This window comes from Hakea prostrata, chromosome 4 (assembly GCF_041222555.1).
Source record: "Hakea prostrata isolate BN-2017 chromosome 4, UWA_Hpros_2, whole genome shotgun sequence".
Lineage (NCBI taxonomy): Eukaryota > Viridiplantae > Streptophyta > Magnoliopsida > Proteales > Proteaceae > Hakea > Hakea prostrata.
Window position 1 is genome coordinate 27,573,158 of NC_142603.1, and position 72,089 is coordinate 27,645,246.

The 72,089-nt window shown below is 38.3% G+C and overlaps 2 protein-coding genes across 2 annotated transcripts; one reads left to right on the plus strand and one right to left on the minus strand.

Moving 5' to 3' along the window:
* Window positions 1-1,375: 1,375 nt before the first annotated feature.
* On the minus strand, window positions 1,376-1,783 carry LOC149018632 (uncharacterized). The gene has a single exon (XM_089153929.1). It carries the CDS (start codon window positions 1,781-1,783, stop codon window positions 1,376-1,378), a length of 408 nt encoding a protein of 135 aa, XP_089010055.1.
* Window positions 1,784-8,902: 7,119 nt separating this feature from the next.
* On the plus strand, window positions 8,903-49,367 carry LOC149018633 (kinase superfamily with octicosapeptide/Phox/Bem1p domain-containing protein). The gene is made up of 10 exons (XM_089152797.1): window positions 8,903-9,314; window positions 9,454-12,256; window positions 12,358-12,462; window positions 12,558-12,710; window positions 32,334-32,497; window positions 32,615-32,762; window positions 38,696-38,818; window positions 38,932-39,019; window positions 48,421-48,855; window positions 49,009-49,367. The coding sequence occupies exons 2-9, from the start codon at window positions 9,701-9,703 to the stop codon at window positions 48,585-48,587; spliced, it is 3,504 nt and encodes a 1,167-aa protein (XP_089008923.1). The 5' UTR covers window positions 8,903-9,314; window positions 9,454-9,700; the 3' UTR covers window positions 48,588-48,855; window positions 49,009-49,367.
* The last annotated feature ends 22,722 nt before the right edge of the window (window positions 49,368-72,089 follow it).

Consider the following 72,089-nt stretch of genomic DNA (forward strand, 5'->3'; position numbering starts at 1 on the left):
CGAGGAAAAAGCTCCCTGCGTCGTCAAAGACATTCCTAATGACCTCCATAATGAAGTTATCAAAAGATGGGTCAAGACGGCTGGGTGCAAGAAGTTTATGGCCAAGGTTGCTTCTCCCGGCTATATCTATGCTCGGTGCTAGACCTTCCAAGGCATTATTGGGGCTTTCAAGGACTTGGATCTGGAGAAGTTTCAAGCTTTGATTGATCCAGGGATTTATGACGACCTTAAAATCCCCCGACCACATTAGTGTGCGAATGCTCCTAGATTTCCAAAGCCTCAAAATGTTGAAGTGGTCGGTTTTCTAGATTCAAATTGGGATCCCATGCTTGAGACTGGGACTTCAAAATCCTCTGTTGTTAGACGGTTCCAACCAGACTAAAAACGACTAGATCTTTGCATGTGTTGTCTTCTTCTTTTTTGAACATATGTATGACCATTTTGGTCCTTCTTTTGATTTATGCAATCTCTTCTTGCTCGGAATGAATGTGTTTATTTTTGTTTAATATCTAAAAGTTTTCGATCTTTTAATGCTTTTACCTTCCCGAACAAAAGAGCTCGGTTGTTTGTAGATCTGATAAATTTTAGAACTTTTGGTGCCTAATAGGTTTAGGTCTTTTAATGCCTAATAGGTTTAGGTCTTTTAATGCCTAAGGAACTTAGGTCTTTTAGTGCCTAAGGGACTTAGGTCTTTTGGTGCCTAAGGGACTTAGGTTTTTGAGTGCCTTAGGTCTTTTGGTGCCTAAGGGACTTAGGTTTTTGAGTGCCTTAGGTCTTTTAGTGCCTACGGGGCTTAGGTCTTTTGGTGCCTAAGGGACTTAGGTCTTTTGAATTATTCATTACCGACCTTAATATGTCAATTTTTTATGCCTAAAAAATGTTTTAGGTCATTTGGATCTTGTGATGCCTAAGGGACTTAGGTCTTTTATTGCCTAAGGGACTTAAGTCTTCCTGGGGCCTAAGGGACTTAGGTCTTCTGGTGCCTAAGGAACTTAAGTTTTATTTTTATTTTTATTATTACTTAGGTCTTTTGAAGTTTAATTCCTGTCTTTACTCCCCCGATCATCTTAGCTCGGTATTTTGATTTGAGCTGCGATGATATGCTTGGAAATTCAAAGAATTGACAAAACTTCAAAAACTTTATTCAATAGAGAAAAAATTCAAAGTGTCTAAATCAAAGACTATGACATGAAGGTCTAAAATTTTAAAGAGACTAGAAAATTAGAGAATTTGGTGAGGATTTAATACTATTCTATTGATAGTATTTCCTCAAGTTGTTCAAGTTCCAGGTCCGAGGTATTAGTTGCTCGGTTTCTGGATCTCGCAGCTTGTATGCTCTAGGGGCAACTTGTTGTACCACAATGTATGGTCCCTCCTAGTTTGGAGCTAGCTTTCCTTGATTTGTGGGATCAGAAGCAGATGATTTTCGAAGGACTAGATCTCCAGGGAGATATTGTCGTGGTTTAACCTTCGCATTGTAATATGTTGCAATGCGTCTTTGATATTCTTCCAGACGATACTGTGCTTTATCCCTGATTTCGTCAATGAAATCTATGTTTTCTCTCATTCCTTCAATGTTTGCTTCTTCATTGAATTCTTCTTCTCTGATAGATCCGACCTTAACTTCCATGGGAATCTGAGCTTCGACTCCATAAGCTAGTCGGAATGGGGATTCGCCGGTGGTCGTTCTGGCAGTAGTTCGGTAAGACCAGAGAACTTTAGGTAGTTCTTCTACCCATCTGCCTTTATATTGATCCAATCTTTTCTTCAATCCTTCGAGCATTGATCTATTGGTAACTTCTACTTGACCATTACTCTGTGGGTATGCTACAAAAGACCAACGATGCTCTATACCTTGCTCTTTACAAAATCATTCGAATTTAGAATTTTCGAACTGTTTTCTGTGGTCGGTGACGATGACTTTTGGGATACCATACCGATACATGATATTATGTGTGACGAACTTTTTCATCTGGTCGGTATTAATGGATGCCAGTGCTTTGGCCTCAACCCATTTAGTAAAGTAATCTATTGCCACCACCAGGTATTCTCTGTTCCCTGTAGCCTTTGGTAGTTTTCCTACTAGGTCTATCCCCCATCTAGGGAATGGGATTGGAGAGAGGGTTGATGTTAAGGGCATTGCAGGGGTGTGAGGTATGTTGGCGTGTGCCTGGCATTTGTCACATTTCCGAACATATGTTTTCAAATCTTCTTGTAGTGTGGGCCAATAGTACCCTTGCCCTATTGCCTTGTTTGCTAGGGCTCTAGCTCCTATATGACTTCCACAGTTTCCTTCATGAATTTCTTTTAAGATAATAGCTGCCTCTGGAGCCTCTATGCATCGTAACAATGGTCGGATTAGAGACTTTTTGTATAACTTGTCATTTATGACTATGTATCTGACTGTTCTTTGTTTTACAGTTCTAGCTTCTTTTGGATCTTCTGGTAGTAAGTCATTTTCCAGATAATTGATTATGGGAGTCATCCAACCCTGCTCGGTCTACACGTGCATCTAGTCAGTCAGAATGATGCTAAAAAATTGGAGTTCTTCCATATATACGACTAGTTCTGCATCCATATCGTCCGTAGCTAATCTGGAGAGAGCATCTGCTTGCTCATTTTCTGCTCTAGGGACTTGTTTGATTTGGATGTCTTTGAAGCATGGTCTGTATTGGTCGACCATGGTCAGATATCTAGTCATCCTTTTTTTTTTTTTGGCTTCATATAGCCCGTTTACTTGATTCACAATTAGTTGTGAATCGCTTCTGACTTCTATGTTTTGGATATCAATGGCTTTTGCTATGTGAAGACCTGCTATTAATGCTTCAAATTCTGCCTCATTATTCGAGGCCCTAAATTTGAAGTGTAGTGCATACCGTATTTGGAATCCTCCTAGGCTAATCAAGAGTAATCCCGCTCCACTTCCTTGTGCGTTACTAGAACCGTCTACCGAAAGTACCCATCTTTTGATACTTTCGGAGGTAGCTTCTTCTTCTTGCTTATGCTCTGGTTCTGAAGTTTCGAGGATGAAATCAACAAGGACCTGTGCTTTAATAGCTGGTCTTGGTCGGAACTCAATTTGGTGTTCGCTTAACTCAATTGCCCATGATACCAGTCTTCCGGCAAAATCTGGTCGGTGCAGTATTTCTTCAGAGGAAAGTTTGTTAATACCGTGATAGGATGTGACTGAAAATATGGTCTTAGCTTTCTGGCTGCTATGACCAGGGCCAAAGCTTGCTTGTCTACTTCTGGATATCTTGTTTCAGCATCAAGGAGTACATGGCTCATGTAGTAGACAGGGCTTTTTTGTTTTTCTTCTTCTTGCACCAGCACTGCACTAACAGCCAGGGGCGAAGTTGCCAGGTAGATGATCAGTTCCTTTCCTGTGGTCGGTCGTACGAGCATAGGTGGAGTAGTCAATTGTTCTTTCAAATGCTCGAATGCTTGTTGACACTCCTCGCTCCATTATGGTATTCCTTTCTTGGAGATGTTTTTTAGAGCCTGAAAGAAAGGGAAACATCTCTCTCCTGATCGGGCAATAAACCTGTTTAAGGCTGCAACCCGACCAGTGAGACTTTGTATTTCCTTGATGCTTTTTGGTGGCTTCATCTCTTATATGGCTTTTATCTTCTCTGGATTAGCTTCTATTCCTCTTTGGGATACCATAAACCCCATAAATTTTCCTAAAGATACTCCAAAAGCACATTTTTCTGGGTTGAGCTTCATTTTGTATGTTTGGAGTACCTCAAATACTTATGCTAGGTCTTTGAGGTGGTTGGATTGAGATGTACTCTTTACCAGCATGTCATCAACGTATACCTCCATATTTTTGCCTATCTGTTGCTCGAATATTTTGTTGACTACTTGTTGGTAGGTTGCCCCAGCGTTTTTTAGACCGAATGGCATTACTTTGTAGTAGTAACTATCTCTGTCAGTCATGAATACTGTGTGCCTCTGGTCAACTGGATTCATTAAGATTTGGTTGTATCCTGAGTAAGCATCCATGAAACTGAGCATCTCATAACCGGCCGTTGCATCAATGAGCAGATCTATTCTTGGCAAAGGATAGCAATCCTTTGGACAGGCTTTGTTAAGGTCAATATAGTCTGTGCACATTCTCCATTTTCCGGTTGCTTTTTTTACCATTACCACATTGGCCAACCAATTTAGGTGATCAATGGGTTTAATAAATCCAGATTGCTTTAGCTTCTGAACCTCTATTCGGATGGCCTCATGCTTCTCCAAAGAAAATTTTCTTCTCTTTTGTATTATTGGAATTGCTTGAGGATCGATGTTTAGCCTGTGCTCGGCTACTTTTCTATCTATTTCCGGCATATCTTCTACCGACCATGCGAAGATGTCCGCATTTTCTTGTAAAAATCTGGTTAGACTGACTTTGAACTTTTCCTCTTGTTCTGCTCCAATCATTGTTCCTTGATCTTCTTTTGAATTCAGTCTAATTCTTTCCAACTTTTCTACTGGTTCCGCCCTTTGCATACTTTCTTTGTCTCGATCATCCCTAACTTCGACCGCCATGGTTGAGCTTGTTTTTGCTCTTTTTCTCATGTAGTTGGCGTAACTCTTCCGGCTTCCTTTTTGGTCGGCTGAGCATTCTCCTATGCCCTTTTTTGTAGGGAATTTCATCTTCATATGTAAGGATGATACTACCGCTTCTAGAGTACAAAGGGTTGGTCGTCCTAAGATCACATTATAAGCAGACAAATCTTGAACGACCATAAAATTTGATTGAATGACCCTATCTCTAGGGTATTTGCCGATGCGAAGATCTAATTTGATAGTGCCTTCTGCTCGGGTTGAGGTTCCTGTAAAGCCGTACAGGTACAAGGGACTAGCATTTTTTCGTCCAGCTGTAATTTTTTGAAGGCTTCTAATGACAGGATATCTGCTGATGACCCTGTATCTACTAGAACTCTATGGAACTCAGTTCCGGCCAAAGTGACCTTGATGACTAGGACATCGTCGTGGGGAGTGTTTACCCCTTGTTTGTCTTTGGCTGAGAAGGTGATTGGTTCTGACGTGGCCTTCTCGTCTGGCTTTTCAAGTTCGGCGTTCCCCACATATTGTGCTTTTCTCTTGGCTTGTCTGGTTGACTCCTTGGTTGGGCCACCGAACACCGTAAATATTGGTGGTCCGTCTCTGATCATCTCCTCCCTCCCGTGGCCGGGCCTTGTTTTGGCGTCTTTCCTTGCTCGGAGATCTCAATATTTTCTTATTTCCTTCTACTTGCTTTTGATTTGGCTGGGTAGGTCGGAGGTATTTTGTGAGCTGCCCTTGAGATATGATCCTATCGATTTCTGCTTTTAGTTGCCGGCAGTCATCCATCCAATGTCCATGATCTTTGTGGAACTCGCAATATTTGCTTTTATCCCGTTCATCTGGTCAGGAATATAGTTTACTGGGCCACTTGAGAATTCCTTGATTTTTAATTTGCATTAGGATTTTCGATCGTCTCATAGCTGGTGCCCCTACTTGGTCAGGTCGACCATCCCTGGTCGGGTCTATGGTCGGTCTCTTGACTAGTTGGTGCTTTTCTTTGTGTGTTCTTGCCTCAGTGGTTGGATGCTCCTTTTTTCGAGATTCAATTGTTTCTGATATCTCTACTTGTTTGTGGCATTGTTCCCTGAGATCATTGTACATTTTAGGCATGTCCAGCAATAGTCTCTCGAACAATCCTTCATGGTTGAGTCCTTGGTGTTATGGATATTTTATAATAGACCTATCTGGATCGACCAAAGAAGAACCGGACCATCAAACCTTGGTCGGACCACGAATAAAACAAAGACACTAAGCAATGTGTACAATTTGAATCATATCTAACCTCCTTAAAGATAGGGATAAGGATTCCAATCAAGTCGGGTTACTCTTAGAATCCAGATCGGACTCGACAACTACAATCCAAGTATTACTATCTTGGAGGATAAGATTCCCCTCTCCAAGAAGTTAGCAACAATTATAGAGTTCTATTCAAACTCCATTACTGCACAGTTAAGGTAACCTATCCTAAGATCTATAAATACCCACATATTCATCATTATGAGGTAGGCACTCTTGAGTTATCGAATTAACTGAGATATTGAGGTTGATCCTTCTGTTCATTCTGAACTAACTTGTTTGTCGGAAAACTCGACCACACTGGTCGAGCATGTTTTTGTAGGGCAGGTTCGAGTGATCGTACGAGAAGGACCGAATTCTACAACAACACTTGGTATAAGGCGTGGAAAACTATCTTCTTGTCCAGATTTTTTGCATGGTCAAATTATTGAATCTTGCGAGGAAGTCTCGAATGGACTTTGTTCGTCCTTGTTTTACAGAGAACAAGGTATCTTCTCTCTTTTTGGTTCCTACTCCACTTTGAAATTGTAGTAGGAAAGTTCGACCTAGATGGTCGAAACTTTTGATAGAGCCATTTGGAAGTGCCAAATACTAGTCTAATGCTTCTCCAACTAGTGAAGCAGGAAAACTTCGGCACATGGCTGCTTCACTATGTCTAAAGTAGACATAACGGACTTATAATGTGTGATGTGATGCTTTGGGCATCGCGATTGGTCAAAAGCGGAAAAAGTGAGGCACTTGAAGCCTTTTGGCATCTCTGGCTTCGAGACGCTTTGGACGAATGGATCCTCTTTTAAGACGGCATACAGCTCGTCTTTGCCAAGATTCTTCAATTTTTTGATCGTCTAATCCAATTCGGCGATTCGCTTGTTCATATCTTCGTCTCTCCTGTTTGGACCATTGTGACTTTTTTTGCCTTTTGGATTTTGGATCGGATCCGAACTGCTTCCTCGATCTCCATCATCATTGATTGAAGGATTTTCTTCTGGAAAAACTCCTTTTGAAGCTCGGGATTTTTCTATCTTCTTCCCCTTCTCTTTTTGGGATGGTCGAGCTTCTTGGTCGAGCATGGATGGTCGGTCATGTTTGCTTCCCTCCAAAATTTTTTGTTTTTCCTGAGAATCTGTTTCAAGAGCGATTATATGACGCATGACCATCCTGACCAACTCACTGAGGGATGGGAATTATTTCCTGAGCTTAGATTGCTCCTTTTGAATTTTGTCAATTTGATGCATTGTCGCGAATTGATTTATTGGAGGGTCTGAAAGAATCAGAGGATCTTGCTGAATTTGGGACTCGGGAATTGTGTTAATTCATTGTGGAGTTTCGCCCTGATCAACCTCCTTTTCTCCTTCAGACCTGTCCCCTGTCAATAACCCTGATTTGGTTCTCATAATGGCTTTTTGATTAGAAGGTTCCCACAGACGGCACCAATTGTTGCTGCACAATCTTGTTCGTCCCTTTAGCCGATTGAACCTGCAAGAATGAGCTCGACCGTGGAGGTCGAGTTTTCACCTCCGACGATCTAGTTAGGAATCCGACTAAGGAAGATAAGAAAGTAATGAACAATAAGAATTCTAATAGTGATAGTTCTATTCAGCGTACCTTTCTCTTGTATTCTTATACCTTTTTATAGCTTTTCTATGTATGAGTTTGACTGGGACTCAAACCTTAGTCAGATTGCAATATGAATCTTAGCAATAGAATCCTACTCAAATATGAGTAGTTGAGTTTCGACTGAATACCACTTCTTTGGCTACAAGTCTTATTTATATTTGTCTTGCTATTCTACCAACTTTACGCTAGTTGGTTTATTTTGGCTCAGCCTGTTCGGTTTGGCCAAATTGGTTTGGTTTTTACCGAACTGGTTCGGGTTGATTCATTTATCCTTTATCACATACCTTCTCCTTCATAAATTAAAATTTTTATTATTATTATTTTTTAATCAAATCAATAAATTAATATTATAGAAAGACTTTTATTTTTATTTATTATTATTTTTTCTTGGAAAGGTAGATTGTTACTATGGGGTGGGAACTAAATTACTAATTGATATGGAGAAGATATAACCGAACCTGGTTCAAACTTGGTTCGATCCTCGACTCCGATCCGGACGAAATGAATCGACTCGCTTCCGAACAAGCCGGGTCTGGGAGATAACTTGTTGAAGAAGAAAATTAACTCAATCACAAGCACGCCCTAATCCGATACGATCGGATTAGGTTAATCAACCAAGAGATGGCTAGCAGCATTTGGCGGCTATCACTCATCGCTATTATATGGATAACTACCATATAATGATTGTATTATCAAATGAGTCATCTACTAGTCCAACCTAGTAGAGATCTATCACTCAACGGATCTATCTGTTAAGATCCAACGACTATCCGAAGAAGGCTCAAATACATCCAACGAAGGAGATTCGAAGGTACACTCTATATAAGACATTACCTACTCACAAGGTAGAGGGACGGATACAATCTAAATCGTATTCTCGTTATTCATTCCTTAGCTCTATCCCAGCAGTCGGGCCACATCTGATGTTCGTTTTTGCAAGTCATTCTCAGGAGATCTAAGGGTTGAGCAGATTTTGGACGCATCACTAATATACGTTGCGGAGTGGGTGCGAACCAGGACCTCCTCGGGAGAGGGTGGGTCTTTAAGCGCTTGACTAATCAATCATTGGCATAAGAGAAGGTGGGTCTTTAAGTGCTTGACTAATCCATCATTGGCATAGAAGGACTTTTTAGAACATGAATGATTATGTGTGAAATACATGAGAAAGGAACAAAAGGTGATTAAAAATAAAATAAAATAAAATGAATGATTAGAGTAAAATACGAGATAAAATAAAATAAAATAAAAAAAAATAAAATAAAATAAAATAAAATAAAATAAAATAAAAATAAAATAAAAAAAGAAAAAAAGAAAGAAAAAGGAAAGAAAAAAAGAAAAGAAAAGCAAGCAAGAGAAGGGAGAAGATGGAAAATGCGAATGGATATAAATTGATGCTCTCTTCGATCAACGAAGTCACGCCACATGGCACCGACCTGGCAGTGCGACAGCGCATCTTGCAACGGCAAGACGGGACGAAGGCGGTCATCCGTCATCATTCCTTCTTCACCTCACAAGCTAATAGGCACACACATACACAGAAATCAGAAAGGGCAAGAGAGAGCGAGAGAGAGAGAGAGAGGGTTCCCTTTTGATTCCTCTGTGTTTCATTGCCACAACAACTTCAAACCCTTTCATCATATTAACTTGGAGACTTAAATTCCCAAATCGTTTCTTGTTCTTAATTGGATTTCTGTGTATCCGAATCGCCAGCGATTTCTCTTTTTCTCTCGACTCTGTGTTTTGGGAAGAGTGATAGTGAGATTCAGAGATAGAGAAGAACGCCTTGTTTAGCTGATAAGATTTCGAATTCAGGGATTCTTTGTTGGCATTGGAACCGGTCTCAGGTACAATACTTGGTACTAAGTCGATTGGTTCTATTTTTGATTATTTATTTCCCCTTCTGTTGGATCTGGATGTGAAGATAGGGTTTCGGATTCTGCAACTTTGATTGATTTTTCGGTTTGTTATTCTTTTTCGTTTCAGATGTTGATTTTGAATGGAAGGGAGGGTTTTGATGATTGCTCGGAAGAATAAGCACGCCACCTGATGTCGGGAAAGCAAGTTAAATTGTTTTTAGTTTCGTCTCCGGGGAAGAAATGGATTGCCTTTTATAATCATAGCTTCCCCATTGGTGAACCTCTCGATTTGGTTACGAGAGCTTCGATTGCAGGGTTTTGGATGTGGGATAAAATTCATCAAGTTTGTTGGATATCGGTTGTGAATTCTCCTCATGTGTATTGAAGGAATTGGGCCCTTGGAACGATCTTACCCGCAGACTGATAAACTTCTTGATCAGCGCCAGCAGCACCAGGCTGTGTACAGGATGGAGACACCTGCCACAGCCCAAGCAACGCAGCAGTCGCCAGGTTCAGCCGACGAAAGCCCTCGTGTCAAGTTCCTATGTAGCTTCGGAGGTAGCATTTTGCCTAGACCTCAGGATGGGAAGCTCAGATATGTTGGTGGAGAGACTAGGATAGTGAGTTTACCCAGGGAAATTACTTACGAGGAGTTGATGGCTAGGATGATGGAGCTTTTCGAAGGGGCGGCTCTATTGAAATATCAGCAGCCTGATGAAGATCTCGATGCTTTGGTTTCTGTTGTTAACGATGACGATGTGACGAATATGATGGAGGAATATGATAAGTTGGGAGCTGGGGATGGATTTACCAGGCTGAGGATATTTTTGTTCTCACACCCTGATCAAGATGCTTCTTCACACTTTGATACAGATGAGAGAGAAACTGAAAGGAGGTATGTGGATGCATTGAACAGTCTGAATGATGGGCCTGATTTCAGGAATTCACAACAGCAACTGTCTGAATCCCCTACGGTGGCTCCTCTAGGGGCTGATCAATACTTCAATCCAATTAGCCTTGAGGCTGGTCTCCATAACCAACGGAATTTTGATATTCCCTTACCGCAGTTTAATTTACATCATCTTACCATTCCTCATCTAGGAACTGGTTCACATCAACAATCCCATGCTCCGAGGTACAATGAAATGGAGGCTCCATGGAGCCCTCAATACTACTCTCCAGGACACCACGGACATCATGATCCTCGGCCTGTGCCAGAGTACCCATCTTCGCCATCTTCTGGCCGATATAGAATGCCATTTGGAGAGTTACAAGACAAGGGCTTTGATAGGATTTGTGAGGAATATGGCCGGCAACAGACCCAGTATGATCATCAACCGCAATATGTTGACAACGTTGTATGGCTTCCTCCTTCCATTCCTAGTGATAAGGTTGGTTTTCCTGGTAACTTGGCCCATTCGCACAATGTTGTCGAAGGGAATAATATCTGTGAGCACTGTCGAATGGCTTTCCCGAGAAATCAAACTTCATCGGATGCTGCTCGGTATCCAGATTCACGCTGGAAACATGGTGTGCAACCACATTTGGAGCACCCGAGCATGGGCAATGAATTCCACCAATTTTCTAATTCATGTGCTGATTGTGCTTCCAGCAGAGACTACGCTTTGAATATGGAGCAAAATGATGCTCGATCTTTCTACAATGAAGTTCATAGTCATGAAAGAAGTTGGGTCTTACACCACCAATTAAACCATAGGGCTGAAGAACCTAGAACACTTGTTCCTGGAGCTGGACGCATGGGTGATCATCACTACATTGTGGATGGTGCTGCTAATGTGAATTTTGCTATTCCACATGGTAATTGCTGTGACGGTCATCATGTATCTTCCAATTGTATCAATCATGAAGACCCACGGTATGTTCTATCTGCACCTGAAATGGGGATTGAAGGATTCCATGACCAAACTGTTGGAGCTGGACTTCACGTTCGTATTCCTGCACCTGAAGACCACGGAGTCCGTTATGGGAACTTCCCTCAGGCTTATGGAACAGAGAATCTTTATCAGGTGCCCCCTGCACCTGCACCTGCACCTGCACCTGGAACACCTGCTGCTGGACCTGTTCCTCCCACTGGGCCTACTTTATGGAGAAAAGTGCAGAATCCACTGCATGGTGCGTCATCTTATGAGCCTTCAACCTTGTTGCCTCAAGCTAATGGTACTGTTAACTCGGGTTTCATGAGGGGTAATCAAGATGGTAGTCCTCAGTTTCATATTGCGATGGATAATCCAAATGCCTGGGCTGGGCCTTCTCAAAAAGTATATGCTTTTGATGGATCTCCACCTCCTGAATTTTCCCATGGCTGTCTTCCAAACTTTAACGCACACACACTGAGTCATGAAAACCATAATGTTGCTCTAGATCTTGGTCGAACTGAATCGGACATTGTAAACCATCCCATTTCAATGGAACATCTGCGAATGGTGTCTTCATCATTGGCTGTAATTGACAAGGTTGGTGCTTCAGCAGCTTCAGGTTGCACTGCAGGGCCAAGCAATAGCAGTGCTGTTGGAGTATTGATGGAAGAGAAAAATATTCTGGGTGAGGGTCCTGAACAAAAGCATATGGGAACTGCTGGAAAGTCCACCCTGGTAACTACTTCTTCAAATGAAAATATAGAGCTCAGTGAGAAGAATGGGGATGACCATATTGTTTCAAGTGACATTAGGCCTGCTGAAGCACATGGTGAAGATGTTAAACATGGTGAAACTGATGTTCATGCTGCAGTTGAGAATGAAGATCTTTCAGCTAGACGTTTGAGTTACTTACCTGAGTTGATTGCTTCCCTGAAAAAGGCTGCTTTAGAGAGTGTTGAGGAGGTAGAAGCTATAGCAAAAGGAAAAGCCGATGGTGATGTTCTGCATGATCTGACAACCAAAGAAGAAGCTTCGCATGAATTAGAATCTGCTGTGAGAATTAATGCTGCAAAAGTTCTTTTTCTTGTTTGGAAGTGGATGTTCTTTATAATTTAATCTACTGGCTATTGACTTCAATTGTACTGTGGTCATAGATCAACCGTGTTGAGCTGGAGCATGATTCTGATGGTGACCATTCAAAGAATTCCAATATTGAGCCAACTAAGGCAGAGGAAGAAGCTTTGTCTAAAGGGTTGCAGGTATTCTTTTATCATCTCCTTTATTCATCAATATATTTATTCTACCTTTTCTAATTATCAATTTGGAAATAATTCCCCTCCCCCCCCTTGTGTAGACAATAAAAAATGATGACCTTGAGGAAATTCGAGAATTGGGTTCTGGGACATATGGATCTGTTTACCATGGAAAGTGGAAAGGCTCTGATGTAGCTATAAAGAGAATAAAAGCTAGCTGCTTTGCTGGAAGACCGTCTGAGAGAGAACGCTTGGTAGTCTCCATATTTTGTTTATGATTGACTATATTTCTTTGATAAACTACGTACAAACAGATTTCTGTTTTGAAGTATTATTTCTTTAAACTCATCATTGAGGACTAGATTTGTCTTATCTTGCAAGTTTCCATAGAACGAAAGCTTATGATGCATGAAACATAGAGTGGTGTTGAAGAACTCTTATGCTTTGATATGTTAGTAAGATTCATCTACGCTGATTCGACAGTTTGTCATGTAATTTTCTGGTGTGAACATGTGATTGCATGTTGGTTTTCATGCCGTTTGATGTTTAACTAGATATATTAATTTGTCCTTGACAACTGCTCTTAACTGATCGTAGTTAATCTCACAGTTGATAAGGTGGCTTCTTGTTGGTTTACCCTTAATAGTAATGGTAGAAGATCTCGCTCTCTCTCGAGAGATCTCGCCACCTTGAAAAAGAGAGATCTCGACCATCTCGGTGAGATCTCGGTCGAGATATACAATTTTTTGGCGTCAACTCGGTGGCCCATCTCGGTGGGTTTTAGGGTCCCAATTGGGTTGAAACTTGGTATTTAGCTTATTTAAGGCCTTTTGAATATGTTGGTGGCCTTGGATTTGTCAGAAACAACTCTATGTATGATTTCTAAGTCTACCCATAGTGTGAAACCAAAATGTAGTAGGATTAGGGAATGCAATGTTATACAACATGTAATATAGAACCTTTAAAGCATATAAATGAAAAGCAAGTATATCAAATGCATCAACTAACTTAAATGTTATCAAAATTCCATCCATATGAGTATCACAATCTCAATTTTCAAGAATAAAATAATTATACAACCATTAGAAGTTCTATATAAGTCATTAAATCATAAATTCATAAGACAAGTAGAGAATGATTGATCTTCCTTATTGTAGATGTGCTAAGAGTAGTTGCAAGTGAAAATTCAACCAAAATCCACAAAAAAAGGCAAAAATTGAGAGTTCTAGCGAGATCGTGGGCGAGATATGATGAGACATGGCGAGATATGGCGAGATATGGTGAGATATGGCGAGATCTCGAGCGAGATATCCCAACTCGCAGATCTCGACCTCCATCTCGTCTCGCCAAGGGGAAAAAACGAGATATCTCGCGAGATCTCCCACCATGGTTAGAAGCCTAATCCCAGATTTTAAGCTTGTTTAGGTTCTATGTGACTTTAGAACAATCATTCATAACTGTTTTAAGTGGTAGGGTTGCCACTGGTAAAACCGTAAAATGCATCAGCTGAATCGTTACTCTTCTTTTTTTTTGAGAAACCAAAGGAAGAAAAAGTTGGAAATCAGGAGATTAGGTTAGAAGAAGAGTGAAGAAGAAGAACACAATGAAAAAGGAGAGGAGAGTGAGTTTGGTAGAATCTGGTGCGTCAGAGGTGTTCTTCACACATTTATTACTTCATTATCTAAATGAAAAAAATTATGTACACCTCCCTTCAGAGCTAGAAGCCAAAAAAAGAAAGAAAGAAGAACGAAATATAAAATATAAGGCAAATAGTAAAGAAGCTAGTTCCTAAAGTATCCTTGCTATACAAACTGTCACACTCCCCCTTAATTGGAGAATAGATGTCATGAATTCCCATCTTGTAAGCCCCTAGGTGAAGATATCTACCACCTGATCACCGATCTTACAAAAGGGGTGCAAATACAGCTAGGAGTATAACTTCTCCTTGATGAATTGCCAGTCCACTTTGTTGTGTTGCATTGGACTGTGTGTAATGCTTATAGCTGCGTTTTATAACAGTAGAACTGCATAGGTTCTTTAGTGTCAAACTCTAACTCCTTACGGTTTCAAAACTTGATGGAACAGAAAATGTGAAAATTTAATGTGTCCAAAATGAAATGGTAGTTTGAAAAAAGAAAAAAGAAAAAAGAAAAAAATTGTTTCAGTAAATGAGTATGACTTCCATTTAGAAGGGCGTACTCGATAGTCTTTTATGGACGACATCACTATCAGCAGCATCATATGACTTGTACCACAGTGGATCAGTAGATTTCTTCATAGTGATCCATATCCTAGGATAGGTTATCTTTAGTGTGTATATATATATATATATATATATTTATTAATATCTCAACTTTGGAGGGTGATACTTGTTTCTTCCAACAAGCTATGGTGTGGCATTAATGTCCTACAATCAGAGAATAATGCGAGTAGGGTCTGTGAGACCTTTAGTGCGATCCTAGATGGCATAATAGTTAGTATAGGTATTTACTAATTACTGGACAACTGTATTAGGACTTTAGGAGGGTAGTGATATGATGATGCCTTCTAAACTTATTTATTCACATAAGCTTTGACAGTATTTTCAAATGAGTTACTTCATTCTTGTTTAAATTGCTTATTATTTATATTCTCTAGTACTTAAACTATTTATAATGTCTAATTATGCATGTGGATTCAACCATATACTTCAAGTCAAGGGGGTGCACATCTTAACACCAATTCTGGGTAATTTTTGCAATGTGACGTGTTTATATGGACTGAAATAGAGTTTCCATGAAGTTTTAGGAATTAACTTGACCTTAAACCCATTGAATGACCCTCAAAAAGTTTCCACATTTCAGAATTTTTTTGCCAGAATTGCTATAAATGAAATAAGATTGTATACCTTCAGTGTGAAATAGCTAGATTCAGCCTTTTGTTTGAGATGGATCTAACCTAGTCAACACTTGTGGAACCTTCAACTCTCAAGTGCTTGTGCCTGGCATACGTTACTTCTTTCCTTGGAGAGGACTTTAAATATCTAAGAATGCGGTAGACAACGTCTAATAATTCACTTTAGGAGCATGTGTAAACTGACTCAACTCCTACTGCATCATAAGTATCTGGATGAAGCATGCAACAAATGTAGCAATTTAGAGAGTTTGCATTAATAATCAACCCAAGACCATGAAGGAGCGGTGAAGAAAGAAGGGAGAAGAGAAAGAAGAATAAGGGAAGATTGAACCAGCTTGGAAGAAGCTTGCTGTGATTCTGGACATAATAAAATCAGATCTAACCCAATATGGGGTGGACCCCACATAGTGTGGTTACCACTGAAGTGGTAAATCAATACATATCATAACATGCTCCCTCAAGCTGGAATATACATATGCAAGGCTCCAGCGTGGAATAACATGAACATATATTCAAGCTTCATAATCTTGAGTATCAATAGCAATAGCAGACGCTGGTTAACAGCAAGAGGAGTTCACCTAGAAGATAATCAATAACATCTTAATAATCTTCGTTTTGAACAAACAGTCCAATAATGGGAACAATAGGCGGTAGTGAACAAGAATTACTTCCACAAGCATTGCAGCAACAATAATATCAAGGCACTATCCTAATAATGCCATTAGTAGTAAGTGGCAAGTAGCAATTACCTCAAAAGTGTAGCATCTCCAATGGCTACATCACAAGAGGTAAGTAGTGTAGGCAGGTGTCTCCGAGAAGATAAAAGTGTAGCTCCAATGTCCACACAAGTAGATAAAAGTGCAGCTCCAACGTCCACGCAAGTAGATGAAAAGTGAAGTTCCAATGTTGAAACAAATAGATAAAAGTGCAGCTCTGATGCCCGCAGATAAGCTCTTCGCAAGAAGGGAAGTAGTAGGTAAAAGTGTGGGTTGGTAAAAAGTAGCATGAGTTATTGTGGACCTAGTACGTAGTTGTTACTGTAACCAAATAGGTAGTATAGGTTACTACGGACCAACAGGTAGTTATTTTTGCTGTTTCAGATCAAAGTCTTGAACAGATAGGGAATAAGCCTTAAATCTCCCCTTTACGTGTAGCACTGGGCATGGATTAAACAAAACAATTGCCAAAAGTAGCATTCTAACCAGATTCCAATAATTTCCAGTGCACCTTTCCACGATAGAAAATAATGGCCAACAATCATCTCAAAGTATGAACATCTTAACAAATCTGAATCTGAATTTGACTCTGAAACTGCATTGAAACTTTTACCATAACCTATCAGCAGATCAGAAGCATCCTAAGGCACAAATGAACTCTTAACCTGCAAGAGGGACTTCAAGAATTTCCAGAAACAGTTGCTGTAGGCATGATCTTGATAAAATAGGGCAGTAAATAGTTTAATCCATCATAGCTTGAACAGCAAGTCTCTTAGTAGACTAGCTAGCGATGGGCAATAACGGTTTGCTGCAGGTGTAATAGAGATATCAAGATGACTCTCAAACTGCAATGGTTATCTTCACATGAGGTCAGACTTAATGCTCTGCTACCATATGACAGATGCACCAATTAGAAAGTTCACGCTAATAATCAACCCAAGACCAAGAAGGAGATGTGAATAAAGAAGGGAGAAGAGAAAGAATAAGGGAATAATGGTTTGCTGCAGGTGTAATAGAGATATCGATGGGCAAAAACGGTTTGCTGCAGGTGTAATAGAGATATCAAGATGACTCTCAAACTGCAATGGTTATCTTCACATGAGATCAGACTTAATGCTCTGCTACCATATGACAGATGCGTCAATTAGAAAGTTAACGCTAACAATCAACCCAAGACCAAGAAGGAGATGTGAATAAAGAAGGGAGAAGAGAAAGAATAAGGGAAGATTGAACCAGCTTGGGAAGAAGTTCCCTGTGATTTTGGAAAGAATAAAGTCAGATCTTATCCAATCTGGGGTGGACATGACATAGAATGATTACCACTGAAGTGGAAAATATCACATATATTAACAAAGCATGTGTAGATAAATGTGTTTCCCGACCAGCCTTTGGTATTTATCTCCATTAACAAGAGAAGAACCATAACTTTCTCATCGTTTGTGAATTTGCTTAACAAGAGAAGAACCATAACTTTCTCATCGTTTGTGAATTTGCTTAACAAGAGAAACTTGTTGAGCACATAGGAAAGCTGAATACCTGAAGAGCCTCGAAGTGTTGCTCCTACTGATACTTCCTCTACCCAATCATGTTAGGTATTCTTGAAGTTCCTTGCGTGTAATATCAATTTCTTGAACAGCTAAAATCTAGGATTTCTCCGAGGGGCATATCTGCAAATTGGATCTGCTTTCCTTGCCTTTGTCCGATATTGATTTCCTAGTTTGACTCAAATAGAGAAAGCCGTTCCAATTCCTCTTTCCTTGCCTGTTCTGATTATGATTTCCTAGTTTGACTCGAATAGTGAAAGCCAACAATGTTCTGCACCCCCTCATAGTGTGTCTTCAATTAGGAAATTGGCCAGTTAAGTCCTAATGTGATTGTGATTCCTCTTCCTTGCCTAGTCTGATTTCAATATCCTAGTTTGACTTAAACAGCAATGCAGCAGAATCCAAAATGCAAATTAATAATTACTAGTTAGTTAATTATGCTTAAGAGTTAATTAGATAAGTATTTATATTCACTCTCCACTTAATTCAATAATTATGTGTTTATAGAAAGCCCCTGTTACTTTACATATATACATGACCTTCCATTTTTAATGTTTATAGATTGTGAGCGTAATTCCTCTTCCTTGCCTGGTCTGATTGCGATGTGTTTGACTCAAACAGTGAAGAAGCATAATCTAAAGGGAAAAATTAATAATTAATAATTAATTAATTACACATGTTCTCTCTGGTACATTTTAAATTTATGATTATTTGATTTCTAAGTATAAACAGAGGTATTTGGTGATTTATGACTTGTCTATCATCAAAATAAATTGATTTAAACATAAATTCATAAATAGATCAAGGGCTGTGAATGATTTATCACCATAGATCGTTAATTTTTGTTTTTGAGGGTACTAGTAATGAACATATGCTAAATTATTACTTAAGGAGGGGTTAAATGGTAAAGTTACCAAAAATTAGAACAATACGTTGCTTTTCTCTCACTCCAACCTCCACTGTGCTCCCATCTCCACTTTTGTAATATTTTAGTGATGTTAAAACTAACTAAAACCAAGAAAAGCGAAACAAAACGATAATGCATTTTTCACCCAACTGTAACAGACCTATTGATTGTTATATAATATATTATTTTTAGAATTAACCAAGCAATTATTGTTTATCACTCATAAAGCTATTGTCATAGTTGATTATTCATAAATCATAAATGGGTTATAAACATAAATACAAAATTTGCCAAAAGCCTTGGTTAATCAGAAAATTGTTTATTTTCATTCACCCCTTAAATTCAATATAATTATGTATTCATAGAAAGCCCCTATAACTTTACATCATTATATACAAGACCTTCCATTTTTAATATTTACAGAATAGACTATGGGGCACATAATTAATTACTGCCAACCTCTCAAGGTCTGTTTGAGGCCCATTTAGGAGTCCAAGTGCACATAGTTAATTTTTAAAAAATCCAATAGAACATCTATGCATAATAAATAAATATGTTTTATAATGATAGTAATGTAAATCAAAATCATTTTTTGAATCCATTGGTGCCAATTTATGAATTGATTATGCACTTGGATTCCAATTTAAATGTCTCTTGCACCGGGTAGTGGATACTTTGTCGGATTACATGGTCACCCGTAGTCCATATTCCTATTCATAGAATATTGGCGTAGGGTTACTCAAACTTTAGTCATCCAAAGCATAAAGTGAGTGCTATGAAGACAAATATTCCATTAGATATAAGGTCAAGGTGAAGCATATTTACTCCTTCCATACAATTGGTAGTACTATGTGTAGGATAAATATAATTAGATTGTTCCCCAACATGCACATTTATGTTTACTGACATTTGTACCTTGTCCCCACTGTGACTAGGCATTCCAAATGTGATATGCTGAGGGCTGCCCAAACCCAAATCCTAATCATGACTACCAATTTAGTAAAAATACATGGACACACTTTTCTCACAATATTTGAATGATGAATATGAATTTATTAAAAATTAAAAGAACATAAATGTCTAATTACAAATCTGGATTGGATGAAGACACATTTATCGTTAGCCAAGCTACCTCATCTTTGTCATCTCATTACAATGTCATAAACATAGACAATAAGGGCTATAATAGTACAATTAGCACGCCTTGTAGATAATCCATAATAAGCTTGATTTTGGGAAGCCATTCTTAAATTAGCTCGCCAGAGCTTTTGGAGACAGTTTTATATTATATAAAACCTTATTGGTGAGACATACCTTCTCTTTCTCTATGAGAAAGTCAGGAAGGGGTTGCATGCACCCTTTCCCTATAATTGAACATGGAGGGAAGTATTCTTTGCATCTATATGATACAATGATGCTTGTCGAAAATCTATATTTGCTTCAATGAAAGGAGGACCCTCAAAAATAATCTTTAGTTATACGAGTCAATGTTTTTTGATAGCTTATCTATACTCTTGACTGTACCCTTTGGCCACCAACTTTGCGTTGTTCCTCTTGATCTCACTATTTCACTAATACTTCATTCTGCAGATCCACCAACTTCCAATTGGAACTCTTCCCTTGAGTTGCTTTCCCAGTTTCTAGGTACCGTTCTTTTCAAGAGCCACAATTTCTTTAGAAATGGCTTCCTTCTACTTTTGACTCTTTGAGTCAGGCATGGCCTCAGCGGCATTGTTGGGAATGGAAGTTGAGCAAAGAGGAATGGTAAACGCAACATGAGTAGGAGATTGAGAATTAACCCACCGTTCCCTTCAATATTTCTCTTTGGTCTTAGACCTTATAAGGATAAAACCATGTTGAAACAAGGAATTTTTGGTAAACCTCAATGTGTGATGGGCTGGTTGAAACTTGCCAAAACTGCTGAAATTGGGTTGGTTGAAAATTGGTTAAAACTGGTCATAAATTGGCCAAATTTCTGAAGTATTGTTGAAACTTGGGGGACTTTTACAACTAACCCATGGTTCTGTCTTGGTTTCTTAGGAAATTGTGGTTTAATTGAAATTTTGGCCCTCCCAAGAGAACCACAACTTGTTTCCCACAAGTAATCTTCAATCTTTATTCAATGTTTACAATGGTAGAGTGGCTTCTTTATAGCCTTACATCGAGAAAGAAAGAATCTTACTCTATTTGGGAACTCTGCTTAGACTCAACTAGGACTTTTAGAAACAGACTAAACTAAGGTTTCCTTCATAGGCTAGGATACTCTTTACAACTGAATAACAAGCATGTAAAATGAAAGAACCCTTCTTGAAATAAAATACCTAATTATTTATAAGACTCCTTTGGACTCAAGAACTCAACTACCAACTCAAACTATGACATCAAAACATGAATTGACTCAAAATCAAAACAAAAATTCTGATATTAAAGTCAGCCTCTAATCAGGGCTAAAAAATGACTATTTTAGGGGTTTGGCCAGCCCTAGGTACGCCACCTTGGAGTGGCCTTGGGCCCACTACTAGGTTTTGGTGGGGTGGGCCCTTGTTCACATCAACATCTCTCTGTTGTGCAAAATAGTGCACCACCACAAAGCAAAACATGGATTGGTATTCGAATAATCCAAGTGTTGCCTTGTTGTGGTGCACTGTGTGCGTAGTATAGAGATGTGCATAACAGAGGATTTTAATCAGGCTGTATACACACATGTGATGTGATAAGAAATTTAATAATTCTGTGTGGGTGGTTGTACACACTCCTTTGATGTAATATTCTGAGATTTAAATACTTTAGTGTTAGGTATTCTATGGCTTTTTTCTTTTCTTCCCCCCTTTTTCTTCCTATGACTTCCCCCCCCCCCCCCCAATTTTACCTTTTGTTGGAACTTGGAAGTATGACTGAGGTTTCCTAATTGGAATAGAGTTCCCCTTATTTTAATTATATTTTATTATTATATATTTTCTATATTGATTTTCTATTTGGTGTTAGATTGGTTTCTTAATAAGTCTAAGATTAGTTTATTTACTTGATTTTTGTATTTATTTTCCTATGTAGAATGAGATTTACTCATATTGTAACCATAAATACCCTATTGGGGCCTATGAATGAAATATACCTTTTGAGCAGTATCTCTAAAAATTTCAACATGGTATTAGAGCCTTCTTGAGTTTGCCTTTTTGAGAATCGTTTAAGTTTGAAAGTTGGACCTTAGTTTAATTAAGAAGATTCCCATGAACCTTTTAGATTTTATTCTTTTTATTTTTTATTTTTTTTTTTTTTATTTTTTTTTAAAGATTTGTTGTATTGTGCTTCCGTTTCGTTTGCGTTAGATTCAATCAATTTTCTTCTTATTGGAATGCCTTTTTTAGACTTACGCAATACTTGATCTTGATTACATTCGGAAATTTGCCCCTTACCTTGGCATCATCCACTTTGGAGATATGATATTGCTATAGATCTAACGTTTTTGACCTGCGCAGAACCTGATCTCGTTTACCCTTGAAGATTTGACTTTTACCTTTACAATCTTCCATGTTGGAGATCTAACCTTGCTGTAGATTTGACGTCTGACTTGTGCAAAACCTGATCTCTATTACCTTTGGAAATTATCCCTTACCTTGACAAATTTTCCCTTAAGAAATCTAACATTATTGCAGATCTAAAGTTTCATTTTTCCTACTGTACCATACTACCATAGCAGTTGTTACCCCCTAAAATATATTTCCCCTCAGATTTGCATAGAAATAGGTCTTCTTGATACTTGAAGATTTTACTTTTTTCCTTGGACGTTCTTCCCAGAGACCTAAAGTTGCGGCAGAGATGAGGATGAAGCAAGTGAAATTGACAGACATTTTATCAAAGAAAATTGGAAAGCAGTCATTAATTTGTGAAGTATGAAGATCAAGTTGTAGATATTTACCTGAATAGATGTCTCATCCTATTTTGACCAAGTTGAGCATGTGTGATATACATGCCTCAACTTGAGGGGGAGCGTTGGAAAGTAGGACTGAGGTTTCCTGATTGGAATAGACTTCCCCTTTAAATCTCCTATTTTAATTATATTTTATTATCTTATATTTTCTATATTGGTTTTCTACTTGGTGTTAGATTGGTTTCCTAATAAGTCTAATATTAGTTTATCTACTTGTTTTTTGTATTTCTTTTCCCACTTAGAGTGAGATTTACTCCGATTGTAACTATAAATACCCCATCGGGGCCTATGAATGAAATATACCTTCTGAGCAATATCTCTCAAAATTTCAACACCTTGCAACTCTGTTTTCTTCTTCTCCCTGCAAATTTTTATGCTTTTTTCTTTCTGCGATTCAAATTTTCCTTTTTCCCCCACTGCTTCTGACTCTAGTACTCCTCATGCTATCTTTAGCTCCATGCTTGTTCCAATCCTGTTATGTAAGCAAGTTTGTTTTTTGATCTAGTTTACTTGAAATGGATATGAAAACAAATTTTAAAGTGTGCATATCAGTTCCATAATTGGAGATTAGTTCAGAATAGAAACTTGGTTTTCAGAAATTACATTCTTTATTCCTTTTGTTTAGAAGTGAATTACATTTTTTTTTGGGTATTTCTGTGAGTGCTGCTATTTCTAGAATTTCTTACTGCCTGTAGTGGATTTGTATTAATTTTTCACCTGGTTTTTCCTAGAACTTCTGATGCTGCTAGTACTGATGTGGTTTTAGGTGTAGATTCTTGTATGTGATGTTTCTTAAAATGTTTCTTCTTGTTTCTTCATATTGTCTAAATTTTTGATTCTTGTTAAGCAGTTACCCATAATTATATCGTTGTTGTACTACAAGAGATATTAAAAATTTGTTAGGGTGTGTTGTCACTCTTAGGCCTCCCATTCTCCATGGCTAGGGAAAATTTCTTCAAGAAGTTCTGAAGTGACAGTATTGACACTGCATGATTTACATCCAGAGCTGTAAGAATAACGCAATTCTAGTTGCTCATGAATTATAAGAACTGCCCGAACGTTGAGTAAGAACAGCAGCTTGAATGGTCAAGCTTCATGCGGGTCGTGTTGAAGTGTTTGATGTAGTAGCCTTGGCCTGGCTGGCCAACATGATCCACTTTGGAAATTCGGACCAAGAACTGGGCCTAAACCAGTTTCCCGATTTAGGAAGGGTTGGAATTGGTAATGTTAGTTATACTATTAGTATTATTATATTTCAGGTATTTTAGTTGCTTGGGTGGTTTACAGAGGAACATCTTATTAGTTGTTTCCATTTCCCATTTGCTTAGCATGCTAGTGTCATATTTCAGCTAGTTTCCATTTTAGAAAAGCTGACAAGGCTTATTGCTTATTATTATATGACTGTGTGAGAACTCAGGCTTTGAGATATTGAATCTGATTTAGGAAGAGCTTTAGTAGAGAAGCTTCAGCAGGTCCCCCTCTCCTCCTTCATCCTATACTCCTAATTCTCTCAGTGTGGCCCACCTCAGCCGTCCCTTCTCAGGTTCTGTTTTAGTGTTTGACTACCATGACCTTATCTTACCAAGCTTCTTGGATTTCCTCCACCTTACCTCACTTTCAACTAATGGGATTTACGTAGCACATGGATCACTCCTCTTCCTCATCATCATCTTCAAGCTCCCTTTCTTTATCCATAGGGTTCACATCATGCAATTCGGTTAAATTATCATTTACGACATGTAGTAGCTGTGTTAGCTTTTCTTTTGTCTGGTGTGTTAAGAGTTCCAGTACCTGTAATCAGCGTGGGAACAAAGAGAAGATTGAGAAAGAAGAAGAATAATGAAGAAGAGTGAAGGAGATGACAGTTCGCAAGCCAAGAGGAAGCCTGCGATTAGTTATTTTTTTCTAATTGCAGGCCCTCCAATTTATGAAGTGTTAAATAAAAGCAACTGTACTTTCCTGCCCCTATATAGTGGTGGCAGGGTAACAAGAGACTAACACTGAAAATAAAACCTAAGCAAGCATCTAGTAAAGATAGAAGAAAGGACAAAATGGCCCCTCTTTATTGCCTATACATTTTAACAGTCCCATTCAAGCTGTAGCATACAAATCATCCATGCTTAGGTTGGTATAATTAGAACAAAAACTAGAAGCAAACAACCCCTTGGTAAACATGTCTGTGAGCTGGTCAGATGAGGGTGCAATGGGAGTAACTATTAGTATCTTCATCACAACATCTCTGACAAAGTTATCACAACATCTCTGACAAAGTGACAATCCGCCTCCGTGTTTGGTGCTCTCATGGAACACCGGATGCTAGCAATATAGATAGCAGCTTGGTTGTCACATTATATCTTCATGGGGGAATCTGTAGGAAAGCCCAATTCAAGATGACTGAATTCCTTGGCAGTATGGGCCATTGCTTTTAATCAGCTTCAACACTTGACATGGCAATGGTAGTCTTTTACTCTGCTATGTGACTGTCGTTCCTCCAACAGAAGTGGAATATCCTGTAGTTGAACGTCTGTTAGTGGCAGAGCCTGCCGAATTAGCATCCGAAAAGGCCACCAGATCCATATGCCTATTGGGACGATAAATTAGCCCTTTGCCTGGAGCACCCTTGAGATATCAGAGTATACAAACAACAATCCAATGAGCTTTTTTAGGAGACTGCATGAACTATCTAAGAACTCTGACGGAAAAGGAGATGTTAGGTCTTGTAATGGTAAGGTAGATCAGCTTCCCAGTCAAGCTCCTTAGTGATGAACATTATCCAGTAATTCCCCATCATCAACACCAAATTTCTGATGATCAACTAGTTTTGCAGCAAGCATTCCTGTGTTGGTTAGAAGGTCCAGTACGTATTTCCGTTGGGATAGGCTAATTCCTTTCACACTGTGAACCGCCTCTAACCCAAAAATTAGTGAAGTTCTCCAGGTCCTTAGTTTAAAAATGTCTGTAGTTTCGTCTTCACCTCTTCAATGCCAACCCTGTCTTACACAACCGTGCTGACAACTTTGTCCTTGAGACTACGGATGGAGATTAAGTGGTTAGAGTAACATTTGTTAAACCCATAAGCAGTAAATAGTAGTACTAAACTTCATAAACCAGACTGCAGTATATTGTTTGAGTCCATAGATGTCTTTATGCAATTTGCACACCCGGTGTTTATTCTCCTGCTGAGCAAAATGCCTCAGAGGTTGCGCCATGCAAACCTCCTCCTGAAGATCTCTATATGAAAAGGCATTCTTGATGTCAAGTTGTATTAAGGGTGGCTAACATTGCACCACATACCCTGCGGCTAAGGTTGGATTGAGTTCCAAACCTTGGAGATGTGTCTAGGGTAAATTGGGGAATGGTTTTGGGCAGCCAGGCTAGTTTTAGGTCTGAAATTTGAAGAAGATAATTCTATTTTAGCCAAATCTTAATTTGCAGAATTATTCTTCAAGCTAGGGTTAGGGAATTTCGGGTTTTGCAATTTCTAGGGTAGGTTTAGGATTAGGGTTGATGTCAAGAGTAGAGAGGGGGTAGGAGAAGGTTATCCTAAAAGGGTTTGGGTTTTGGGGAACATTTTTGGGTGAATGGTTTAGGGAATATGGGAACTTAGGGTTTATAGGGTTCAAGGGGCTGTGATAAGTTTTGAAGAATGATTAGAGAAGATAAGTTTTGAAGAATGATTAGAGAATTGCAGGTTTTTTACTGAGCTAATGAAAGGTGGGGCTGTGATAAGTTTAGAAGAACAATAGAGAGAGAGAAGAGAGGTGTAATCCTAGAGGGAGTGGAATGGGATGAAGGGGTGGGGGGGTACTAGGGTTTTAGATTGGGGAGGGGCTGCTGCTGCCGCAAGCTAGGGGAATGTTTTCAGAGCTTGCACAAGGGGTGGGGGAGGGAGATAGTGTAGGGTGGGGGTATGGGGATGGATTTACTTGTAGGAGGAGCTGTTGAACAGTTCCAGAAAAGTGGACTCTTCTGTGGTTGCTGCTGGCATTGGAGAATAATAGATAATCTGGAATTTGCAGAAAACATGAAAACACAGCGGTGGGGAGCTCCTCCTTGGAACCCCATGACTCCATCTCTTCCTTCAGAGCAGGCTTTATTCAATAATTCATAAACTGATTTGTCACAAAGGGGGTGGTTCTATTTATAGCCTTACATTGAAGGAAATTTTTATTAGGACTCAACAAATAGAAGACTAATTAGGACTTAACAAGGGATTCAATTGGAAATGAAATTCCTTGTCAAACTAAGAGGAATTCAAATTAGAACTCCTAACTAAAGAGGCTAGCAAACTTAAACTTCCTACTTTAAAATGGAACCCAAGTTGAAAATTGTATTCCAGCTGGGACTTCTAATTGGACAAGGACTATTATAACTTGCTAACTAGAGACTCTAAATACAAAATAAAAGTATATATGTACTCCTAAAATTATGGCGAGTCTAACTAGACCATGTTGGTTTCAAAGGAGGGTGGTGAAATTACCAAATTACCCCCATGTGGTTCAGCCAGCCCTTGGTGTGTCGCATATGCTTGTGGGCTGATTCGGGCCCAAATTCTGCTCTTCCCTGTGGTTGCCAATTCGGATTACAGCAGACACTTAACACATCTTTACCAAGAGGTAAATCAACTAGACTCCACGTCTTCCTTGCGGTTAAAGCATCCATTCCCACATCCATGGTAGCTTTCTGGTCAGTGTCTTGTAGAACCTCAGAGTGATGAGAAGGGATAGTGAAGATGAAAAAAGACTTGCAAGTTTGGTCACACGAGTTGGAAGGTCAGATAAAGAAACAAAATGGTCAATGGGATAAACGACATTAGAGCTGATGGTGCAGAAACTTTACCTTTACGAAGAGCCATAGGTCAGTATTAGGAGGCAAAAAGGCAAGAGATTGATCTGAGGAAGATGATCATGTAAGGCGGTGATGGAGGAACTTCAGTTGGTGGATTTGTAGTGCCCATTATATGTTGCTATACTTGTAAAGAAGGGGATCTATAAAGAGGTATTAAAGAGGGGGTTTTGGGGGGCTGGGGGAAAGGTATCATCTGGGAATTCCCTAAAGTGAAAAAGTAGGGGATATCTTTAAAGAAGGTCGCATCAGCACTGACAAACAAGCAAAGGCAACAAAAAACTCTAGACTGTAGAGGGAATGGGGATAAGGTAGGAAAAGCGACAGAAAATGGGGTTCTGTCAGAAAGTATTGTAGAAGGCATCCTGTTAATAAGCGAACATACAGTTAAAACACCATCAAACCAATATTGTTTGAGAACATGCATATGAAACATAAGAACCAGGGTTTCCTCAAGAAGGTGATGGTTTTTTGTTTTGCAACCCCATTTTTTAGGGGTACAAGTAAAGCTAGTTTGGTGAATTATTCATTTGGATCACAAAACCTAGAAATATCACATTGAACATATCCCAAGGCATTGTTACAATGAAAAACTTCAGTAGGCACATAAAATATATTGTTTGAGAACATGCATATGAAACACAAGAACCAGGGTTTCCTCAAGAAGGTGATGGTTTTTTGTTTTGCAACCCCATTTTTTAGGGGTACAAGTAAAGCGAGTTTGGTGAATTATTCATTTGGATCACAAAACCTAGAAATATCACATTCAACATATCCCAAGGCATTGTTACAATGAAAAACTTCAGTAGGCACATAAAATTGAGTTTTTTTTTTTGCTCTCAAAGGTATGAAAAGTTGGCAGAAATCTTTTCTATCTTTTAACAAATATAACCAAGTATGACGAGAATAATCATCAATGAAAGTGACAAAATACTGAAAACCTCGCCTACTAGGAACACATCACGGACACTGAATATCTGAACAAACTGAATCAAATAAAGATAAACTGCGATTAATAGAGAGAGTTGGATAGGAAACCCTATGGTGTTCGTCTAAATCATGTGCTTTCTGATTAAGTTTAGACAAAGACTTAGGTGAAGGAAATAACAATCGTAAACAAATAAGAGATAAAATCTCCTAGTCTACAGTGCTATTGAAAGGGTTGAAACAACTCCAGTAGAAACAGCTGACCTGTGGGCTTCATAGTCCAGGTCCATCCTTCTCATATGCTCCACCAATCTTCCTCTTCTTGTGAAGGTCTTGAAAAGCACACGATGCATGAGTAAAGGTTTCAAAGTAGTATGATTGACATGTAAGACTGATGACAGAGTAAGTGAAGGTGTAGAAGATACTTTAGTAGACCCCATAATGAGAGTAGAAGAACTATTGGCAATAATAACAGATGAAGGGTGGTTAGATGCAGAAAATGAAGTAAAAAATGGTGATTACCTGTCATTTGAGCGGAAGCCTCGGAATGAATGATCCAAGGGGAGGATATAGAAGTCAAGAAGGCAGGAGAACCTGCGCAGGATAATGTTGCAGTGGACATGAAGGTCCCATATACTGGGGAAGTGGGTACTTCAAGATTTTGTAAGTGGCGCATGTGTTGACTTACATCATCATGAAGAGTTTTGGATGAATCTCTTGACGCAGAAGTTGGTGTAGTATCGGTATGGCAGACTATGTTAGGACCACCATCAGACACTGCATGATTATCTAGTTGATGAGCCCACTCATGTTTCCCATGTTTTGCCCACATGACCACCAGATATACGTCCTCCCCCTGAGCTGAAATTACTCCCTTTGGAGGTAGTTGATAGAGTCGAGTCACCATATGAAACAATATGTTGCAGGCGAGAGAAGACATCATTTAGCGTGGGTACGCTTTTTCTAGCTAACAGGTTTTCCTTTATATGCTTGTGCTCAGGTCCATTCGAGCAAGGAATTTGGAAACAAAGAACTTATTATGCTGAGTCTTAAGTATCTCAGTATGAGGGATAGGCTGAAAAATGTTTAGTTTGTCCATCATACCTTTAAAGGAGTTGTAGTTGTCTTGCAAGGGTTTACCACATTGCTGAAGCTGAAGAAGTCTCTCTTAGATATCATAGATGCAGTTCATATTTTTCTGTTGAGAATATTTCTCCTTTAAATCATCCCATATTCACTTTGCAGTGGAATGAAACATATTGTCGGCTGCAGAGTTAGGTTCCATACTATTCCATAACCAGATCATGATTATTGCATTATCTTTGGACGAGGTATTATAGTTCTTTAATAGATAGGAGCAAGGAACGAATTTTTGTTCATCTGGCCGAAATTTCAGCGAGATTTCGCCCAAAGATTTGCCAAATTTCGACCCCGATTTCGAATGTATTTTGGTCATTTTAAACACTAATTTGATGCCTATCCTAATTTGATGCTAATATATAGTAATTTTGAATTATTTCCTATAAATTCTTCCATTTAAATTCTCTTGCTTATCCACATTTAACATGTTACCTTTTGAGGCCTAAATCATTCGGACATAATTGGAATGATTATCCGTTCACTCTAAAGATTCTATTACAAAATCCCTTCATAATTTAAATTGTTTCCATAAATTATTTGATGTATATACTCTTCCCCGATCACATTTGGTATGTTGACTTTTGAAGACTAAATCACTAGAATATAATTAGTAAGATTGATCATTAATCTTGAAGATCTTATATAAAATGTCTTCCTAATTTGAATTATTTTCATAAATTATTCTATGTAGATTATCCTCCTAATTACATTTAACACATTACCTTTTGAGTCTTGAATCATTGGGATAGAATTGGTAAGATTGTCCATTGATTTTAAATATTTTGGTGTAGAATCGCAAGAGAAATCGCCTAAAAATTGCAAGAATAGCATAAAAATAATAAAATAATAATAATAATAAAATATCGATATTTTCGATATATTGCGATATATCACTAAATATCGCGAGATATCACCTTTCTCGGCGATATCTTGCAGATATTGGTTTCGGGGCCCTTTTCGGTTCGCCCCTTACCGATATCACCGAATTTCGGCAATATTTTGCCGAAATTCTGCAATAAAATGTTCCATGGATAGGAGTGAATTCTCAGTGAAGGCAACTTACCTTTAGCCAAGACGTATATCTGAAGACTCTGAACAGCTTGGGTCCATGGAAGATAATTGGAGCTCCCTTTAAGCTTTGATAGAGATGATGCTAATATTGAGTTGTTCAGATCTAAGAGGTGGGGGGGGGGGGGGGGGGGGGGGAACTGTAGAACGCAAGCAAATCCCAACAAACCTGGTTTCCAGAAGAGGCGAGCGAGTTGGTTCTGGTAGAGAGGACAGAAGGATAAAAGTACAGCAGTAAATCAAGTAATTACAGTCACAAAGCAACCCGCCCCCCCGATTTAGCTGAAGAGTAGAGGACTGATGTTTATTCTGGTAAATAGGGCAGCAGAAACAATAGGACAGCAACAGTAATAATCCTTACATAATATTTTGTCTACCAGAAGAATAACAAAATTGAAGTCGATTCTGGTAAACAGAGCATCAGGAAAATAACAGGGCAGCTGAACACAGTAAATAATGGCCGACAGGCACAACTCCGACAGACTGGGACCTCCTTTTCCAATAAGATTCGAGTGTCTCTGGGCAGCAGCAGGTGCCAAACTTCATTAATATCAATGAAGTATCTATCTCCTAGTCAATGCAGCAGTAGGAGGTGCTCACCATGTAAAGGAAGGGGAAAGAACTAAAATTGACCAGTGGCGAGAGAGGAGTCCCTTGAGTTGACTACAGATACTTTGGTACCATGTTGGAGTTTCAGACCTGTAATCAGCCTAGGAACAAAAAGAAGATTGAGATTTAGAAGAAGAATGAAGAAGGTGACAGTTCACAAGCCAAAAGGAAGTCTGCATTGAGTTAGTTTGTTCCCATCGCATAGTTTGTTCCCATCGCAGGCCCTCCAATTTAAGAAGCGTTAAGTATAAAAGCAGAAGTACTTTCCTGCCCTGACATAGCGGCGGCAGGATTACAAGAAACTAACATAAAAAGTAAAACCTAAACAAGCATCTATAATGATAGAAGAAAGGACAGATCTGCCCCTTCCTATTGCCAAAGGATTTTAACAGGGTGAAGAGCTGACATTGTGCCCACTTCATGATAATAGTAGCAATCAATGTTGTTGCTACTGTCTGAAGGTGCTTTGCCCTTATTGTTGCTGACTTCTCCTGTAGTCTTACCATCTTTTGGTTGATGTAACCAGCCCTAATCAGCCCCCAAAAAGGGCCCAAGCCCATCCATGAGCCAAGCCTGCCAAAAATGGGCAGAATCTGTCGGGGGTAGAATGGTCATTTTCCTACACCTGGATTGAGCTTTATTGGTTCACCAAGTCCTGTTTTATTTAGGAAAATAATTCTGTTATTATTTCCTATTTTGGAGTCCTAGTTGTTGAGTTAATGTTGGTCACTTAGTCTTTGCTGAGGCCCAAAGGAGTTCAAGTTCTATTTAATGGGTAATTGGATCCCAGTTTGGCAGGGATTCATTAGTTGAGTCTAGGATGGTCAGTGGAGGCTATAAATAGCCTAGTTATTCTTGTAATTTTTTAGTCTTGAATTTAATTTTTTAGGGTGGATGAAGTGGAGAGGTGCGTCCGGGGTCTTATGTGATCGTATTCCATTAAAGCTTAAAGGAAAATTTTATAGGACCGTTGTTCGACCAGCTATGATGTATGGTGTAGAGTGTTGGGCTGTCAAAAGAGATTGAGATAAACTGGTTGCCTACAAAGGCAAAAGGAAACCTAGTTTCTGTATCTTAGTGACCACAGTCACAGGTCAATGTTTTTATTTCCCCCTTGTGATTCATGTAGTCATTTTTTCAAACTGTTGTATATGAACCTTTCTGTAAGCTCTTTCTAGGAAGCTTGGCTTTGTAGTTTCTACTCATTGGTCTTCTAAGTTTAAATTCTTCAGAAGTTATTTTGTGGTACTTATTTTAGTAGTTCATGCTAAGCTTCTTTTTTGTGTGTTGTTTGGTAGATTGCTGATTTCTGGAAGGAGGCTTTGCTATTGAGTTCATTGCATCATCCAAATGTTGTATCTTTCTATGGTATAGTTCGTGATGGTCCTGATGGATCTCTAGCAACTGTGACAGAATTCATGGTTAATGGGTCTTTGAAGCAATTTTTGCAAAAGAAAGACAGGTATATAGTTTGGATGGTCATGAATAGCATTCTCACATTTTAGAGTTGTTAAGGTTGAGTGCTATGTATTGTCTAGAGCATGTAATTTCATTTTGACCTCATGGTAACTTTGAACAGGACAATTGATCGCCGTAAGAGACTCATCTTAGCAATGGATGCTGCATTCGGAATGGAGTATTTACATGGAAAGAATATTGTTCATTTTGATTTGAAATGTGAAAATCTGCTTGTAAATATGAGAGATCCCCAAAGACCTGTGTGCAAGGTAATTTTTTCAGTGATTTCCTTTCCTTTCTTGGTTTCTTCCTTTTGTTCCCTGCGGTTGGTTATTTTTTCCCATTTTATAGGTGAATTTTGTGAGATGTTGTATAAAATATGTATGATTTATTTTTGGATCCGGAATCTGAACCATGGTAGAAGATCTCGCTCTCGAGAGAGATCTCGCTCTCGAGAGAGATCTCGCCACTTTGAAAAAGAGAGATCTCGACCATCTCGGTGAGATCTCGGTCGAGATATACAATTTTTTGGCGTCAACTTAGTGGCCCATCTCAGTGGGTTTTAAGGTCCCAATTGGGTTGAAACTTGGTATTTAGCTTATTTAAGGCCTTTTGAACACGTTGGTGGCCTTGGATTTGTTAGAAACAACCCTATGTATGATTTCTAAGTCTACCCATAGTGTGAAACTGAAATGTAGTAGGATTAGGGAATGCAATGTTATACAACATGTAATATAGAACCTTTAAGGCATATATATGAAAAGCAAAGTATATCAAATGCATCAACTAACTTAAATGTTATCAAAATTCCATCTATATGAGTATCACAATCTCAATTTTCAAGAATAAAATAATTATACAACCATTAGAAGTTCTATATAAGTCATTAAATCATAAATTCATAAAACAAGTAGAGAATGATTGATCTTCCTTGTTGTAGATGTGCTAAGAGTAGTTGCAAGTGAAAATTCAGCCAAAATCCACAAGAAAAGGTAAAAATTGAGAGTTCTAGCGAGATTCAGGGCGAGATATAGCGAGATATGACGAGATATGGTGAGATATGACGAGATCTCGAGCGAGATATCCCAACTCTCTGCTCTCGCCCTCCATCTCTTCTCGCCAAGGTAAAAAAAAGAGATATCTCGCGAGATCTCCCACCATGATCTGATATTTTGTTTTTCATCAGTGGAATTGTGTGAAGGAAGCTCGTAAGCTATACCTAGTAAAGAAATTGCGTTTTCTAAAATTTGGTCACCGTTAAATGATATTCTCATATTCCAGTGGTGATCTTTAGAGCTAAATTTCTCATAAATCTTCATTATTTCCAATTAGTATCTGATTATTTTCATATAATTTTATTGGCATCATCTCTTTTGGGCAGAGCTCTAAGATATTTATCTTTTGCCTCTTTTATGCGTATCGCCTTTATGATGTAGCTTCATGTGAATGAGGGCCAGTAGATCTTTTAAGAAAACCAACTCACATGGGACCAACAAAGGGCTGCTTGAAATTTTGGTGTTAGGGTGTATGGACGATTGGTCTCCAATTGGTTCCTAACAATTGTGTTCCCATTCCCTGCTTGGGATTTATTTGTTTGATGGGATATAGATGTGTAAAGGTATATAAGGATATTTAGGCTATGAAGGATATCTATCCTGTGGGAGGCTGATAAATCCGTTGATACGGGGTAGATTTGAGATGGGATGAAAACTTAGGGGAATGTGATTAAACGTGAAAGAAATTTATATTTTGATCCTTAGAATAAATTTTCAAGTTTCAATAATTTTGGATGGGCAGTTTGGGAGTTATTAGGTTTCTTGATTTTAAAGGGAAAATAAGGTGATAATAACAAAGATGGGTAAATCTAGGGTTTGTTTGGTCTGATGGGGCTGAAATTGGGATGGAAGGCACCAAGGTTGGGCACATGAGGTTCCTAAAGTTTGGGATAGATTTAACGGCTCGATTGGTTGAGATTTGACATTGACTTTTGGGTCTCTTTTTGAAGTCTGAAAATTCAAGAAAATAAAAAAAAAGGCTGATATGAGGAGGAGATGAAAAGAAGTGGAGACAAGCTACTAGCACTGTCGAAGGAAATCCTTCAACTAGAAACTCTAGGTTGCATACTTGATCACATGGAGGTCCGTTGCCACTAATGAGAAGCTCTACTAATCTTGCTTCTAGGCAGCAATGCACCAAGTCTTTATTGATTGTATTCTAACTTATGTCCTTTGTTATGTGCCCAGGCTTTATTTATAGCCTTACATAAGAAGTCCTAGTGAAATAAGGACTTAAGAATGACTTCCCTAATTGTACTCAACATACAACAACAACAAGCCTTGTCCCAACTAAATGGGGTCGACTATATGGATTCTTGCCTTCGAACCAGTTCTATTTGAGGCCATGCTATCCTTTCTCACCACTTCTCTTAAGGTTATCTTAGGTCTACCCCTAGGTCTTCTAGTTTTTTCAATCTGGATTATATCACTTCGCCGTACAGGGGTGTTTATAGGTCTCCGTTGAACATTGCCATGCCACCTCATACGACTTTCATGAAGCTTGTCACTTATGGGAGAAACTCCCAAACCAATTCTAATATGATCATTCATTACATTATCCTTCCTAATTTTGCCACTCATCCATCTTAGCGTCCTCATTTGTGCTACACTGAGTTTATCTATATAATTCTTTTTAACAGTCCAACACTCTGCACCGTACATTATAGCTAGTCAAACAACGGTAGTATAGAATTTCCCTTAATGGAATTCGTCGATCACACAAGACCCCGGACACTCTTCTCGAATTCATCCACTGTATTTTAATTCTTTGGGAAACATCATCCTCTATATCACCTCTTTTATTTTTGATTGGACCTAGGTATCTAAAAAAATCACTTTGAGGAATCTCCTTATCATCAAGTTTCACCACTTTATCATATGTCGGATCATGATTGAAGTTACTAACTAGATATTCTATCTTTGTTCTACTTAATTTAAAGCCTCTTGATTCCAAAGTTGCTCTCCATGATTCTAACCTGGTATTAATCCCTAGTTGAATCTCATCTATCAACAAAATATCATCAACAAAAAGCATGCACCAAGGGACCTCTTCTGGAATGTCTTTGGTTAATTCATCCATTACAAATGTAAATAAATATAGGCTTAAAGTTGATCCTTGATGTCACCCAACTGTAATTGAGAATTCATTACTTTGTCCTCCTACTGTTCTTACACTTGTCACTGAACCATCATACATATCCTTAACTATGTCTATGTATTTACTTCAAACACTTCTTTTCTCTAGTACTTGCCAAATTAACGCTCTAGGAACTCTATCATAAGCATTTTCTAGGTCTATAAATACCATATGAAGGTCTTTCCTACACTGTCTGTACCTTTCCATCAATCTCCTAATTAGGTAAATAGCCTCCGTTGTAGATCTTCCCGGCATAAATCCAAACTAGTTCTTCATAATTGTGGTCAAGTGTCTCAAATGGGTTTCAATTGTACTCAACATCCTTGTCCAAATTCAAGTAACATTTTTATAAGGTATAGCTAAACTTAAAAGGACTTCTTATCATATACTCCTAAACTAAAACAAGCATAACTTAAACTAAAATAAAATGTGAAAAAGACTATTCTGTCCTTGTAACTTAATTTGGGCAGAGTTTACATAATTAGATCGATTAAACTAATATTATAAACTATTTTTGTACTTGGCCTAAACACTAAACTTATGGGCTGATAGAGTTGGCCCATAACCACAAACCTGCTAAACAAAGGCCCAACACCATATTTATCAACCCTAAGTTGGTTTCAAAGGGAAATTGGCCAAATTAGTGCTTAAGTTGCGTCACTTTACTTCATGCATGGAACAAAATTCCCTTGAAACATGCGAAATTTCCCATTTTGAAAAGGTCAAAACGAAATCACAGGTTTCATCGAAAGTTGCGAAATTTCATCGAAATTGCTTGATACTTGTGAAACCTAGGTCAACCGGTACGACTAGTTGGTTGGTTTTTTATTTTTTATTTATATATATATATATATATATATATATATATATATATATATATATATATATAACTTAAAAGTAATGAATTTTGTTGAAACTTTCAAATGAAACCTAGGGAGAACCTCGAGTTTTTACCCTTTGTTTCCCCCCTGATTTCAACCTTTCTGAGCCCATTCTAGGTGATTTTAAACCATTTCCTTCCTTTGGTGATTTCGACAATTCTTGGTGGCCATTTCAAAGGTTTTTTAAGGTTTTTTCCAACATAATTTTATTCGCCCCAAATTTTTAATTTTTCTTTGTTTCATGCTCAAATAATGTTGGATTCTTTTGAATTTAATATATATTGTCTCTAGTAGCTAGGTCAATAATGAATGTTGTTAGATAACTTAGATTTAATTTTTGAAGTGTGCTAGTACTTCTTTATTTTTCTAATTTTAAAAATTACTTGCAAATTTATATTTTTCAAAAATAACTTACATACAGATGATGTATTGGCTTTATTTTGATGTATGTGAGACACTATCACTCAATCTACATCTGATGGTGTCCAAATTAAATATAGGTTTATTTTGATTTCATATGTTTAATAATTCTTAATAATTAATATTTTAATTATGAAAAAAAATTCAATTAGCAAAAAGTTCCCAAAGTTTGGGAATGCCTTAGGTTATAAATAATGTGCGTTTAGGCTAAAAATTAGTTACCTTGTATGTGAAGTTTTGATCTTAGAAGTTATATATTGAATGTTATGTTTATAGTGTATTTGTCGGAAATTCTTTATATATACGGTGACTTTGAATGACATGTCTATATTAATTTTTTTAAGCAAAATACATGTGCTAATGTGTTATTTATGCTCTAATTAACTTATGTGCAAAATCCCTCCCTAGAATACCTCCTAAGACTTGTTGAAACTTGCTAGAAAAAGTCCAAATTTTCCACGAAGTTTCTCAGGTTTCGACCTAAAATTCCCATTTTCATAGAGTTGAATCTTGAGTTTCCCTCAAATTTTGTTCCTTAACTTCATGTTACTTGAAGTAGGTTTTTTTGGAAACGTCTTTATGAAAATGAAGTTTACTATAGAGATCAATAGGCACCTCTATATAGTGTTGTCAAAGTGTTCGCCTAGGCGGCATGACCGTTTTTTAATGGCTTAATTAACGCGCTATTTTGTTGCCACTTTGTCGCCTTGTGTGCCTTATCGCAGCCTAAACGCTAAAGCAGATGCTTTTTTGACGTTTTGTACATAATATATATTTTTTTAAATCAATATTTAATCTACAAAGCCGTATATAAATTTAATAGCTTAGTCATTTTGGAATCGAGGCCCAAATTGCAAAGGAACTCTGAGGCCCAAAGTAACATAGGACCTCTACAAGCTCGTGTGGGACCCCCTTGTGCCCATCGACAACAAAATGTGAAGCATGGGTCATACTTAACATCGAGAATCAATGAATCATTAAATGGACAATAACTTGAAAATCGGAAGAATGAGATCTATTAATTTATCGTGTTATCATGTTGGCCCTGTTAGTACATAGTCATTATTATGATGCTTGATGAGATGAACTTATGTTCATGTTTTTTTTTTTGGATAATTTTTTCATAATTATGATTCTTGAATGCTTTCTTTTTTGGATGAATGTGACTATTGAATTTTTTTAGCTTATTATAGAAAGTGGTTGTATTAAAAAGTAGTTTAAAAGTAGTTGTATTAAAAATTTTTGACCCAACCGCTTTGGTCGCCTTATTGCCGCCTATGTGCTGCTTTATCGCCTAGGCGGAGCCTTGATTGCTTTGGTCACCTTGCTGCCTTGACAACTTTGCTTCTATATTTGTTGATGCAGTTTGTCTAATTGCAATTTCTAAGCCCAAGATGTTCTTATGTCCAAGTTCTACATACGCTTGTATATTTTTCTTTCTTTTCCCCTTCTTATAGTTTTCATTTGTGTGTTTTTGTGTTTTAATGTGGTCATGTGTAGGTGGGAAAGGGGTTATGGTTGGCTGTTTTGCTTGTCTGACCACATAGAGTCTTGAGTTACTCCTCTTTTCTTCTGCATGGACTTGTGCAGTATTCATTCTTCCACTGATTGTTTTTTTTGTAGATTATTTGTAGTTATTCCTGATAGTCTTATAATATCGTTCAAGGGTTTACATCACTGAATTTTAATTCTTTTGTGTTCTTGTTAAGATTGGTGATTTGGGCTTGTCAAAAGTAAGAAAGCAGACCTTAGTGTCTGGAGGTGTCCGGGGAACTTTGCCATGGATGGCACCTGAACTCCTCAGTGGGAAAAGTAACATGGTAACAGAAAAAGTAAGGTTAATCCTAGCTTGCTTGAAAAATTTTCATTTTTCATATCTATCTATTTTGGTATGTTCACTTTTATGTGGTATTTTGTCTTACGTTTCTTTCTTTCCTCCTTGTAGATTGACGTCTACTCATTTGGGATTATCATGTGGGAATTGCTTACTGGGGAGGAACCTTATGCCAATATGCATTGTGCTTCTATCATAGGTAGGCAGCATTTTGGTGAAGTTCTATGCTTTTAACTTACTTATTGCCACCAGTCTCTTTCGTTTGTTTTTTACATGTGAAGAATATTAAATAACATGCAATAGTTTTGTGTGAATTTATGAACTGGGAGAGACAATAATGTTGGTGCTCAAAAAATACTTAAGGCCCTAACAGGAAAATGAGAAAAACAAGAAAAATCATCATTTCTAATCTACCTTAGCTATCTTGGATTGCAGTGCCTACTGCCAATACCTTGATTCGCATAGTTTTAAGTTACTTCTCTTCACTCAAGCATAGATTTTAGTCATGCTCAACTTGTTAAAAATATAATCTACTCTTGCACTCCGTAAATACTTATGTCAAAATACCCGCAAGTTGTTTTCCTGTGTGAATATGACAAGGATAAATGGACCCCTTGTTGCTTTTCTGTGCAAACATGATGAGGAGAAAGAAGTCCTTGCTGTAGCTTCTCTTGGATAAAAATGATAGTAAATTTGCTTTGTTTTGTCTTGAAGCTTAGGATTTGAAGAAATATGGACAGCGGCTTGGTTATCACACTACCAACTGCATTGGAGAATCATCTAAATACCGGAAATCAGCCAACAACTATTTTATTTATATCAGCTCCCAAGTAGCCTGTGGCATGGCTCAGTGCTTAAACTCTACACTGGGTTGAGCCATAATTGTATGCTTCATGCTCTTCTAAGATGCATGGTCCCTCCGACAAACGTGGAATGACTCTTTAGGCGATACCTTGTCAAATTGGAGATTTGGGCCAGCAGTTATCTGAAAATCCCTCTTGTTTGTTCACGGTCGTAATTGATACGAAGTAGACCATGTCTAGTTGTCTTTTTGAGGTAACGCAAAATATTCATAAGAGCCTCTTAATGGGATGCCTGAGTGGGACAGACAAACTGACTTAACAACACTAATGGGAAAGGTCAGTTTGATTTGCAGTTGAATAATTCAATTTCCAACGAGTCTTTGATACTGATGTAGCCTCAAGTGAATGAGGGCCAGAAACCCAAGATCCTTAGATGAATAGTGGTGGCAGTAACTAGGGTTTCAAGAGGTTTCTGCGAAATAATTTTGGCTTCTGTTTAGGTTCAAAACAGTGTTATAATTCAGGCTTGTTCTCTGATTAAGACTTCTTTTTACTGAAATTTTAGATGCCCGAGTGCTAGGAATAGTCTTGTATGCTGAAAATTAAGGCTAGTAGGGCATTGGGTTGGGGCTCGCAGGGTCTAGGTTAGGGTCCTCTAGATAATAGGACTGTAAGGGGTCTAGGGTTAGGGTTTTTTTAGTTTTAGAGCTTGGGTATTAAGGAAATAGGGTTAGTACTCTAAGGCAGCTAGGAATTATGGTTTTAGAGGGATGAAAAGGGCTGCAATTGGGATCTGAGTGTAAGTGGAGGTGGAGGGATAATGGATCTGCAATGGGGGTAAAATTATCATGGTGGGATGAGGAGAAATTGATTTTAGGGTTTATGGAGGAGAAATGATTGAACAGGGTATGGAAGGGGGAATGGGAGAATCTGCTGACTTGTTGCTTACCTGTAGCGCTAGTCTTGCAATGGTTTGAGATGATGGTGGACAGAAGTGGTTAGCAGGCTGCAAGCACTGTCAAAGAGATCCTTCAATTAGAACCCCTAGGTTTTGCTTACTTGATCACCTTGAGGTACCTTACCATTGATGGAGCAACTCTAATCTCACAATCACACTTAGGCAGTAATAACACTGATGTAAACCAGATCCAGGCCCACCTAGTGAGGGTGCAAGGGGCATGCAAGTATCCTATGTCCCTATCAGCAACCAGTGTTGTCAAAGTGTCCACCTAAGCAGCAAGGCATTTTTTCAACCATCTTGTTTTGAACCGCTTAATTGATGCGCTGTTTTTTCCCCCTTTTTTTGCATAAGCGCTACCGCTTTATCGCTTTGAGCGCCTTATTGCTGCTTAGACGCTAAAGCAGCCACTTTTTTGACATTTGTGTGTATATATATAATTTTTACTTAATGTTTTTTTTTAAAATCAATATTTGTTCTAGAAAGCCGTACATAAATTTAATAGCTTATTCATTTTGGAATCGAGACCCAAATTGCAAAGGAACTCTGAGGCCCAAAGTGACATAGGACCTCTACAAGCTCTAGCGGGACCTCGTGCTCGTTGGCAACAAAATGTGAAGCATGAGCCATACTCAACATTGAGAATCAATGAATTATTAAATGGACAATGACTCGGAAAACGGAATATGAGATCTATTAATTTATCGTGTTGGCCTGTTAGTACATAGTCATTGTTATGATGCTTGATGAGATGAACTTATGTTTGTGTTTTTTTTTTGGGATAATTTTTCATAATTATGAGTCTTGAATGCTTTCTTTTTTGGATGAATGTGATTATTGAATGTTTGTTTAACTTATTATAGAAAGTAATTGTATTAAAAAGTAGTTTAAAAGTAGTAGTATTGAAAAATTTTGATCCAATCAGTTTGGTCGCCTTGCCACCTTAACCTTGTCAGTAACCCAGGCAAATCTGTCCAAATGTAGGGTTTTTTTTTTTGCATTTTTTCAACTAGGTCTAGCGTGTTTGTGGGACCCTAGATTTAATTTTGTTTTTAAGTTTAGTCATTATTTGTTAAGTTGTTATAGAGCTCTTGTTATGGTAGGATTCCTGATTTGTGAAGGAGCCCTCTATTGCTGTCCTACTTCTTGCTAGGATCCCATATCTACTCTTACGTTCAACTTGGACTCTTCTAGAGTGAGATGCGAAGGTTCCTTGTATGAGTTACAAGTACTAAGAGTTTTATTTTGAATTAGTTTCCAAGTTAGAGTTGTAGTTCATTTTCTTTTAGTCTTATTATGTCTTCCTTCATGTAAGTTACAAATAAACCACTTTGGGTAGTAACGGATGAATCTTGAGTTATTGAATAAAATTTGTGATTGAAGGAAGAGGGGAGTTGTGGGTTCCTAAGTGGAAATCCCATGGCTGATAACTGCACTTTTTTCTCCCGTTCTCGCTCCTTCAAGCCTGTGGCAGCATCTAAATCCAAGCAACACTGTAGCTTCTAGTCCCCTACTCAAGCAAGTTCAACCCCAGCCCCGTCCCTTCCCCTTCCCACCTCTCTAGACCCTCCATCCCTCCCCCATCTTTGTGATGGTAGCAGCAGCCCCTCCCCTCTAAAACCTAGATCCCCTAGCGCTTTCATCCTCTCCCTCTCTCCCTCCCTCTCTAGGATTGCACCCTCCCGTTGCCCTATTCCTACTTTTAGTTTCCCTGCTAAACCTTCCTCCACTAGGTTTTGTAATTTTCTGCAATTCATCTTCAACCTCTAGAAACCCTAAACTCTAATTTTACTAAAACACGTGTAACTCCCTGATCCCTATGCAAAGCTCCAAATCCTTTTAGAGTTACCTTCTCTAGGCCTTGTCTACCTTCCCCTTCAGACCCTGACCCTAGCCAACACCTCTATGAGTCCTAATCAAAGTAAGAGACCTAATCTGGAAATCCTTACCAATATGAAATCATGAAAGAATAACAGCAGCTTTAACCCTAGCATAACTGAATCCTAACATCCTTCCATTCAACCCTAGGTTCCTTTAAAATCTAATACTAGCTATAATTTCAGTTCTAAAATCCCAGTCACAGCAAGGTTTCGAGCTTTAAAACTTAAAAAGTCTTTCAACTCTAAGCCTGGCCGAATCCCTCTAAACCCTAGCTTAACCCTTACCATCCCTAAACCTGTCCACTGAGGTTGCTTGCGGCCCTAAAAACTGCTGATTTTAGGGAAGAGGATCCTGAAGTGAGCTTGATTCTAGGGCAATATTCCTAACAACTAAACCCTGGAATTTGGTTTATATGCCACAAAGGAGGTGGCTGTTGCCTAGGACCCCAAAGTCCATCTAGTTGCCTAGATGACACCTTGACAAATATGTTCCAAGGTTAATCTTCAGAGCTTTAGGTTGGTGGTTGATTGTGTTGCTAACCAATCGAAAAATAAAGTCCTATACGAACCTAGCTAGTAGAAAGTATGGGGTCGAACTAGGGGGAACTAAAAGGCTAAGTTACCCAGATTGAATGGAACAAAACCTAATTTAAAGTAAAACTGATTTTTTTTACCTTTATGAAACACAAAGGAATTAGACTAATAATTAATGCGAAAACTTTAACTATAAATGAGGGTCTTTGGGATTTCAAATCTCCAATGCTTTTCACCAACCGATTTAACTCTACGCCTCAAAACAAAAGATTGTCTCTCCTAGATATGCCCTATCTTTGCAAGACTATCATCCTTAATCGAAGCTTGGCACGCTTAGTTTGCTTAGCTATCGAGTATCATCGGTCAGATTCACAATTCAAAGCATCAATTAGAAGGCGTATAACTATCAAATTAATGAAATAAGCAATGGTTTATCTACATCCCAAAGAAAAAGGAACTAGCTACTCATTACCAAAAAAACAAAAGGTAAAACAAATAATAATAGATTTGAAACTCTTGCAAGGACTGCTACTAATTGTGGACAATATTTCGGACAAAAAACGTTGTTGAACTCTTAGACAGAATAGGGGTGGAGACTGGTTCGTGGTCTTCTTCTTGTGCCATGAGAGAAGATGATGGTTCGCCTTCTTCCCCTTTATCCGTGGCTGACTCCTCTTTTTTCTCTCTCCTGCATGCTATGAAATTTTTACCCCTTAATTTGACCCTTATCGGTTCCGATTCTGGGAAAACTCTAACCTAGAAAGTTGTAGATTTTTTTCGTTATCTTTCCATAACATCTTGAATCACCTCAATCTGAGTTCAGATGAGAGAGTTATGCCCAAAATACTCGAGGTGAGGATGACTGGAATGGAAACGGATTCAAGGTCATCAACTAACACGGGATCCGGGATCTCCCCTGGAAGATCCGCTATAGGAGAATCCATGGGGTAAACTCTGATCTAACTCGCTCGGGTATTATTAGAGAATCATTCCCTTTTGATAGTAAACTATTGGTGATGTTGCTGTAACCGGGTAAACTACTGGACTAATTAACGCGGTGAGTCTGTTTGCAAGATTTTCGGATCTTATTACCAATTTTGTTCCTTGAGCCTCCACCTATTTCCAAGTTTACCTAAAAATTCGTGCTCACCTTGCATGAATTAAATTGAATCTCAGCATTCATGATTCTTGGGCAGCAAGATTGAATCCCATGATTTTAATGAAATCCATTAATATCTAATATATTTGTCCACTTTGCTCCATATTATCTGTAATAACCAAAATGACCTTGTTCCTGAAAATGACACAAAGATACTCAATTAGCTCTTTTCTAATTAATTAAATATGGAAAATTAAATCAAATAAATAATGATAAATGCATGGTTATCAGTGGTAATGTATGCTTTTGTTTTTATACATACAATATCATCAACAAAAAGCATACATCAAGCAACCTTATCTTGAATTTCTCTAATCAATTCATCCACGATAAGTATAAACAAATAAGATCGTAAAACTTATCCTTGAAGTGTTCCCGGTTGGAGTCGAGAATAAAGTACCTTGCATCCCACTTACCGACTCAAAAGAACAACCCCTCCCAAAAAAAAAAAAAAAAAAAAAAAAAAAAGAAAGAAAGAAAGAAAGAAGAGAAGATAAAAAAAAAAAAAAAAAAAAAAAAAGGTATTTAAGCTTATAGACATTCCATGTTTTTTTTATATATATATTTAATTATGGTCATATATGATTTGAAACACTTCTCTTCTCTGTTACTTAACTAGACTAACTCTCTTAGGACTCTGTAATAAGCTTTTTGTAGGTCAATAGAGACCATATGAAGATCCTTCTAGCAATCTTTAAATCTTTCTATAAAGCTTTTTTGAGAAGATAAATAGGTTCCTTCGTGTATCGTTGTAGCATAAGACCAATTTGGTTATCTGTATTTATAGTTTCTCATCTCGTGTATAGGTCTCTTTAGTAATTCCATTATAGGACTCATTAGTTTTATGGATAGTGCAAAATCTTGTTTCATTTCACCTTGTTGCTCTTGGGTAGATAGGCTAAACACCAAAGTTTGACCTAAAATTTTGGATTAAAAAAATCAACCCAATGTTTTGGTGGGGTTTTGGGCCTGATTTTTGTGTCTACCTTAATTTGAGGCCAATAAGCATAATGGGGGTGTTATTTTTGCCTAAAACTTAACCCAAAATGGTGTGTTGATCAACACATGCCAGGTTATATGCAGGCGAAACTGTAAGTTTGGAACATGAATTTTAACAAATGTAAATATGGATAATATGCACGAGAACATTAAAATTTTCATTAAAATGCAACCAAAAAATACAACTACTAAAATTCAATATAGTTCATGGCGAACCTCATCATACGTAGTTGCACTATATCACCCCCACATATCTCCCTTATCATGTGCATAGTTGTCATTGTATATAATTTGTTACCTATCTAGCCCTGTTGACTATGCTCTTTACAATCCTGATCTTCCCAATGTCCTTCAACATGGGGTTGATACAATGGGCCGCACACGGTGTCCAAAAGACATTGTAATCCCTGGATTGCATCATCTTTCTAGCCTTTTTGAAGTTGGTGCCATTGTTGGTGATGATTTACACGACATTCTTCACCCTACCTCCTTTAGGGGCTTATAAATGTACATGTCGTCTTTCACCTACCTTGATGCTTCAACAATTGTCAATAGTATGGTCCTCTTATCATAATACAATATAAAGTTGATGATGAATTTTCTAGTTGGATCAGTCCATCCATCACACGTTATGGTGATCCCATATGTCTCGCGGAATCAATCTATTGTACTCCATAAGCTCATTCTTCTACTTTGTAAGATACTTACTTGTTCAGCACCTCATTTAGGTGGGGCCAAGGTAACTTACGTGTGTAGTAATGTCAATCATGGCTTGATAATACGGTGTTTAACATGTGTTATTTTCATACCCATTGAACAACTATTTTAACATAAAATTAGTTTAGGGAAGAGTGATATACCTTAGAGATGAAAAACTCTCTTTAAGATGTGACTAAATGAGGCTCGATCACCAGATGCACGCGTTTGCCATCAACATCCACACAAGAACATGCAGAAAATGACCAAGATTGAGTAAAAAATCACCGAAATCCAAGTTGAGGGGCTGAAATTCGCACTTGGGAGGCTCTCCATTTTGCATGATTCGCGATATTTAGATTGTTGGCGTGATTTCGCCAAAATTTCAGTGAGAAATTGACATATTGCATATTGATCTTTGCTTCTTTTTGGTGTTCAGTGGGATGGGTGAACTTTTGAACATTGGTCTTAGGGATCTGTAGTTACTGCAGCTTTGAGTCAGTACAATGGTGCTTGTCTTCCATTCATTTGACATTACATTTTCTTTGGGCTGATATTCTTATTAGACAGTTTGGTTAGCAAGATAAACCACATATTCCTAAGCTCTTCCACACTTCTTTTGGAATCTGATATGATCTTTAGCTCTTGATGGATAATGCAGTCTTCTAGAACGTATCACTTTAAGGGTTTTATTTATTTATTTATTGTTATTATTATTCTTTTCTTTTGGTTGGCTGCAGGACTAATCTTCCTTATCTTTCTTAATATCCTCTTCCTTTATTAGTGCTTCAGCTTCTTCACTTTAACACATCTAACATCGACCATCTATACCTTCCTTTTCTTCACCTTATTTGACTTAAAAATAATTTTCCCCTTTCTCTTTGCTTAGGTTTGTGTGTTTTTATCTATTTATTGGTTTTCTTTTGTTTTTGTTTTTTTTTCTTCTTATATATATATATATATATATATATATATATATATATTTATTTATTTTATAAAGGTCATTATATTTCTTCTTCTTACATTTCCAAAATCTTTGCTTTATTTCTTGTGAATTTATGACTTTGTAGATCCTTTACATCTTTAGTCCTTTTGCCATGGGTTAAAATTAGTTTTCTTAGTCTTAATGGGCATTGGACTTCATCATCCTACCACTTGTCAAGGCGACAAAGCGAGGCAACGCGATAGAGGGCAACGAAAACCAAGGCAAAACCAGGTAGCCTTGACATAGAAATGGGCCTTGGCGTCTAGGTGGACGCTTTGGCAACCATGTATTTTACAATCAAATCTTTATTCAAAAATGACATTTTCCTTTCGATTCACCTTGGACTGGCAACTTCCATATTCCAACTAGTCTTCCGTTGTAATAATATTTTCTGCAGAGACACTTCTTGTTTAAACACTTGCGTTAACAAATTATCTCAAAGTAATCTCCTAGAAACTCAACCACCTTGTCCTAGGGAATCTAAGCTCCACCTTTCTTATGATTCTGCTTGGTGGATAGTGAGGCGCTTGTCCAAATTAATTTAATCTTAAACTGGAAATAAACATAGACTAAATAGAAAACAACCTAAAACATAGACAAAATAGAAAACAACCGGGACAACTACTGCTAATCAAAATACTCAAGGGCCCCCTTGTAGCTAAATAACTAGAGCCAATATGAAGGTCCAATAGGAGTCCAAGTCTCCTATGCAGCCACAACTTACCATGGATAAATAACTTGATTCTTACCAGATATGCTACGATTCAATAGAAAGATACGTTTTTATTTTGAGTATGGTTCAACTTTAGCTTTTTCTAGATTTTGTTGATTTTGACATGTGCAACTACAAGTATGATAAGCGGTTAGGACCAAAAAAGAGGACACTAGTAATTGTTTTCTACATAGACACTTGCTGCTGTATCCTGTTGGAGGCATTAGTCAAGCTCTTGTGTCCTGAGGCTTTGAGCTCCTGTTGGAGCATATTCTTATTTGATAGAGAATCCACCATGCCTTTCTCAGTTGATGCTTTGTGCAGCCCTGCATGCTGCTTTCGGGAACAGAGCTAATACAACAAGAAGAAACCTTGTTCCAACTATAAATGGGGTCGGCTACACAGAGTGTTGCCTTCGAATCAGCAGGGAATAAGTTGATATAAGATTGTTATTCATACAAGTGTGCATATTTTCTGTTTCCTTAATTTGTTATCAGGATGGTTAGATTAACTGAACTGTGGTGCTTGAATTTGAAAAAAAAATATATGGATGACTTTCTTATGGTACTTCCTTAAATTGCTGACAATATTTTCTTTTTAACTCTTAAGTCTGCTTAACTGTGCCTGATTCCAAAATAAAAAAACAGATTATAGAATAAAATGTATCCTTGTTAACTGCCTTGGCTTTTGAAGTTCTCCAGTTTGAGTAACTGGTAATATTTTGGCTAGCATATTTTTGTAGTCCTTGTGGAAAAGGTTTTGTGGTGACATGTCATGCTATAAGAATATATGACGTGGTAGTACATTGCCTTATTATATTTGTTAGTTTTCCACATTATACTGATCAAATAATCGTTGTTGCTTCTATCTGTAGGGGGAATTGTGAACAACACTTTACGACCACAAATTCCAACATGGTGCGACCCTGAATGGAGATCTTTGATGGAAAGTTCTTGGGCTTCTGATCCAGCAGAGAGACCATCCTTTTCGGAGATCTCTCAGAAGCTGAGGAAAATGTCTGCAGCCATCAACGTGAAATGATGCTTTTATTTTTCTTCTGTAAATATCACCTTATTGTTATCTAGGAAAGGGGGAAAAAATTGTAGATCATGCAGTTCAAGGTAACATACTCTTTTGCGAGGACAATGACGAATAACTCATCATCATCATGTCTTAGTTAGCCTTAGAGAACCTTCATAGTACTGCTACACTTGGTTATTTCTTGGTAGAGAGCAATTATGTATGCTCTTATATTGGAATCTATAAGGATACACTGCATCAAAGAGATCCATGAATGGTTGATCAGAATGTGAGTAGACCTATCTAATGTAAATACTACATTTCATTACATGTATTGATTGTTTCACCCCCCCCCCCCTCTAAACACCCCCTTCGTTGTGGAGATGAAGTGTTATTGAATTTGTTTTTCTGGATCTCATTATTTTGGTGGTTGTTATTGCAGAGTTGTATAGATCTTCCAGATGTAGATGATTTCTATATCCAGCCTTCCGAGTTGGAACAGAGCTGTCATGGGTAGTTGTAAATATGTTCTGGTAATTGCAATGTTCTAAGCTCCATATCTAGAGGAAAATCGGGAGGAAAAATGATGCTTCAAGATATGCTAAGCGTTTTCGATGGAAACTTGGAACACTAAATTTTGTTATTTCATTATTTTTTTTCCTCTGTCTATTTGGTCTCATTTTGTGACTCTATACCAACAAGAGGGATCTCAATTTTTATATTCCTATTTTTATATACTTATCTCCTGCACATGTATAAATTTAAACAAAAAATGGTAATAGCTTTCATTTGTATGTAGAATCACCAGTGCTTGGTTGGTTGTGGGGATTCCACTAAAGTAGTCAATGAATCATAGAAGGCATTTATCTCCGCGGAATAATTTCTTGATATGAACATCTGCAAGTAAGTTTCCATATCAAAACCAGTGAAGATGAGAAGTCTTCTCAAAATTCTCACTTGTTTATGAGAATTGAGAAGCTTCTGGCGAGAGCTAATTCAGAAGAGCACCATGGAACTCTTTATTGACTTTTTTACACAATGCACCTTATGCTTTCAGGTCTCTGAGTTCTCTCTCCTTCCCTCTTCTACCATCTCAAGACATTCTTCTTCAAGGTTCCTTGTATTAGTGGATGAAAACATCTTGACTGCGTTCTTGCTCCTATCAATGGGTCCAGTCATTTTCAAATGCTTCGTTGTCTGAACTTCCAGACCGATTATTTTCAACCAAGACAGAATTGTGCTCGACTTTGGCAAACTTCGAAACTCCTCCAGTAAGTTGTTTCACGTTTAACACTCCTGGATCACATCATCTATGAGTTATTTTCTGGAGTTTTAACTTCAAATTTGGAGTTGACTCCAGTGGACATCCAAAACCTAGTCTGGGATGTGGTGACTCTTGCTTCTCGGCTTCAGAATGTATCCTTTCTTCACGTTTCAAAGGAGTGTAATGCAATAGCTGATTCTCTTGCTTGTAAGGTTGTGTCCGTTGCGTGCCGGACTCTTTGGCCTATTTTGGCTTCTTGGCTTCTTGATCTTTGTAATCTTGATGTCTTGCGTGGGTCACGCGTTAATATATAGACCCCTTTCTGCAAAAAAAAAAAATTGTTTCACGTTTAACACTCCTGGATCACATCAGCTAGAGTTATTTTCTGGAATTTTAACCTCAAAATGGTATGGTATCTTCTCACCAGTGAACATCGAAATAATCTTGTTTCAAAGGTGTCATATTCTTTAGAACAGTGGAGGTCTGTGGCGTGCGTTGTTGACAACTTGAGATTTGAATATTTTGATCCGTTGGCATTTTCTGAAATTCCATAGCTACTTTGGAGGAGTTTGATATATTTTGTTTCATTACTTGTAAATTTGAGTGGATGCAAAGTGTTGATGCAAAATCCTTCTTGACCAATCAAATCTACGAACCTGCAAAAACATGCTCGACCGTTGTGGTCGAATGTCATTTCCGACGAGCAAATTAACAAAGGAGCAAAAACTCTTAGTAACAGAAATCCCGCGTCTCTCTTAAAACCTAAAGTAGATACTCTTGAATACTTATTTATAGTAGTGAATACCTTGTCATATAATGATTGAGTTTGATGTGAACCCTGTATTCGAATCTGTTAAGGAGTGTTTGATTTGTATTGTAGCTGATGAGTCTGTTTTGGATTCTTACTGAAGTAATTCAATCTGGGTCTTTATTCTGACCTTTTCGGGAATTAGTTGTGGATGCGATTGGATGTCTTTTGGTTTGTAAGTGGTTCGACCAGATGTAGGTCGAGTCACCTTCGGTCGAGCCGTCGGTTATTGGCCTGATCTGGTTTCGACCATATCATAAGCCCGCAAGTCTTTGGTTCGAACTTGTCCATGTTCTACCTTAAGGACTTATCTTTATCTGCTCAATCATCCATTTCTCGTTTTTTTTTAAGACAGCTCATACCTTATTAAGTTAAATAGGCCCGTGACGGTTAATTCAGCATCATGCCTGCCGCACCGCGCACGTCTTTTAAGGCTCATACATGCAGTGCCACGTGGCGTAGATGTGATGTAAGTGACAGCTTGTATGGCTGCAGCTTTTGTCTCTCCACGTGTTCTCAAATCCAATCATTCATTTGGCATCTTATGAGAATTTGAAGAATCTCGTTTGAGACCGTTGAATCATCTTTTCCTATTCGTACATTTGGCATCTCCGTAGAATTCCTAAAGCCATGAGGTCTGAACCTTTAGATCTGTTTCTATCCCAGATCCTTAGATTGGAAACTTAAAAAGCAATTTTTTTTGTAACAAAGGCGCTTTTTATATTAAAAAGCAATTTTGCCTAATAAATGCGCTTGACGGTCAAGCGCACCGTCGATCTAGTGCGCATCATCCCTCTATTAAAAAATCAATAAAACCTCTTAAAGCATGTGTTTTGTGGGTTTGGTTCGGTTTTTCATTACCCTTGACGGTCCGAGTTGGGCGGTTCAAGTGGGTTATGTACTAGTATTCCATACATAATGGTTAATACATTTTAAACCAACCCGGTTCATTTTCAATTTTCAAAATCTTTTGAAATACACAAACCTCATCTTTCACCGCCAGTCTCATTTGTGCGTCAGAAAGGAAATCGAGCTCTGGAAATCGAACGAGAGAAGAGTGATTGTTGAGAACGAAGAAGACAAAGAATAGAGCAAGCAAGAGGAGAAGAAGAACGAAATCAGTTGGTGCTTGTTGAGAACAAAGAAGAAGAAGAAGAACGAAATCACCTGGTTCCTGTTGAGAACGAAGTTGAAGCAGAAGAAACAACAACCCTAGTTTGAGTTGTGTAAGGTTCCTGCGCTTTGAAGAAGAAGAAACCCTGTTGTTGAGAACGAAGAAGAAGAAGAAGAAGAAGAAGAAGAAGAAGAAGAAGAACCAAAACCTGCTTCCTGTTGAGAAGAAATATGAAATCGTGTGTAAGAATTATCTCCTAAATGCTCCTTGTTTACATTATTCACATCAATTCTTGGTTATTTTGTCATTTACCCAAATTTCAGAAGATGCTATGATGTTGAAATCATTATTTTATTATTTGCTTAATTGTTTTGCTATGAAATTCCTGCAAATTCTTTCTTCTATTACTGAATTTATAGTTTTCCATTCGATTTCTGATTAGATTGGGTAGAGATCTTTTCCCGAGTGATTTGTTCCCAAAGTTTGTTGTACAGGTTGGTTTTGTTGAACACAATAGCTTCACTCTAGCTTTATATTTACTAATAGAGAATACCCTATTTCATATTTTTGGAAATTAATGACGTTTCCCTTTTTCCGAAACCTATGCATCTTCAAAGACAAACTTCATTTTTGCTTAAAACTAATTAGCTGTTTTCTTCGTTGTTGTATGCATCTTATTTGCATTTCATGATCTCCTTGATTCTTTTAAAAAAAAAAAAAAAACCCTACTTGCCTTAATAGAATTTCGTTTGTTGCTCAAATTTTATGGCATAGCCCATTTTGATTTCATCTCTCAGACTTCTGGTCTCACTTGGATTTCTATGATATTGTTAAACAACCAAAACATAAATCAGAAGAAGATTTCCTTGAAGCATTTCCATTGTACAACAAGTAGAATAAAAGATGTCTTAAAAAATCGAATATGAGACCTCTGAGACAACGAACCTTGCTTACTAGTTTTGTTATGCTTTGTTTATTGTGCAATAAGATGTTAGTAATCACCACCATTATTTGTTTATTAACATGTTATACAGCATTCGCCTGTTTCCTTCTTTTTAGTTGATCCTATAACCTCCTAAAGCATGCTAACCTATGGCAAACAAAACATAATGAACCCCAAAACCCCCAATTTTTTCAACCCCCCCCCCAACACTCTCAAAAAAAATTTTTTTTTTTATTATTATATTCCTCTTTTTTTTATTTTTTTTTTTTTTGGTGATAGTAGTTGGTTGTAATGTTTAAAGCATGATCTGTATTATCAAAGTCATGGTTATATACATAGTTTGTATAAACTCTCTGAAAGTAGTGAAGAAGAAACAATATGGTTGGTTCTGGGGTTGTCCTAATGGTGGTAAAGAGTGTAATTACAGCCATGCTGCTCCTCCTAGATATGTATTTGATATGGAGAGATTATGATCAGACCGGGTTCATACCTGGTCCGACCCTCGACCCCGGTCGAGACGGAGAAAACCGACTCGCTCCGAGCGAACCGGATCCAGAAGATGGCTTGCTGAAGAAGAAAGCTTATTTGGCTGCAAGCGTGCCCTAATCCTACTTATGGATTAGGGTAATCACCCTAATGATGGCAGACTCGAATTGACGGCTGTAGATAATCTATCGAAGGGATAATCATCGATAACCTAAAGGTTATCTCAGGAGTCCTCTACTAGCCCAAACTGGTAGAAGTCTATTGCTCAACGGATCTAACTGATAAGATCCAACGACTACCCGAAGAAGGCTCAAGTGCATCCAACGAAGGAGATTCGAAGGTACACTCTATATAAACCTCACTACAATACAAGGTGGGGAAATCGAAAAGAATACTATCTGAGACTCAGGTTCAGATACATACTGATAGACCTAAACTATCGCCGATCCGCTATCTAGATCACCTTTCCCAGCTTCTTCATTCCTTAGCTCGCGCTTCTAGCAGAGCCGTTTGTGATTAAGTTCATCAATCGACTTAGCCTTCGGAGGTGGACTCCCGACCCCAGCCGGTCGGGCCACATCCGACGCTGTTTTTGCAGACATCACGAGGAGATCTAAGGGCTGAGCAGATTTTGGATGCATCAATTGGCGCCGTCTGTGGGAAACGACTTGAAAAGCCATGGTGACTAGATCAGCAGCCGCAGCAGCCGCTGCACAACGCAATTCCGGTGTTCAGATCCCTGGAGTGAATAATCCAGATATTCCCCAGGAAAGCCAAAATCCTATTGAGGTAGATGGTGGCCAGGGAGGACGTAATCCTCCTCCTGATACAATCCAAGATCAATTGGATCAGGTAAAGATTCAACTCTTGGAGGTGAGCCAAGCACTCCGCATGCTCACCGGCACGAGTGGTTTTACCACAAGAGCCTGATCAGCGCGATTCAGGGAGACGTGCATTGCCACGTGACCAGAGACTGGCAGAAGACCGGAATATCGATCAGAATTTCCGTGAAGGAGACCGAGGACTTAGTAGGATCGATGATCAACCAAGGCGAGACGATCGGTTCGACAGACCACAAGAGAGTACAACTAATTCAAACACAAGGTTGGATACAGGGGTAAGAACTCACTCACCCACTGTTAGAAGAACCGTTCGTGATGATCGAGCAGTTCGCGACGAGAGGAATGCTCGGGAAGGACGGGTTGTTCATGATGATCGAGTAGCACGGGATGATCGTGTTAATCGAGGTCGTGATCATATTGCTGAAGATCACCCGACCCAGATTGGTCAGGAATTGGCCAACATCAATGAGAAATTAGGACAGTTGGCTAAGGGAAGAATAACTGAGGATATTTACTCAGTCATTCGGAAGACTCCCTTTGCCGAGCCAATTGCGGGATATCGGTTTCCCCATAACTTCCATTTGCCTACCTTCTCAACATTCGATGGCTCCGGAGATCCAACAGCTCACATCGGCTATTACCAATGCACCATGGCGGTTTCGGGTAATTCTCGATTAAATTTTATGTGGTTTTTGGTTCATCTCTAACGGAGCAAGCACAAAAGTGGTTTTCGAACCTCCTCTCTGGAAGAATCGTAAAATTTGACGAATTGGCGCGCCAATTCATAGGGCGATTCCAGAGTGGAATACAGGTCAAGAAAATGGAAGAAACCTTGTTTACTGTCAAACAAGGAAAGAACGAATCAATCAGAGAGTTTCTGAAAAGATTCAACAAAGTGACGATGGAGATAGAAAATTTGGATGAACAAGTAGCCGGAATCGCTCTATTCACGGGACTCACTAATCGGAAACTCCTAGAGTTATTACTACAGGATATGCCTGCGACTTATGCCGAGTTGGTACGGAGGTGGCGGGGGGGGGGGGGGGGGGGGGGGGAAGGGGGGGGGGGGGGGGGGGGAGAAAGGAAGGTGGGGGGGGGGGTGAGGGCAAGGCCGCCCCCTCGGTGGGGGGGGGGGGTTAAGTTAAAAGTATTATTTTTTTTTGTTGGGGGGTGGGGGGGCGGCCTTTTTTGGGGGGGTGGGGGGGGGGGGGGGGGGGGGGGGGTGGGGGGTTTTGGTGAGTGGGTTGGTGGGGGGGGGTGGTGTTTGGTGGGGGGGGTGGGGTGGGGGGGGGGGGGGGGGGGGGTTGGGGGGGTGTTGGTGTGGGGGTGTGGTGGTGGGTGGGGTGGGGGGGGCTTGGGAGAAGTTTAAGGAAGCTTTTTGCAAGAACTACTTTCCGGAAGCTGTAAAAGATGCTAAAGAGGCCGAGTTCATGGCTTTAGTACAGGGTACCTTGTCTGTGCTTGAGTATCAGCAGAAATTTGAAGAACTCTTTTTCTTCGCCCCCGAAGAAGAAACCCTGTTGTTGATTCCACCGAACCCGTAATGCATGATTCCATCGAACCCGTAAGAAGGAAAAACAATCACAAGTGTTTGCATGTAATGTTAGCCTCTAACTTAGGTAATACACTTTAATGAATAACCAATCTTTAGAGATTGTCTCTCAGTAAATGAATAGAAGTATACAATAGGAGGTATAGGATAGCGACCACGCTCCATACCACAACCAGGGTCAAGAGATAGTAGGTCCACACTAGGGTTGTACATTCATCATCCTCCCATCCTCGCATCATATCCATTGGCACGGACTTGCAAGCATTGAGACTTACCTAGCTGATGCAAGGTCTCTATTTATGGTGCACTTCACAGCTTAGAGATAGGTCCTCAAGCAACCCACTTGATCTAGCTCTTTGAAGGTAGATCCTCAAGCAATTGGCTCTTTTGGTCTACCTCCCTTAACCATTCTAGGAATGCATATCTTAAGTGCCACTATCTTGGATATACACTCCAACAACTCAATGCCACCACCTCAAGTCTCACTATCTTGGTGGTGACATGAAGAGTACTCTAGTGCACCTGGTGTCCCCTCATAGTCTATCTCCGCCTATTGGGCACTCACTGGCATCACTACTCAATGTCACGAGTTGCCAATCTCAACGCCTAATCTCAACGCCTTTGTTGATAAGGTGGCTGCACTACGGGGTTTCATCCTTACCCAATATAACTATGTAGCACAAATTCGTATGCATGTATGAATGAACATGTGAGATGCATGAGTGTTTAGAAGTAATGGCTGTAGCCACCACTCCTGTTATATCATATCGATGCATATCCTATTCACCCGTGATTCATGTATATTCATAATAAACTAATAGTAAGAGTAAAGCATAATCATGTAACATTGTGTGTGATAGGTGTAGGACCCACATGTTATATTATGGATGCATGCAACATGTCATTAATAGATACATATTCATATCACATCATATGTATAACATTGATGGCATAATTAAATGTAAAGTAACATCTAAAGTCTAGAATCCAATTACTTTTCACCTTATTGAGTTGTTAATCTAATTTTGCCATATATTTAAAGCATTTGGCTCTTCTCCTTAGAGAAGATCTCTTAATGAATGTCTAATGAGTTATAGGATTTTGCTGCGTGTAATATTCTAATCCAAGGGCACTCGTTGGATTTATGGTAACGCTTGGATTAAAATATTACATCTGGCTGAATCCTATAACTAATTGGGCACTCATTGTATGAGCCCCTCTAAGGAGAGGATTCAAGCCCACATTTAAGTTATATTTAGAGCTACCTTAATGATGATATCAAGGTGTGTATAAGTTGGTCTGGACAAACCTCAGTTTCCATGAAGAAAAAATGAATAAATAAAGGCCCACTTTTAGACAAAGGATGAACACCCAGCCAATCTTACAATAATCCTAATTTTCACTCTAACCCCCATTAGCATTCAATAACCAGATAAAATCATGCTTATGGGGCTAGGTCAACAGTAAGTTTACTAATAAAAGTACCAAACACCTAAGCCTTGAGTCAATCATGCATCGTGTCATCTTATTGCAGGTCATATGTGTGATTTGGTCATTAATTTTGTAAATAATAACCAATATTTGGATTTATGCTAATGGTTTTCTCATTTAGAATGAAAACCATTTTGATCATGGGTTTTTTTCTATCATTATTTTTAAGCCAAAGTAATTAAAATTTTCAAGTCAAAAACCCATAAGACCAACCCTTACTATGATAAGATATTTCGTCCACCCTTATCTTATGTTTTCCCAAGTCAACCTAACTAATCCTTATAAATTTTTTAGAGATTCCAATTATGTATACATATATAATGTTCCTATATAGTCTCTTTATGAGAAAAATTGACCTTTTATCTAACAAACAAATTAAATTATAAGTCCATTAAATAGGAGACAACAAACCATTAGTTAATTATAATTTTTTTTCTATTTTTTTTAATAAAGAGTGTGTTTAGGTATCTCCTAGCAACTCCTCAAGTCTTATATAATTTACATTATCAATTATATTAGTCCTTTGCACCCCTCCTTTTCTTGGAGGATTACGTTAAGTTTGATGTTTCAAAGCATTTTCTAGTTTGTTGTTTTGCAAACAAGCATCTTCTGCTACTTTGCTAGTTAATAGTCACACTTAATAGAAGTAAATAGCCACTTATTTCCAACTAATTTTATATTTGGCTGATTTGGGCTTAGCATTGTTCATCACCCACTTCATTTATCCATCCAAGTTTGAAGTATTAGTACTAATTGTCGTATCGTATTGATCAATGTATTTTGGTGCAATCTAATACATGCCCTTTAAGAAAAGAAGAGAGTTAAAATTTATCCAAAGGCAGCGACTGGGTTGTGTTAGGTTCGGGCTTCCTAAAACTTTAATCTAAACTTGAATTGTGTCAAAGCCTGTTCTGCCGGATTTGAGATATCGTATCAAAATTTAATAAGAGTCGTTGAAATAAAAATTAGAAATCATTGGACATCAATGGGATAGTTCCTTGTCCATCTCAGCCTTCAATATGATTCAAGCAAGCAAGGGTGAAGCTTCCCTAGCACCAAGTGGTGCCATACCCCCCACCCCACCCCCATATTTTGATTTGTAGATATTCTTATGTACCTCTTTTCATGTATGAAATACCAATACTTGGCCACCCTCTCCCAATTTTGAAATTTCCATAAAGAGATTCCTCTAGCCCTATTTCCATGTGTTAAATATCAACGTTTGGTCTCCCATTGGAGATTAATTTTAATGGTAAATACAATTGTTAGAAAGTTCATTGTCAATAAGTAGCTTTTAGGGTATTGGATGAACTCGTAAAGCCTAAGGCACACAATTCACTACTATTTGGTCCCGAATGTTAAATCTTGACTACACCTCTATGTGCAAGTCGCGAATAGAAGATGAAATGGTAAGAGAACAGTTAAGACTGATCATGCCCATAACATATTCTATCTAATTCTCCATTAAACTACTTAATTATTATTCAAACTATAGAGAGGAGGAATTGATAGATTGATGAAATGTCTTTATCTTGTTAATATAATATAGTGTAATCTGCTAGTCAAGTTGTTTTAGAAATTTCTCTTTATTCTTTTTGACTTAGTTGGTATACAATTTATATATTATTAGAACATTAGTCAAATGAGAAAAATGTTTCATAATCAACTTTAAAAACCAAGGACAAAGATTCTACATGTAGCTTTTCATGCATGCAAATTAATCAAAGAATTTTTTTAAAAAAGTAGGACTCTCTTTACATCTGGAACTTAATGTAAACAAAATTATATATAAAAAAAATTATAAGTTGGGTCAAAAAGAACGGATCATTGAAATCGTCAATACCCTAATTTAAGGGTTCATTTTGCCAGTTGGCCGTCCATTTTTCCATTTTTGTTTTAGATCATCATCAAATTAGTCATAAGAATTAGGGGTCAATAGGCTTAGGGAAATTAGGAAAATGTAGAAGGATGAAAGTTCAAACCTATGATTTCTTTGAATTTGTTGCCTCTACATTGAATTGGATGTCTATGTTCACCAAATTCCTAGACCCAAAATAAATATTCATTGTAGACATATTTAGACGATGACACATAAAATGTAGCATGCCTTGAACCATTAATAATGTGTCATAAAATGAATATCTAATTCTTTTTAAATATAATATTAGGGCGACTAATTTTTCTAAACTTAACAACTCTTGTCAATGATAAGATAGGACATAGAGAAACATTAACATATTTTCTAGGAAATAAAAGAGAGCACCTTAAGCTATGGATAACAAAAAATTTCCATTTATATAGAAATAGAAAAGTTTAGAAACGAGGAGGGGACCAAGGACAGGTAAGATGAACACATTTGTCAAACCCATACTACTATCTTCCACACTCCAACCTCCCTTGGACCAGCCACTTTAATGTTTTAGATTTTGGATGTTAACCCAATTGACTGCATTTACAAACATATGGAGCTATAATGTCATTATTATTTTATGGAATATATATAAAGTTGATCGGTTTCTCATAATATTATTGTAATTGAGTATGTCATTGTGTTCAAGGTGCATATGACTTTAGATGGTCCAATTCATTTAAGTCAAGTTTGACAGTCCTAAAGGTGTATGAAGTCATTTTTTTGAGTTTTACTTTGTGTCATCTCAAAGTACACAAAAAGTGCAAATATGTGATGGCAAAAGATGGAGTCTTTTTTTTTTCACCATTTAACTTTGACCCTTTGTTCAGCATGGGAAGAGTTCTATTAATCCTTCAATGCAAGATGAAAGTTAATTGTTGATTGAGAGCAAATTATAAAGATATTGCTTTGCATTTACTTGTTGCTTTGAGTATAACTGTTACCTCTAATCAAGCATTCCATGTAAGAATCTTCATAATTTATCTTATATTGGCAACCTCTATGGCTTGAGAATGAGTAAAAGTTGTAACATAACATGGTGTGGTTCGATTTAATTAGAGTTAATTACAAAGAGATGCAGCTATTCTTTTTAGGTTTAGTTTTTAAAAGTTGTTTGGGAGCAACTGATTGTTCTATTTCTTGATTTTCCATGTTGCTGTTGAGGACTATTTCCTCATTCGATCTTTATTGACTCTTGTTTTTTTTAGTACTTATTTTAATAAAATGACTCTGAAGCCAAATGAATAAATAAATTATCCTACAGATAATCTATAGACTAAAAGAAAGGCCAACAGATGCATTCTTTTGAGATCTTCAAAATGACTAGTTGTAAACCTATGAAGAGTTACTTTTGAATATTGGAATCTTCTTAGTAATTTCTTAAGTCAAGGTTTTTCTTTTTTCTTGTATTTTTTTGACTGCTCTCTCATTTACTAGACCATGAAGTAAAAAAGTTTCTGAGTTGTGTTTTGATTCTTAATCTTCTTCTTCTTTTACTACTTCTTTATAGTGACACCATATATAGACCATAAAAGTACATTCTGGGTGAACTAAGTAAAATATTGTCTTGTCAATCTATTTCACATTTTTATTGTGTAGCTTTGTTAGTAAGGTTCATACGATAGCAGTGAAAATCAGATATGCTATGAGCACTGAAAGGAGATACAAACCAAACTCATTTGGACTATATATTTAACCATCTTACGAGAACATAACCATTTTCCAGCTTCTTCTCTATACCTGTAACTTACATTTTGCAGATTGCATTGCATCCTCCTTTGTCACACTACTACTTCAATAAAAGATAAACCTGATGTTGAAGCTTTTGCACAAGCAGACTCTGAGTTCAATGTCAATGTAGTCCCTTGTTGAAGAATTAATCAGCGATAGGTCAGCCCGGACCAATGTGGCTCGACCAGGTTAAGATTGGAATATAAACGGTTCAAGTAGTTAGTCTTACCATGCATACTCGTTGATAGCAACTGAATCGCTTGTAATTAGGGATAAGAATCCCAAATCAAAGTCTAGAGGATTGGATTACTATGGAGTCCAGGAGGAACTCAACAATTCATATGCAAGTAAACTCTCTCTCAACAAATCATGCTTAAAAAGAGTTCGAATCAAACTCAATAACAAGATAGCCCAAGTAATCTCAAACTATAAATATCATTGCCTATGCCATAAGGAGGAACGTTTTTCTGAGATTGAAGACAATTAGCTCATTACAAGATAGCTTTCTCTATTCATAGGCTGAAAACTTTGTTTGTCACACCCCACTCAACCGGATCCGGTCATACCCTAATACCCATGGGGTGATACACTACAATACCTAGATTCGGTGACAATTCCATACAACATATGATATAGTAGAATTAAAAGGACGAGAATAAATCATGTTCAAATATAAAGTTATCAAATTTCAAAAATTAAATTACAATCATCCTTGTCTAAGAGAAAATAAATTAACATCAGAGTTGAAAAGAAAAAGGATTGTTTGTTTGCAACAGAAAACTCTAATGGAAGCAACCCCATAAGAACAATCCTAACACAAGCATGAAGCATCATGTGCGTCCACATCTTCTCTGATTATGCCCTCATAGTAATCTAGCAACAATGAATCCTCCATGGGAGTGGGGTCCTCATAACCTGTAGGAAAATCTAAAAAACATACACAAATAAAAGAATGAGTTCACAGAACTAAGAAAAGATAATCAAATCAGAGTGGAAAATTATAAGGTATGAAGTACATACAAAGGTAATTCTCAAAAGAGAGAGAGAGTGATCAGAAGTCACTTCCTCTCAAAAACAGCGGAAAATTGTTAATTAAGTTAAGTTACAAACCCAGTATCAAGAGTAAATCCATAAAAGTTAACATAACAAGTCCAAGTTCCAGAATGACAGAAAAGGGCCTAAGCTAGGGTCTCCTCCATCTTGTATAAGGTGTACTCGTATGTGTACACAAAAGAAACTAAGCACAGCCTCTCTCAAAACAAGGTCGGACTAACCCTAGTACAGAGGGTAATCACCCTCGGCACCTTCACCATAATCTTCGTAATAGCCATGACCTTCACCGTAGTATGAGGGATCATGCGCTGCCTCGTAGTAGGAGCCATCAATGTCTTTGGTACCTGTAGATAAGTCTAACAAAAACAATTGCACAAAAGAAAATGAGTTCAAAGAACTCAGCAAGGCGAGTCGTTCCACAATACACAAATCATACGATACAAGTCACAATATGATGCAAGATGATATGAGACAATAATGCAATATGATTCTAACTCTGAGTATGCTAGTCTCTAAGGTAGACATGCTTTAAGCCATAGCACCATACTTCTTTAGGTCGTTTGTCACCCCCCCCCCGGTCAATCATACATGATATCTTGGGTCTGCCGGGGTAATTGGGTAAAGTCCTCATCAGAAACCATGGTTGGGGATCAGGTCATCACTCTCTCACATCACCATTGGTATAAGTATTGGTGCATGTCACGTCGAAGCCTAGCCCAATGCAAGTCATCTACTCAGTCGTATCAAGTCAGATCTGGATTCTTCCCCTATGGCACCGACCAACTCGGTTTCATATCCTTCACACTAGAGTCAGCGTATCCTATGGCTACAACCAACTCGGACTACGGACTAATCAACCCTATTGGTCATCCACAAATAGTAGACCGGAAGCTCTCACGTCCCCTCATGGATATGACTCCCAGTCTCGGGCTGCCCGTGAGCCCAAGTCTAGCTATTTGCAACCCTACCAATAAATGGCCCCTAACGGGTATCCATATATAGCATGATCTATGTCCTCTCACGGGGTGGTTACAGGTCTTGAGCGCCCATCAAATCACACTATTACTAGGGGTTGTTCAGTCTCAATACCCTTCCGATTCGGGTCTGATACAACAAGGATAGTCCTAGACATACATCTAGAGAATCCTATGTATGTCATCCAATGATCCGGGAAAGCGTCGGTGGACACCTTCGGAGAACATCCCATACTATTCCCTCCGATGTCCAAGGACAAAAGTGTCGGTAGGACACTTCCCAATCCCAATTCATACATAGTCATTCACAAGCTCAATCTCATCATATCATACATGGTCAATAATTCATCATATAAACAAAGGCATAATAAAACATGTTAATCATATATGTAATCATAAAGAATAATTAAGTATGATATTCCAAATGACATGTAACATAATATTACTGATATAAAGTGCATACAACAGTCATACATGGCTAAGGAATACACTAGTGAAGTATATCTACTATGTTTCCAAAGTAGAAGTAGATTCGCATAATCAACGTACTTGGGGTAATAACCGTTCTTACCTTAATCGAGTGAGAAATAATACCAAGAATCACCAAGAATAGCCCAAAGGTCAGTGTTTGTACCCTAGACAATACATAAGCAACATTAGAAAAGAAAACAATCGAATCGGAGGTCAAACGAAGCAAATCAGCCAGGGACAGAGTTGCTGTCATATCTTGGTCGACTGGCTGGTTGACTGTCAATCGACCAAGTAGTCGACTAGAGCAAACAATAACGGACAGAAATGGAGATTTGGCCCGAAACTGATCTTCCAGTGCTCCGATCGATATGAAACTTGGAGGGGATGATCATGGCAATATGAGGACACTACACACTAAGTTTTATCATGATCCAACGGTCCAAATATGAATACCCAAATCGAAACCCTATGTTCTTTATGCTAGACATCAAGAATTGAATTGGAATTGATTACAATTGCAAGAAATGATGGGGAATCAATTAAGGGAATGATAAGAACTAATTTAGAATCATGAATCAATAGTAATTCAAACCTAGTATACATTACACATTAGTTTGAATTAAAGAATAAGTTGAAATGAAAGAAATCATGGAATTGAAATGTAAGTAATAATAATCATAGCAAGAATGAAGTGAAATTGATGGAAATGAAAGGGGAAGCTCATGGTCAAGTGTTTGCAAGGTTGCAGCACTTCAGCCATGGTCCCAAGAGTAGAAATTAATAGGGGATTGAGTAGATTAGAAGGAGAATAAGAGAAACCATACCTTGAAGTGATCATTGATATGGAAAGCCAATAATCTTCACAAACACCAAGAGATGGCCTAGAGAATGTCACTCCTCGTTCTCTAGAGTGCCAATGATTAGGGTAGACCTTCATTCACGAGTTCCAAAAAGGTGGGTCAAAATGGTCAAGATTTTTATGATTTTTCGAAATTAACAACTGTTGGTCGACTGGTCAGTTGACCAAGGCTGACAGCAACCTTAGAGTATGGATTTGGAACGCCAGACTGATCCGAATTGAGTTGGTTTTTCTCCTACAAGTCAATCAACAAGTCTAGTTTCAAGAAATACCTTCGGATTGAGCACAAGAGTTCATTAGGTGCTTCAACTAATTCAATCTTCTTTGATGCGCAGATTTTCACTAAACACTGACAATGTGCTCAAGTAAGGGGCAACACTGTCAATGTCTATAGGCTTTGGATCAAACACCGAATCTTCAACTATGAGGGTCCACAAGTCTCTTCTACCTCCACTCCGGGTCTTCGGACCTACAACAATACAAAATCCGGGCCGGGTCAGGGTTAGGATAAGGTTGGATTTTACATGTAGGGTACCTAGCCATGCAATACTAGACTCCCTATGTATGTCATCTAGTAGTCATAATAGTGTTGGAGGCACAGTGAGCATGTGTCTCATACCGCAGCCCTCTGATATCTCAAGCAAAGATACCCAATTGGATACCCTTTCCATCACAACTACATTACATCAATCAAGATCATATCATAATCAATTGTTCAATACCATAAAGGGATTTAGTATACAAATATAACACAAACAACAAGTATATAACAATATTAAAGTGAATTAAACAATTACAGCAATGTACATGATTAATGAATAATATAGGAAACATCTGATTCATCATATACATGTCATTGTATATAAACAAGATAGTGTGTCCTTACCTGTAATTAAGTAAAAGCTCAAAAAATGCAACCAAATCACAATTACAAAACCTTTAGTAGACTCAAAAGACACCTAAACATAGGGTTACAAGAATACACATGTGAAATCCCCCAGATTTCTACCCCTTTAACCCATGGTTTTAAGACCGAGAACTTGTGCTTTGATTCCGCGACAATCGTGGACCATTCAAGTCAATCCCAAAGGATTGGAAATGGAACCAATGTTGGTAGATGACCCTTATAATGACTCAAAAACTCTCCTAGTGTCACATTCCCCCAGTCGGTACCCTAACTGGCATACCCGGGAGTGTGATCCACAACCCCGAAGATCAAGTATCGAGGAAATCATCCTCCCACATATACAATAACATAATCATAAACAATAAATAATCAAGGTTTAAATATTATAAACAAAGATTCAAATCAAGAAATGAAAAAACAACATAATCAGAGTGCGGAAAATGATACCAGATATCCGAAGATATCAAAAGAAGTAGAGAGAGGCGGAAACTCACTCCACAAATACAACGGAACGTATTATGTAAGTCTAAAAGGAATTACAACTAAAACAATAGAAATAAGAAAATAACTAAACTTAAGAGTCTTCTATCCTATAGATGACATCTTCAAAATAGTAGACTTCATCAATCCAACATAGATGTTCTAATTCCACGTTGTCTCTAATCGCAGTACGAAATGCGATCGCCTGAGGGATCATTAGAGTAATCTTGATTGTCACCAACACCTTGCGTGTAGTACGCTTCATCAGCTTGTGCTTCATTGTACTGTTCTTCATAGTAGTCCGTACCTGTAGAATAGTCTAACAAGAGACTATACAAAAAAAGAAATGAGTTTCGAAGAAACTCAGTAAGGTAGTTAATCCATAACAACATAAATAACATATGGCAGAACATAACAAGATGCAATGCAATATTAAATAGATAATGTATGTATGCATCTAAACTCTATGTATGCTGGTCTCTATTGGCAGACATGTTTTAAGTCATAGCAACATACTTCTTTGGGTAGGTCACGCGTAGGGCTCCTGTTGGTAGTGGGTCCGGCATCCCTCGAGACAATCCATGGCTGGGGGTTAAGTCACCGCTCTCTCACATCACCATTTGGTCTAAGTACTAGCGCATGTCAGGGTAAAGCCTAGCCCAATGCAAGTCATCTACTCAGTTACATCAACTCAGGTCCAGATACTTCCATTCCTCGCCCCGGGCGATCCTTTCCGATATCCTTTCCACTAGAGTCCTAATAGTCTCGGACTACGGACTCATCAACCCTATTGGTTATCCACATATGGTAAACGGGAAGCTCTCATGTCCTCTCACGGGTTGGTTACCGGTCTTAAGCGCCCATGAGCCCAAGTCTAGCCACATGCAACCCTCCAATAAATGGCCCCCACAATATGATTCCAGTCCTCTCAAGGGTTGGTTACCGGTCTTAAGAGCCCGTGAATCACACTGCTACCACGGGTCGTTCGGTCTCAATACCCTTCCGATTTGGGTCTGATATAACGGGGACATCCTAGCCAAACACTACTAGAAAGCCCTAGGTATGACAACCAATGATTCGGGAAAGCGTCGATGGCCATCTTCGGAGAACATCCCATACTATTCCCTTCGATGTCTAAGGACAGAAGCGTCAAAAGGACACTTCCCAGTCCCAAACCATACTTAATCAAACACATTCTCCGATCAGTCATGACATACACAACCAACAATTCATCATATAAAAGAGAATGTAAAAGCATAAGCTAATCGTTAAGCAATATAGTAATAAACAATGCATATAAGCTTGAATAACAAAGAGAACATAAGCGAAGTGCTACTGTACTTACAGTAGTACATTAGTAGTATAAAATATAAGAACAATAACCAAACTCATAGTTTCATAAAGTAGAAACTAGAGAGTATGCGATCTATGTAATTAAAGAATAATTGTCCTTACCTTAACTCGCAAAGGAATCTTAGGTAATCAAGTAAGACCTTGACTAAACCTGAGAAGAAAGTCCTAAACAAGTGTATACAACATATTAGGAAAGATACCTAGAAAGAAAGATATCAAAACAATCAAAACAGACCAAAAATGAGGTTACTGTACTCATTGGTCGATTGGATTGGTTGTAATATCCAGCCCTATTCTAACCTTGACCCTGACCCGGATACACTGTTGTATTCAGGTCTGAGGACCTGAAGCGGTGGAAGAAGAGATTTATGGACCATTCTGATTGATGATCATGATTCGGAGACCGAGCCCATGGACATTGACAATGATACCCCTTGCTTAAATGCATTGTCAGTGTTTAAGAAAAGTCTGCGCATCGGAGAAGATTAATATGGTTGATGTACCAAATGACCTCATGTGCACAATCCGAAGGTATTCCCCGAAACTAGACTTCTTGATTGAATTGTGGAAGAAAACCTCACTCAATTTGACCTTGTATAGCCTTTCAAATCCCTACTTGAAGTTGCTGTTCTAAACCTGAGTTTTCTGCTGAAAATATTTTGGTCGATCCTTTTGGTTGATACCATCGACCAAGGACCATCGACCAAAATATCCCAGTCTGCCAAGTTAATGATTCCATGGAATATTCCTTTTCTATTTAATGTGACCTCGAGCCTTGAGCCTTTTGCAATCATTTTTTCTCACCTGAGAACGTGGGGAGAGCTTCCCAAAGCAGCTCCTTGGTTAGTGTGAAGGGTATCTCATCAAAGACACTTAGTTTATCATTGATTCTTGTCTTCATCTTCCACACTAAGGTATGACTCCTCATTCCACTCTCTACCCTACCATTTTCTACTCTTTTCTATTGTCATCTTGCTGATGAGACATTTGGAATGGTGCTGCAACCTTGCAACCACCACTCCAAGTGCCTACTCATGCTCAATCCATGATTCCCTTAGCCATTCATTGATGCTATGCTTATATCTCATGCCTAGCATATGTATTCCATGATTTACCTATTAACTTCATACCATTTGATATCAAACTGAGCTATAGAGTGTATTATGTTCATGTTTAACATTGCCATATGATTCCAATTGAATTTCTATTAGTTCCTCTAACTATTGCATGCTATTCCTCATCAATGCAATCAATTCCAACTCATGCCATGATGTTTATCACTTGAACTTGATAGCTCAAATTGGGGCTTTTTAATTAGACCATTGGATTGGGTTAATTCCTTGATTTATAGTGTCCTACTACTGTTGTTAAGTATGCCTCCAAGTTTCAGATTGATCCGAACACCGGAAGACTCATTTCGGACCAAAATCCCCAAAATCCACTATTCTGCCCCGAGGACAATTTTGGTCGATCCTTTTGGTCGATGGTATCGACCAAGACCATCGACCAAAGTTGTTGCTGACAGCAACCTTGGTCAGTTTTGACTCAAATGACATCCGATCTTCCCGACTTCTTTTCTAACTTATTATTGATGTTTGTTTAGGGCCTTAACAATTCTATTGGACTATTCTTGGTATTCTCAATTCATCATCAACTCATCCAAGGTAAGGATGGTTATATCCATAAACATATAAGTCATTAAATATTGAACTGTGCTTTATTTAAAGAATGAAATCCCTAAATTTCCTTTCAATCATTATGAGACTGTTACATATGTGTTAGAACAGTAGCATTTAAATCTTTATACTTTTGTTGTGTTACTTTATCATTTTGACTTGCTAATGATTATAATGATTCGTTTCAATATCATGATTTGATTACAATTGTGAATATGCATTGGATGCATGAGAAATGATGAGATTTGATGTGTGATTGCTTACGTATGACTTGGCAATTGGGGGTGTCCTACTGACACTTCTGTCCTTGGGCATCGGAGGGAATAGTATGGGATGTTCTCCGATGGTGCCTATCGACACTCTCCCGAGTTATTGGATGACATACATAGGATTGTCTAGTTGTGTGGCTAGGTTCATCCTTGTCGTGTCAGACCCGAATCGGAAGGGCATTGAGACCGAACAACCCGTGGTAGTGTATGGTTGGATGGGCACTCTAGGCCGGTAGCCAATCCGGTAGGGGATATAAACCATGCTACGGATACCTGAAAGGGGCCATTTATTGGTAGAGTTGCATATGGATAGACTTGGGCTCACGGGCGCTCAAGACCGGTAACCAATCCGTGAGAGGACGTGAGAGCTTCCCGTTTACTATATGTGGATGACCAATAGGGTTGATGAGTCTGAAATCCGGGATTTCGCTGACTCTAGTGTGAAGGATACCGGAAAGGATTGTCGGGGGCGAGGAATGGACGTATCTGAATCTGACTTGAACGACTGAGTAGATGACTTGCATTGGGCTAGGCTTTACTGTGACATGCGCCAGTACTTGACCAAATGGTGATGTGAGAGAGCGGTGACTGATCCCCTTACCACGGCTTTTTGATGACTTTACCGATCTTCCCCGGGCATTCCCAAGATATGGAAATGGGAGAGTGACTGACGACCCGGAGAAGTACGGTGCTATGACTTAAAGCATGTCTACCCTAGAGACTAGCATTCATAGAGTTAGACTCATATCTGCATCATATGTTCCATATCACATTGCATTATTATACGTTCTGAATGTGTATGATTTCTAATTATGGAATAACCTCCTTGCTGAGTTCTTCGAACTCATTCCTTTTTGTGCAAATGTTTTAGATTACATTCCAGGTACCGAAGATTACGATGGCACCTCCTATGAGGCGGACTATGATTCCACATACTACCCTTCGGGTAGTGGCGTCGGTGAGGATCCGTATATTGGAGCCGAGGAGGATTACTATCCGCACCAGGGTTAGCCCCACAGTTGTGCGGGAGCGGCAGCGATGGGTTTACTTCATCCGTACTGTTGAGGAGACTACCATTAGTATAGAAGAAACCCTAGCATAGTGCCCCATTCCCCTGGTGTATTTGTGGAACCTTGGATATTGTAATTAACTTGTCTTTGAATTATTCTGGTGACATTCGGATATGTAACTAACTTGATTTACTTCTTTTCCGCTGCTCTGAGAGGGTGGCTACCACACCTTCTCACCCTTTATGATTTTGATCACACATTATTATTATCTATATTCCGCACTCTGATTTAGTTAATCTTATCTTATTCATGATACTTAGTATTAGTTGTTATTACCATTGATTATTACTGTTCATGATTGTGTTACCGTGTATGTGGGAGGCATGGACCTCAGATCATTGATCCTTGGACTGTGGATCACATCCTGGGTATTCCAAATGGGGTACCGGCTGGGTGGATGTGACATTGGTCTACTGCCCCAATCGACCAATGAGTCGACCAACCGAGACAGTAGCCTTCAAGAATCAGAATTTTGGGAAAATAGAACCGAATTTGGTGGTTCAAAAGGGTACAAAATCATGGGGAAACTACAATGGTAGCATACTAGTATATAGAGGACATCAAAACACTAATCGAATCAAGTTTTCAAGTTACAAATTAGGAACCAAAAAGTTACCCTAATTAGGTTAATCATGGATCATGAAGAAAGTATGGTAGGATCAATGGATAAAGAACTAGAGGATGATAGGTTACAAATCTTGTAAAGAAAATACATTGATTGGATATTAACATGATCAAAATATGGGTTCTTGATTTGACCCAAGAAACTAGGGTTTCAACCTTTATGGCTCTCATGAAAAGGTTGTGATCACAGGATGAAAGGGAATAAATTGTTTGGTCAAAAACAACAAGAAAATCATTCAATGATCAAGTTTAGATTAACATAAACATTGCCCATGAGGTTTCCCTCGCATGGGAGGTTACCAAAGGTTCCCAAAAAGATCATACAAGGGTTAGGGTTTCAAGAAATTAATCAGGCTAGGGTTAAGATCATGACGATGATCATAGATCTCAAAGAATAGAATGAGATCATGGAATAGATGGTTGCAAGAATGCAGCATCTCCTTCCTGATCTCAATCAAGAACAAAATTAAAGAAAAGAAATTCAGAGATGTAGAAGAAAAAGAGAGCGTAGACATACCTTTGATGCAGGAGGAAGGAGATTACTTGAGTTCTTGCGAGATATCAACCAAGGATGCAAGGGAATTGATTAGAATGGAGTTCTAACTCGTTCCAGAGGCTTAGGAGGCAGATGAGGCGGAGTAATCCCAAGATTTAGACTTAAATAGAGTAGCCACGACCTAATTAGCAAAACAGAACCAATTGGTCGATTGATTGGTCGACTGGTCCAGTCGACCAATGAGTCGACCAATCAGGACAGCAAGTTCAAACAGTGGATTTGAAGGCTCAGATCAAGTCCAAACATAACGGGGTTTTGCACACACCTAAAGTGACTTACCTAGTAGGTAGAAATGCCTTCGAACCAATACAAAGAGCACTCCAAGTCCATCAACTAACCCGATCATCAACAGGATGCAGTTTTCATAAATGGAACACTGACATCAACACTCATGGATTTCAATCCAGCCACCAAGTCTTCTACTGAAATGGCCCAAAGCTGACTTCTTGCCTTACTTTGGGTTGTCGGACCTACACACCATAGGGTTTCCGGGTCAAGGTTAGGGCTGGGTTTTACACCTAGAGTTTAAGTGAAGAGAGAAGATTAATCCCGATTGTGTAAAAAGGGTGATCTTGAAATGTCCATAGGTCAACGATGGAGAATCCAATTGACAAGAATAATGTATAAAATCAAAGATTTTCGAAAGACCTTTCCAACAAGCCAAAAATCATCAAAATTGGAGTTTGTTTGGGGTCCAACCATGTACCAGAAGTTTGGGCCGTTTAGGTGAACCAACCCCCACCCCCATTTTCTATTTAGGGGCAAAATTGGAATTTCGGATTTTTAAACCCTATTTATGTTTTATCGCATCCATAAATGCATTTTTGGAGGCTAGAAAGAGGCGGAGGCTTTGGAGAAAAGGAGAAACAAAAGAGAGGAGCGATTTCCATCCTTTCGAAGGTTTTTATGATCTGAATCTTTGCAAAATCACTACGAAAGGTTAGTTTTCTTTAACCCTTCTCTTTAATCAAAGTTGGTGAGAGTTTATCTTCTCTTCTTCCGTGGAGATCTTAAAAGGGAAGGTTGTTAGGTATCTTGGATGCTTTTCTTTCTTGTATTAATGTCACATCCTAGTTTATGGGAGTAATTTC

Excerpts from the sequence above, each read along its gene's own strand:
- LOC149018632 (XM_089153929.1), bottom strand. The coding sequence starts at position 1,783 with ATGCTCGAAGGATTGAAGAAAAGATTGGATCAATATAAAGGCAGATGG.
- LOC149018633 (XM_089152797.1), top strand. The coding sequence starts at position 9,701 with ATGTGTATTGAAGGAATTGGGCCCTTGGAACGATCTTACCCGCAGACT. Across the intron at positions 12,257-12,357 it reads CGCATGAATTAGAATCTGCT|ATCAACCGTGTTGAGCTGGA; the intron begins GTGAGAATTAAT and ends CTGTGGTCATAG. Across the intron at positions 32,498-32,614 it reads TTTTTGCAAAAGAAAGACAG|GACAATTGATCGCCGTAAGA; the intron begins GTATATAGTTTG and ends AACTTTGAACAG.